Source organism: Megalobrama amblycephala, linkage group LG7 (genome assembly GCF_018812025.1).
Source record: "Megalobrama amblycephala isolate DHTTF-2021 linkage group LG7, ASM1881202v1, whole genome shotgun sequence".
NCBI lineage: Eukaryota > Metazoa > Chordata > Actinopteri > Cypriniformes > Xenocyprididae > Megalobrama > Megalobrama amblycephala.
In genome coordinates, this window is record NC_063050.1 from 37,359,202 (window position 1) to 37,421,660 (window position 62,459).

General features: G+C 37.7%; 1 protein-coding gene across 5 annotated transcripts; it reads left to right on the forward strand.

Annotated features, from left to right (window-relative positions):
• Positions 1 to 24,257: 24,257 nt before the first annotated feature.
• On the forward strand, positions 24,258 to 47,301 carry pcdh10a (protocadherin 10a). 5 transcript variants are annotated; one of them, XM_048197324.1, is made up of 6 exons: positions 24,258 to 27,259; positions 28,482 to 28,540; positions 30,143 to 30,249; positions 43,390 to 43,547; positions 46,729 to 46,778; positions 46,908 to 47,301. In XM_048197324.1, exons 1-6 carry the CDS (start codon positions 24,770 to 24,772, stop codon positions 46,951 to 46,953), a joined length of 2,910 nt encoding a protein of 969 aa, XP_048053281.1. In that variant the 5' UTR covers positions 24,258 to 24,769; the 3' UTR covers positions 46,954 to 47,301. The 5 variants fall into 5 exon arrangements, with proteins under 5 accessions (XP_048053281.1, XP_048053280.1, XP_048053279.1 ...); XM_048197323.1 differs by having other exon boundaries at positions 24,259 to 27,259; positions 43,390 to 43,707; XM_048197322.1 differs by having other exon boundaries at positions 24,259 to 27,259; positions 43,390 to 43,707; positions 46,729 to 47,301.
• The last annotated feature ends 15,158 nt before the right edge of the window (positions 47,302 to 62,459 follow it).

Genomic DNA, 62,459 nt, shown 5'->3' on the forward strand with positions numbered 1-62,459 from the left:
ATAAAATAAAATAAAATAAAATAAAATAAAATAAAATAAAATAAAATAAAATAAAATAAAATAAAATAAAATAAAATAAAATAAAATAATCTGAGGGGGTGCATGCTTTAGTACTATGATCTCCCACCCTCTTTTACATAATCCTCTTCTCTTCCTCTCTTTCAATCACAGCTTTCATCCGAGTGACATCGAGTCAGCCTTCTGCTCGTGGCTTAGGTCTTAAAATTAACCCTAACACATAGCTTAGCACTAACACATGCACTTTTTAAGTGTTGAAAAGCAGCTCCTTAAAATATACCAACATTAAGACAATTAAAAGAGCACGTATGTACACTCACACCAATACAAATACTCTCTAAAGGAGTAATGTGTAAAATTCGGCACATTGGATGCCTGCAACCAGTTCTTTGGATGTGTGTGAGAAAGAGAGAGTAAGATGCTTTGACAGCGCTCCATCTCTGCCTCTGACATCAGCAAATTTACCAGCTAGACCCTTAGAGACAAGCTTTAAATATCCCGTAGGATCATACATATACACTGTCTGTGACACACACACACACACACACACACACACACACACACACACACACACACACACATAAACTCTGATCGTTCCTGTGCTTTATATGGCTGATTATACAGTAGAGATCAAAAGAACACTCTGTCTAAGAGTGAAGAGGGTGTCTGTTGCTGTCAATCTCTCTCTTCCCCTCTCTCTCTCTCAGGCACATACTGTACATGCAGCCTCCCATCACTTTTAAATCCACAAAACTTCCAAATGCATCATGTCAACAATGACAATAGTCATTATTCCCTGCATGAAAAGTTGACTAATCTACCCAGAGGCTAACTTTATTACTCAAGGTTGAGCTTTCACAACTAAGGATATTTAAAGGGACAGTACAGCCAACAAAAAAAAAAAAAAAAGAAAAAAAAAAAATTCTCTCATCATTTACTTACACTTATGTCATTCCAAACCTGTATGGCTTTCTTTATTTTATGGAAAACAAACAAGGATATTTTGAAGAATTTTTTATTTGTTTTTGTCCAGACAGTAAAAGTACAATGAATGACATGCGGGTGAATAAATGATTTTGGATCCATCCACTTAATGGATGTTTAAATGTTCAAATGTTTAGTTCAAATGTTTCTTTTACAATAAAAAAGATAGAAACAAATTAGACAGTTGTTGACTGACATGCTGTAAAGAGGCTTTCAGCAGCAGGGACAGGAAGTCACCAATTTCAGTGACAGTTGGCAATTTCTGGCTGTATGATGTAGGCTTGAGAAATGTTTAACCTTATGCAAACATGCAGCAACATGACACAGCGAATACCAATGGGAGTAAAGACACATCTCCAGTGAGATACCGAATTTGAGTGATGGTAAAGTCAATGTAACTTTGAGTCATAAAATAAATTTAGAAGATGAAAAAGTTTCATCAGGATGGGTGAATTTGATTCATGCATTGAAAATGCATTCTTATGCACTGCAGCATTTTTTTTATTTATTTATTTTTTTTTATACAAAGTCTTTCCTATCCAGAATGTCAGTTTTAGCCCACAAGAAAACTGATCCCTTGTCAAAATAGAATGACATCTTATTTTTAAGTGTATTGAGCTATAAAGATGTGGTGCTTATTCAAACTGTGGCATGAGGCATGTGCTCCCTCAGGATCTTTCTCCATCTTCCACAGATCAAGTTTTTCATTTTGCGTCTATCTAGACACCAAATATTCTAGGACTGCCACTGATGTCCCTTCAATAAATAAATAATAAAATGCCCTAGGATCTATAAACTGAATAGGATAGCTCATGTTATTTTGTCTTGGAAGAAGTTGATGAAAAATGTTGAGTTGAAATCTTTGGAAGAACATTAAAAAGATCTCATTTATTATTTCTTTTTCATGGGTGTGTCACCCAGGGCCTCATTTATAAAGCATGCGTACGCACAGATTTGATCTTAGAGTGTGCGTACGCTTAAATCCACGCCAACGCTCATATTTATAAAAACGGTCTTTGACGTGGAAAAGTGCTTAGTGCCACGTAATCATCTGAGCAGACGTACACATTTTTCCTGGTCAGAGTACTGCAGGTTTTTGGAAATCTAAGCAATAGCTTAGAATACTAAGCTATTGCAGCTCGCTAAGGATTTGGACGATGACTGATGATCTTTTATATGTGAATGACATTAATTAGGTGACATTTACTCATTGTTACCTCACAACTTACAGGACTTAAAGGACCTGCTGCTAACATCTTGGTGTCAGATACCACAGCACACCTTCAGGGGTCTAGTCCATGCTTCAATGGGTCAGGGCTGTTTTGGCAGCAAAAGGGGGACCAACACAATATTAGGAAGGTGGTCATAATGTTATGCCTGATCGATGTAGAAGGAAATTCACATGGCTCTTTTACATCTGACAGTTCAAAGTGAGGATGACTGATAAGCTTCAAAATGACAATAAAAGTGCACTATAAAAGTAGTCTAAAAGAGAAAGTGAGTTGAATTTTGATTTATAAACAAATCATGTCAGATCAGTCAGATTTCTGCTCAACTTGTAAACCAAAGAATGACTGGGAAGGATTTCTTATGGTGACAAATCAAATATTTATACTACTATATATTACAAGAGAAAAAACTACAATAATGATGTGTGTGTGTGTGTGTGTGTGTGTGTGTGTGTGTGTGTGTGTGTCATTGTGGTATTTGCAGTCACCAAGTCACCGCTTGTTAATGCTCAGGTGCAAATGAACCGCAACAGAGGTTGTGTCACCACGGAAACAAAAGTGTAATTGAGGTGACCGCTGGAGGTTAATTAGCCCAATAAAAAGCTGGTGATTTAGAGGGTGGGTTGAGAGGAGAAGACCTGATGTCAACTTCCTGGTTAGCAAGTTGGAATTTACTGTCCAGATTAAAACACGTAAAATTGCATTTACACAGCCATCTAATTTCACACAACAAATTATTGCCATATTATAATTGAAATGCTAGCTTACTATGTATTATGCAGTACATATATACTGCCTATTTTTATATAGCATATGAAACAGAATGTATTATGCAAAAATAAACATTTCAAACAGTAGTATACTACATTGTTGTCACACTGCATTTTTAATTCAGCAAGATGCATCATCTCAGAAATAAACACTGACATTTTGTATTTGAATCTAATTTTATGCACACAGGTCTTAATTCTTGGCAGTTTAGTTAAATGAGTGGAGGAGTAGAATGCTAGTGTGCTATTATGAACCATTGTTCTCAGAACTATTATTTGAAACTTTCAGTTTCTGTTTTTCATTTGGGCCTGAAAATGCAAACTTTTGAAAACAGGTTTCAAAGTGCAAGTTTTTGAAAAAAAATACTGTTATTGTCTGTGATGTATGTGCATGCATAATATGTGTTCAGTCTATATGCGCGTAGTGTTTCTTTACACACCAACTACTGGCCTGGCAGCATAATACAACTTTTTTTAAATGTTTTCACAGATCCCTGTGAACGGGTATCTTTTTTTTTTTTTTTTGATAATGTTGTTATCTTTTACGTCTTTTGCGTTAGTACATTGTTGTCATGTAAATGTACCCTGAGAGGACCATAAACAACCTTTCAGTAGCATTACAGAGATTCTTTTGTGGTGCACTTTAGTGGATTTTTCATTAAGAGATGGCATTTTCTGTGGATATCTGAATCTATATAAGGTAGAATACTTTGTAAACTGTTTACAATGCAAATCATTTCATTTTATGATCTATGGATAGAATTATCACTGGGACGATGTTGTGGAGGACAGCTGATCCATGGCGGATAGCTGATGTTGTTTCCTTGCAACAGGGTACATATTTCCTATCCAAAATTACAGATTTTCTGAAAAGCAGCTCAGATTAACTGGTTTACTGTTCTCAAGGGAGTTTGCCATTCTGCAGTACAAAAGTTCATAATTTCAAATCCATCCAAAAATCCATCTATTTTTTTTACACACTTATCCTATGTTGGGTCACAGGGAGTACTGGTAACCATCCCAGCACAGAAACTCTTCTTCATGGCAGCACCCATATCTACAATCTATGATCACCTAACTAACTGGCTAAATGTAGTCACAGTACAATGGGGTCAGTGTAAGTAGCAACATTAGTAACATGGGATACAAGAGAATTTCCAGGAACATTTACCAACATTAAAGTAATCAAAGCCTATATATTCAAAAGCAATACTACACAAGCCAGAATGTGTTATGCCCCCACCCCCCCACCCCCCCACCCCATCTCAAAAATGTGGAACTACTCAAAATGATGTTTCCAAGCACCTGATACTACTTCGAAAACGTTGAGTTAGACTCACTCATAAAAATGGTCACCTCAACTAATAATAAATATAATAAATCCCCTCAACTAATGCAGACTCACAGCCTGTCTTGCATACAAACTCTCTTGTCAGGGTAATGTCTTGCTTACTCAGCTGTGCTTGCTTGAGTTGCATGCACTGTAAGTTTGTTTTCACTGTTTGTAGATCAGTTTCTTTTGTCTGAGTTCATTGGTTTCCATGGTTTTTCATTGATTGATGAGTTGTATCACCTGTGTCTTGTTTCTTAGATTCTTTGTTTGCTTGTGTATTTAATAGTTTGGTTTATTATCTGATCTTGCATGTGTTATTGGTTGTTCTGTTGTTGTTGTGATTTCTATATATATATATATATATATATATATATATATATATATATATATATATATATATATATATTTATTTATTAATATACTTTGATCTATATTATCCATTTTTTATAAATTAAACAACAACGGCTGCATTTAGATCCCGCTCTTTTTCATTCATTGCTGCAACCGTGTGTGACAGCTATTATATCAGCACTCAGAATACTGCCCGTCCAAACAGATTCAATGACCAGAACTACATAACCAAGTTTGTAACCGAATTAAATTGCGAAATCATGTAACCGGATTTAATTGAAATCATGAATGTTTTCAAAGAGGTTTTCTATATATTCCCTCTGTTATTCACTGGCAGGGCAATAGATCAAACGCTCAAAGTTTTTATTATTTTTATTTATTCAAAGAACTTAATTATAGTTGCTTCTGCATATTGGGATAGGGGAAAGTATTTTAAAATGACATACTTCACCTTTTGAAAAAAATGTCTTACCTTTTCTGATTTTAAAATATAAATGTCAGTGGTTTCCTTGAGATTGCCTGAGAAATGGTCCTTAATAGTCATTTTCCTAGTTGTCTTTTTCTCTCTCTCTCTCTCTCTGTGTAGTGAAGGAGTAAGTGCAAGCCCTTTTGCTAATTTGTGTTTAAACACAAGCATGAAGAAGTACTGAAGTTCTGGCAGAAATGGAGCATTAATCAGCTCAAAGGAATGTGTAAAATGCGAACTGTCTGTAGGCTAAACCTGATTAAGCTTTTGAGCACCATTATCACCGTATGTGACAAATAATAAAGTATATAATAAGACTAGCTTATAGTACAGTCAGTTCTTTCACGTTATGGCTTTCTCTCTACATTACTGGTTACATTAGTGTCTCTCTCAGTGAATGGGACACAGATTTTAATAGTAAAATGTATATAATGAATAATATATGTCAAATAATGTTCTTAGTCTTTTTTTTCCTGTGGGGGAGACTACAATAATTTACTATGAATTAAATGGAAATCAAATTAAATATAATTTATTATGCAACTAAAATACCAATAATGCCCAAAAGAAAAAGAAAAAAACTTAGCGTGTGACTTTTAATTATAAACAAGCCCGCAATACACCGGGACTCTTATTTTGAAATGTTTGTACTATTGTAGGCTGATCCTTCAGATTATAAAACAACCGTATAAAACATTTTATATAAAGGCTATGAAGTAGACATTGTAATAATTCATCAACTTGAGTTTATTAGTAATCGCTTGGCATAAATCTGCGCTTTTCATTGATTGAGAATCACTTTGAAGCAGTCTGAAGCGCTGTTGCGCGAGCTTGTAGAACGCACAACAGCGCCCTCTTGTGACTTTGCAAAATGCAGCGCTCGTGGGAATGTCAGCGGGAGTAAATGATTAGTTTATCGATCGCGGATGGTTTCATTATATTGGGCAGATATAAAAGTATAAGAGGAAAAAAATAATAAAAGCAAAAAATGTGTCTCCAAATATACTTGGGCGGCCGTTATTATACCAGGGCGGCCCGCCCAAGTAAAGTCTATGTGTGGGAAGCACTGCTGTTACCCAAATTATTGAAAGAAAAAAATCGAATATTTTTTTCTTTTTTGAAGTTTTTTGTTGTTGTATTTCTCTTCATTATAGTAAGGTAAACACCATTTTGTTGCAATCTATCCCCTGCTGAGAGCAAGATCATTTTTTAAACCAGAATTACTAATATTATTATTTTTTTTTTTTTTAATTTACAATACAGTGCAATAAATTTACCACCTTGATTGAATTTACGAATAATAAAAAAGATTTTTGCAGGAAGCACAAGAAGTGAATTTCTTATTAATTATAATAAAGTCCTGTCCATGCAACAGGATTTCAGAGTATGTTATTTTATAGGATTAGCTCTACAAAAATGAACTACTCCTCCATCGATAATGTTCTCTACCTTTTCTCCCTTCTTCCAGGAGAACAGAAAGGGAGGAAGAGAATGGAAAACAGTGTTAATGTTCTTTGATGCCAATTCAAGGCTTATTTTAGAGGCAGTTGAAGAGGGGCCGGAATGAAAGAGTGAATGAAATAAAAGCAGGTTGAGAGAAAGAAAAGCTACATGCAGAACAAGGCCACCTTTCACGCGTGCAGCGTCCTTCACGCAGTTTAAATGGGCTGGCCACTCATCCATACCAACACAAGAGTGAGTGAGGGAGAGAGACAGAGAGAGGGAGAAGGTGAGGTAGCAGCGAGCATTTTTACACAGAAAAAAGGATTGCATTTTTGGCGAATAGCAAATGACCTCTTCTATTGTGCCATGTTCTTGTTTTTTTAACCTGTCATTTCAAGGGAAGTAGAGAAGAGGACGCGATATCAATAAGAGAGAGATAGCCGAGCCAGCTTATACACTCAAGCTGAAAAACTATTATACCATATTTACATGATAACACCTCTTATCATCCATCACAAGCTATCCATAGCATCCTATAATCCACCCAACATATATCGCCAGAAACGTCAAATACCCCTAAACTTCCATCTGATGCAGAACGCCTTCAGTTTATCATCTTTAGAAGCATTTAGGGTTCCATAATGCTGCCATATCACTTTATGAAATTACATGTGTTGGAGAGCATTTACAGTGGCATGCGGGGTTTTAATCTATTCCTGAAAGCATAATTATCCCCACGGTTCTCACTCAGTCTCATTTTCTTCGGTAGATGTCGAGGAATGCTTCTGACCTGAGGTATGAAATTCTTTTACAGTTTGTTCTGCAAACTGTCTTTATTCCGATCCCTTGGCAAGAACCTTAAAACGGTCATCTGCAGTAGTTTAAATTGTGTGCACAAGGATGAAATGCACTCAAATTGCAGATTATGGGACTTTGAGAAGATGATGTTGACAAAAGCTTTGACAGAAGCATTGTATCTGAGAAATGTCCATATGAAATTTGAGTTTTTTGGCTTTTAGTACATGCTTTGGGGCTATCTAAATGCTAGTGTGTTCCTACAAAGTTGACAATATGAACCTTTAGCAGAAATAAATATATTAGATACATACTACAACCCACTAGTGCATCCCAGCATGTATACAGTATACTAAAGCAATAAGCAATATATACCATATAGCAAATATCAGCTGTGTGATTGTTTAGTTGCAAAATGTAAATTGTATTATCACACAGATAATACCATACATTTAGACATATTATATCCAACTTTATCCGCATACTGTACATACAGTACTTTCGCATAAAGTGAGAGCAAATCTCAACTGCCTGATTTTTTAAATTTCTTTGCTAAATTTAAATTTTTTCTAAATTTTATATATTATCGTCCTGCTCTTTATATAAAGTTGGCTACATGAGTATGTCCAACTGTATGTGCATACATACTTGAGTAATATACAATATTCCTTGCAAAATGTAAACTATATTATCTCTCAACTCTAATCTACTATATTCGACTAAAAGGCATGAAACATACAATATATGTGACCCTGGACCACAAAACCAGTCATAAGTTGCACGGGTATATGCAGCAATAGCCAACAATACATAGTATGGGACAAGATTATCGATTTTTCTTTTATGCCAAAAATCATTAGGATATAAAGTAGAGATCATGTTTCATGAGGATATTTTCTTACCATAAATATATAAAAATTTATTTTTGTGAGTGTAAATGCATTGCTAAGGACTTCATTTGGACAACTTTAAAGGCGATTTTCTCAATATTTTGATTTTTTTTGGTACCCTCAGATTACATTTTTCAAATAGTTGTATCTCGGACAAATATTGTCCTATCCTAACAAGTGATACATCAATGGAAAGCTTATTTAGAGATGATGTATCAATTGCAATTTTTAACCCTTAGGACTAGTTTTGTTGTCCAGGGTCACATATATAAAAAAAAAGGGCAACACTTTAGTATGGGGAACACATATTCACTATTAACTAGGACTTTTGCCTCAATAAACTCCTTATTTACTACTTATTAATAGTTAGTAAAGTAGTTGTTGTGGTGGTTAAGTTCAGGTAATGGGTAGAATTAAAGGTGCAGTATGTAAGAATTCTGTCCGCTAGAGGCCTATTCAAAACAAAGGTGTAGCTTGATGACTCCAAGTTTGAGCATGGAATCTTGGGACATGTGGTCTTCGCCTCAACGGACGGTGCACAAGAATAGGGATAGGACTAGGGAAAAAATCATGTTCATGGATGCGATTATTAACGCTATTGTAGTATGAAGCAGAGCAGGACTGAATGTTGTGGGAGCTGAACGAGGCCGCTGGAGCGATTGCGCAACACACGCCTTACGAGCAGCGGAACTTTTATTTTGCCACAGTCGCCGGAGCCGCTTTTCCGGTCATGAGTATGAGGTAACGCAGATCTGTTTATCATATTAGACACATTTGAGTGTGTTGAAAATGATGTTATAACGTTACTCTGTGCATTCGCTCGGCGGCTGCTGTTTGAGACACACTGCAGTAAGACAGATCAATTTCAGAATATCATATTAAATGCTGGATAGCTTGTGTTGATAAATGGCATGCAATTAATTTTAAAACGTATTGTATGATGGTGAAAATTTTCTCCATTATGCTATGTTAGCTACTTCACAAAATAGTGTTTTTCTCTGAGGCATGGTAAAGCATGGTACTCTCAAGAAAAATAGATTTAAACAATAAGACTAAACGTGTTGAGCTACATAACAACAATTAGTTTTCTGTCTATAAATATATCAAAACAGTTGTTCCCTTGTCTATTAAAACGTGTAATATATTAAAGCGTCTTTGGTGTTTCCATGGTTTCTACAAAATAAAACCAGAAACCAAGGGTTAACGTGGGTATGACGCCATTGACAGGTGACTCCTCACACATCCCGGAGACTTTGTTAAAATTGCAATTTTCTCACGATTTACAAATAGTTGGAAACATTTGGGATATTGTAAGTACTCAAGTGAACAAAATATATAACACTGGCCTGGTGGTTTTTGGATATTTTACTGTAAAATTCTTACATATTGCACCTTTAAGGGATGTGGAATATGGTGCTTGTGTAAATACTTATAAACAGCCAACATGCAAGCTAATAAGCAACTAGGTAAAAGTGAGAATTGTTCCCCATACTAAAGTGTTACCAAAATTTGATTTGTATAAATACCATAAAATAAAATACTTACTGTAAGTCAGAATTCTCAGCTCATGCTCACATGAAAATCTAAAATTTGTGAAAACATCCAAAATGTTACACGTTTTCTCTTCTGGGAAAATGGGCGCAAAATATTGATGACTCATCTTGTTGGCAAGAGTGTATACAAATATACAATGCTCTCGGAAATAATACCTCCAGTAGAAAGTGGCTTAGCCAAGCTGTGATATAAACTAAAGGCTATTGGCTATTCAAATATAGAGCAAGCCCATAAATATGTCTCACCCATAACTTCTAGGACAAACATCAACAAAGAAAATAATTATTTCATGCAGTCTTCAACAATAAAATACACGCATACCTGTAGAAGTCAAGCTTAAAAATGACTTTTACAAAACATCAGGGGTAAAATGAAGAACTTCTGAGATGGTGTCTCCCCAATCTAAAGCTCCACAGAGCTGAAAAATCATAGGTTTAGTGAGGTTTGTCAGAAATGAAAAATGAAATTGATGCCGGTATTCAGGTGCTGCTGTAAATGTGAATTTATGTATTCAATGTGTGGCGTGACACACAGAGGAACTCAACACTCCAACTGCTTAGTGAAGAAAAAGCGAATTTTAAGTCTCATACGTATACTGTTCAAAACACACTCTCGAAGATAATACAGTGTGCCTGAGGACATCCACATCGGGACATAGTTTTCTTCTAAAAATGTGGTTATCGATGTGGGGATTCATAATACTTTCAAATAATCCACATAAAAGGAGTATTTCGAGAAACCTCAGAGCCCTGTGCTTCAAAAATACCTCATACAAAAACTTGCCAGGCACATTTCCTGCAGTTAATACATGTTCCTGGTTGTCATGCCCACATTTATATTCACTGCAATCTGTTGAGCCTGTCTAATTAATTTCTAATTCATTTCAAATATGCTGAACATTATATTTGCATTCTGTAATCTGTGTCTGTCTTGCACTTTGCATAATGACTTGCACTATTATGTGTCTTTAAATGGTGCATTTCACATTTGATGTCGCTGCTGTCTTGCACCTGAACTTCCCCTCAGAAATCAATACAATATTGATTAGTTATAGAGTATGTCTATCTATCATTTGTCTTGGTCAAACTGATCCACACAATCCCCACATGCATTAGTTAGTGTGCACTTCTCTGATATTCTCTGTGTAAGAGTTACCTGGTCTGACCTTCGAGGAAGCCCGGGGTTAACCGTGATACAGCCACTTTTTTATTCTTTATTCATAAATTGAATTATTGCCACAGTGAATACAGTGTGCTTGGTGTGCACTGCCTGGATTTCTTCATGTTGTGTATGTTACTGTGTGTGCCAACACTGTTCTTTTTACCACGGCCCACCTACACACCACCTCTTCATACTGTGGGATCAAAGGACTTCCTCTCTTTTTTTTTCTCTCTCTCTCTCTTCCATATTCAGCATAAGATCTTCAGTGTTACCAAAGAGGATCTTCTCTGACTACATACAGTAAATACTGTCTGCTTTTCTATGACTCTTCAGGCATTTTCATCTTGAGTCTCTGCTAAAATAATCATTCGATGAACTCTTCAGTAAACCCCATTGCACAAAGACCACAAACACATTGACACCTACACCACATGTAAAATGTATGAATGTCATTGCATTTGAATGAAAGATGAAAGCATCCAGTGTCATTTGTTTAATGATATCACAAGAATGAATGTAGTAGAACCTGTCCTTAAATGTTCATAGAAGCATCACCGTTTATTTGCTCTTGACTGTGCATGAATATTAGCTAGACTAGCCTGAAAACTATTCGGGCTAAAGAAGCACAGTTTATGATATCATTTTTGTTTTGAAATATGTTATTTATACGTAACATTGAGAGTTTCAGAGATTTCAATCTTTGCTGGCATATTGGCTTTACCAATATGGGCACTGAATGAACTTACTTTCCTTAAAGGGATAGTTCACCCAAAAATGAAAATTCTATCATCATTTACTCAGAGTCATGTCATTCCAAAATGGTATGACTTTCTTTCATCTGTGGAACATAAAAGAAGATATTTTGAGCAATGTCTGTGTTTTTTTTTTTTTTCTCCATACAATGAAAGTCAGTGTTAACCAAAACTGTTTGGTTACCAACATTCTTCAAAATATATTCTTTTGTGTTCCACAGAAGAATGAAGAAAGTCATACAGGTTTGGAACAAATTTAAAGGGTTAGTTCACCCAAAAATGAAAATTTCTGTCATTAATTACTCACCCTCATGTCGTTCCACACCCGTAAGACCTTCATTCATCTTCAAATCCGATGGCTCAGTGAGGCCTCCATTGCCAGCAAGTTCATTTCCTTTTTCAATGCCCATAAAGGTACTAAAAACATATTAAAACAGTTCATGTTAGTACAGCAGTGTTAATTTTGACAGCAAATTTTGATGTAGTTTTAGTCATTGTCTTTTGACTAAAATGCCATTTAGTTTTAGTTTTAGTTTTGCTCGGAAATTGTTTTAGTTTTAGTCTAGTTTTAGTTGACTAAATATCATAAGATTTTGATTAGAATAGGTTTTTAGTTTTTCTGCTTTCACTGTAATTTTAGTTAAAAGTTTTAGTTATTTTTTGTACATCAGGTTAAGATAAAGCTTGAAAACTAGATGAAATAAAATAAGTTTACATTTTTTATATATCCGTTTTATATATATATATATATATATATATATATATATATATATATATATATATCATATTTTATATTTCAGTTAACGTTTATTTCAAGTAATGAAGATTTTTTTAGGTTAAACCTGAAGCTGACTGGTTTTAGGTTTAGTTAACTATAATAACCCTTATACCTGTAAAATATATAGAATAATGTGTCAAATAATGTTCTTAAGGCCCCGGTATACTTCAAACTAAGTTCTTTTTCGTTCTTCATTTAGGGGTAAAACAAAGTTCGAAATGCCTGACCAGCGATATACTGTAATCGAACATCTGACGCCACCCACACTGCTGAGAGCGACGGTTAGATGAATATGTAAAATATGTTTCTTAACAGTAACAAAATAAACCCAACAAAAATGAGAAAACAGCAAGCATTTATTATAGAAAGCGTAAGAAATGCGTCTGATCATAATAAAATGGGTATGATGTCACATCAGTTCGTTCTTCAATTTCGTATACCAGGGCCTTAAGTCTTTCCTTCCTGTGACAGAAGATAGTAGTTTATTATGAATTAAATAGAAATTAAATTAAATTAAATACAGTTTATTGTGTAAACAAAATAACAATAATGACTAGGAAAAAATAATAATTATAAACCATCCCAAAATACACCTTGACTTTTATTCTGAAATGTCTACAGTCTGCACTGTAGCAGGCTGCTCATTTAAGTTCAGATGAGTGAGATAAAATATGCATTCTTACAACCATCTAAAACATACTACCATATAAACATTGTGTAGTAAACATTGTCATAATTCATCAACATTAGCTTATAAGTAATCACGTGGCATGAATGTGTGCTATTCATTAATTGCGAAGCAGTCTGAAGTGCTGCTGGGCGAGCCTGTAGAGTGCGCAACAGTGCCGTGTTTCCTGCGGTTAGATCAGCACGTTACACCTCAAATGTGCACATCTTTCACACATTACAGCAGTCCTGACTGGATATCTTCCCAAATCGTCCCTCTCTATCATTTTCGTCTCGTTTTTATTTGTTGTTTAGTCATAGTTTTAGTCATTCAAAATGCATTTTTATTTGTCAATCAATCAATCAATCAAAATTTGATTTATATAGCACAATAAGTACAACAGTAGTTGGCCATTGTGCTGTACAAGAGGATAAATAAACAAATAAATAAATATAATAATGCAATAATAAAGGGAGTTTACATCGGATATCGGATTTAGTCATTGTCTCGTTTTCGTCCGTGAAAAAATTTCGTTGACGAAAATTATTCGTCAATGAAATTAACACTACAGCGGTTCAACCTTAAATCAACGAGAATACTTTTTGTGCACCAAATTTTTATTTATTTATTTTTTTACATTTATTCAACAATATATAGTGATGGCCAATTTCAAAACACTGCTTCATGAAGCTTCGAAGCTTTACGAATCAGTGGTTCGGAGCGTGTATGAAACTGCCAACGTCACGTGAACCATTGAAATTTCAAACACTTCGTAACGAAGCCTCATTTACTGAAATCACGTGACTTTGCCGAACCACTGATTCGAAAGAAAAGATTTGTAAAGCTTCGAAGCTTTATGAAGCAGTGTTTTGAAATTGCCCATCACTAGATATTGTTGAATTAAGTCGTTATTTTGTTTTTTTGGCGCACAAAAAGTATTCTCGTCACCTTATAATATTAAGGTTGAACCACTGTACTAACATGAACTGTTTTAAAGGATTAGTCCACTTTTAAATACACTTTTCCTGATAAATTTACTCACCCCCATGTCGTCCAAGATGTCTTGTGTCTTTCGTCAGTCAAAAAGAAATGAAGGTTTTTGAGGAAAACATTCCAGGTTCCCTTTCGAAAGGGAACTTCTACTCTGCGCTGACTGCGCTAGGGGAACGTCCTCCGTGACCCGTGCTCGAAATGCCAAAAATCACCACACTCCAATCCTATTGGCCGGCGACAGCCTATCACATCAAACGGCGCGAACCGTGATGTATAAAGGGAGCGCCTGGGGAAACAGCCGACATCCTTTTGTCTTTTCGCGACTGCTTTTGCTCGTGCCTTTTTCACTCTGCCAAAAGAAAATATGTCTGCTAAATCGTTCAGGAAGTGTGCTGATCCTTGTCCCAGGTTTTCTGACACCGGAGGACACACACAACTTGTGCGTTTTCTGTCTGGGCGAGGAGCACGCACGGTCAGTACTCGAGGGTGCTGCCTGTGCTAACTGGTTATTTGGGCAAATAACTGTATGTTAGGCTGACTGTTACAGGCAGGCTCTTTATGGCCGCTTTGTTGTTTAGCGTTGGTGTAGTTTCTCAGCTGATACTGTGTATAGCTAGAACTAGCTTTCGCTATTGTCAGTTATGTGTTGGCCGGTTTTTCAGCCACCTAATGCTGTCGCTCGCGCTGCTTTCTCCGTGTGTTTGGGAATTTGTTGCCCGAGTGTAGCTTGGTCTACATACAGTCCTTAGCTAGCGGCTAGGCTAGAACTAGGTTAGGTGTGTGTATGTTTACATCCCCCCGTTATGACTATCCCCCTGCGGTCGTATAGTTCCTAGTTCTGGCCTCCTTCTGAGGAACTTGCTGGCCGTTTTTTGCCCATATTTCCCCTTCATATGTTTATGCAGGCGTGTTATGTGAGCGTGCTTGTGCTGCCACAGGTTACACCTGTTTTTTATGATAGCAGGCTTTATCCGGCCTCTATATATGAATACGGTGTTGTTGTTGTACTCCCCGGTTAGGGTTTGTGTTTCACTGAGTGCATCACCTGTTGGATCGCACACTCAGGATGAGTGTAGGGAATTTTGTTTACCCGACCTCTCCCGGTCGTTTGCACCACAGCATCTGGGGTTCATTGCTGTTTGATTGTTGGCTATTTGTTTTTAGCCTCTCTGTATGCAGCTTGTTTGGATACAGCGCTGTTGGTCTACGATGCTGGTTACGCTCACGCTGTTTAGCATGATTTACATTGCCTGCTGGAATGTGTATGCCTAGACTCAGGTTGTGTAGCTAGTTCCCTTAAATTTGTCATTTTAGGTTATACTGGCCCTTCCTTGTAGCTAGGGCCCTGTCATGACCACGGGCCGGTGCCACATGGTTCTTTAAGCAGCAGGCCTCTCCAGGCTTCTCTTATAGCTTCCTCTTGGCCCAGCTATGCTGGTCGTGTACGGGCATCATTCCATGATTGAATAAATGCACTAGCTATCGCCGCGCACTTTTAAGGTTACAGGCCGCTTTCAGGCCTTCCTTTGCTAGCATGTCGGAGTTTAGCTTGATACTCCTCTCGCTGAGAGTAAAAGATGTTTTTACTGAGTATTTTGTGCGTTTATTCCCTTTAGCTCTAGTTGAGCTAAAATATTTTCCCTGTCTAATTAACGGGTTCTATTTTTGCTCCTAGAACTTTAGTGGCCGCTGGCTGATGTCGCGTGTGACGGGTAGGCCGTAAAGGCCTCCTGTGGAGCGTGCTGACCTTCGACAGCAAAAGGGATGGTTTCGCCGGCTGGCTAGGTCTCGGGTTGACTATGACCTCCTGTGTAGTCGGTCTGTTCAGCCTGAACCCTGATAACACTGCCACGAGCTGATGCCACGTGCCTGCTGGGATTATAGGCCCATGGGGCCTTTCCTTAGCGCATGATGGCGTATGTTGTACTCCTCTTGCTTAAAGAGTAGAAAGGTACTTCACCGAGTGCACTGCTCGTTGGTTTGTGTTGGACGGGCTGTCTCGTGGGCACTTGCAGCTGTTATGTCTTGGTGTTTGCTCCACCTTGATATGCAATAGGGTGTGGCCCTACAGCCCATCCTGGGCTACCGCCGTCTGCATTCAGTTCTCTGGTGAACTCTGGTTATGTTGCAGGCCCTTTTTCCCAGCCTCCATGACTATGTGCCCGCTTTACGGTCTGTCTGTTAGGTTGAGCTTTGTACTTCCCTTCGGGGTTAATTGCGTAATTGTGCTTAGCTCCCTAAGCTGGTTTGGTTGTAGACTTCTATAAAGTCTCCCGTTAGACCGGCCCCCAGGCTGATTTGTGCTCCCCTGGGTCAGGGGTCTTTAGCGCACAGCCTCCTCAGCACCTTGTTAACGGCTGAGTAGATCCTTGGATGAGTGGTTGTACTCCCCTCATACGAGGGTCCATAGCGTTTAGCTGAGTTCCGCTCTCCAGGATGCCCATCTCTGCGTGTGGGTTTGAGTTGCTTCCTGCCTTTCGCAGTCGCTCTTTCCTGCTCTCCTCTTTGGAGTTTGCGCTTGGAGATTCTGTATATCAGACAAGGTTGGCCAGGCCAGATTTAGCTTCGCTGTTGGTTCCAGATGCTCGAGCAGCCTTGGTAGGCTTTTTGCGGAAGGCCTCTTTTAGGCTCAGCTTGGGCTGTTGGCCGTAGGGAATGCTGTCACTGACAGCCTTAGAGTTCTGCCCCCGGTTTTTCCCTGGAACTGCCGGATATGTGTCCAGACATTTGGACTGGCATTCTCCTCTAGCATGGCGGCGTGGGTATATCGTTCCCCTAGTGCAGTCAGCGCAGAGTAGAAGTTCCCTTTCGAAAGGGAACGTCTCAGGTTACGTATGTAACCATGGTTCCCTGAGAACAGGGAACGAGACTCTGCGCTTTCATGCCATGCTGCGGGATGTCTGCTACAGCCGTTCAAAGACAAGAAGATGTCGGCTGTTTCCCCAGGCGCTCCCTTTATACGTCACGGTTCGCGCCGTTTGACGTGATAGGCTGTCGCCGGCCAATAGGATTGGAGTGTGGTGATTTTTGGCATTTCGAGCACGGGTCACGGAGGACGTTCCCCTAGCGCAGTCAGCGCAGAGTCTCGTTCCCTGTTCTCAGGGAACCATGGTTACATACGTAACCTGAGACGATTTTTCTCTTTACAGTGGATTTCAATGGCTACCAACAGATTGAAGGTCCATATTACAGTTTCAGTGCAGCTTCAAGGGCTTTAAACAATACCAGATGAGTAATAAGGGTCTTATCTAGCGAATTGATCGGTCATTTTCGAAAAAAATTCAAATACAACCAAAAATACAAATTCATAACGCTTACGCTGAATTCATAACGCTCTACACTTTCCCTATTCTACTTACGGAACGAACGCGGCGCCAGTTTAGTTTTTTTCTGTAACTTGAATAGGGAAGGCATAGAACATTCAGCGTAAGCGTTATGAAGAATGCGGAAGCGGAAAGTACGTTCAAGGCAATATTTTGTTTGAAAGAAAGACATGAACATCTTGGATGACATGGGGGTGAGTAAATTTATCAGGAAAAGTGTATTTAAAAGTGGACTAATCCTTTAAATATGTTTTTAGTAGCTTTCTGGGCATTGAAAAAGGAAATTGACTTGCTGGCAATGGAGGTCTCACTGAGCCATCAGATTTTATCAAGATATCTTAATTTGTGTTTGGAAGATGAACAAAGGTCTTACGGGTGTGGAATGACATGAGGGTGAGTAATTAATGATATCATTTTCATTTTTGGGTGAACTAACCCTTTAAAGTGTCAATAAGCACAAATATTTCATTTGCATGAACTATGAACTGTTTGGGGCACTGTATATCTTTTTCAAAGTCAAATTTTTCCTTCACTTACAGTTCAAAATATGGATTAATATGTCACATTGAACTGTTTTACATTTTTGTTTGTAACTCGTTGCTAAACACAGTTAAATAATTTGCACTGTAACTTTAATATCCGCTCTAATGCGAAATCCAAAACGTCCACAATGCGTGCCATAACTGAATGTTTCTTCCGTTTAATTCAGCGGTGTATCATGAAGGAATCTTTTACATTATTACTGTACTTAGCAATAGGAGTAAATAGGGATAGGCCGCGTAGCACGATGATCTATGAGTAAATTAAAAAGCGAGTCTCCATGGGCCAAAGATAAGAATCGTATTTCCATTAAGTCGATTGCTTAGAGTTCCAATAGCTTGAAAAATGTATTTCACGCGCTCTTCCTGCCTCCCCTTCGCTCTGTCTTCCCTGCAGCGCACAGGATCTGGACGCAAAAAGTGCATTGTTTCAACATAATGGAGATGTTAAACTCGATGAATATGTTTGTATTATGCGGGTGCATTTAATTCACCTCCATGCCTACGTGGGATAATTAAATGGTGAGGCACCCGGAACAAAAGCTGGACACAAAAGGACTCAAACTTCTTAATGACTTCAGCCCAAAGCTCTGCATCTCGGGGTCGCGCATGCTCGAATCGATCCATTCCCCTGCTGCTCCCGCGGCGCGCCCCTGACCTTGTCCTAAGTTAGTGTAATTAATTAAAATCTGGAGAGGCGTTGACGCTTGATGGATTGTTCCTTCTTGTTTGTTACAGCTGTGGCTGTAATCGCAGAGTAGCGTTTCTCCCTGAAGCTGACTGCCTCTCTATATATATTTATTGTCATGTCAGCATTGAAGTCTCTAGGAGACTCAAAGCTGGAGTCACTTCATTAAAGAATAACATTAAAAATCTGGACCAACACACACACACACACACACACACACACAGGCCTTTCCTGCAGTTTGATAAATTTTATGTCCCGCGCATGCAACAATAGGCTATTTTACATAAAAAAAAGGGGGGGGGGGTGTTACCTTGAGTACCTTTTTACTTTTTTAGAAAACTGTTACCACACAATACAAATATTAAAGCAAAAAATATGTATCAATGCAACTTTCATGAAGTAAACTTTCACTAAAAGACTTCCTTCCACCAGAAAAAAACGGTCCCTGACCATGAACAGGAACAGAAGTTACATTATTATGTCATTAGATGGCCGCAAAGACTGTCTTTATGAGTGTGTGAGTCAGTAGCCAAGACTTTTACATTGAAAAGTCTGAATTGTTGTGAACACGGAACAAGACGCAACTGACAAATGCTTTGACTAGCACTGTCAGTCACGGGAAAACCCCTTAACCGTTAAAAGGACAAGATAATACATCGGACATTTAAACTGATTTTTTATTACGAACATAGGACTGACCTGAAGGAAAATGCTAAATCTGAATGAAACTCGCTCAATCGATCTCATTCTCACAATACTCTTCTACGTAATACAGTAAGTTTCAATGAACAATATCAATGTTTTTAATGTAATAAAATGTTTTTTTATATCTATTAAAATTCTTCCTAAATGTTTAGTTAAAGGGTTAGTACGCCTGGAAATTAAATTTCTGTTATTAATTACTCACCCTTATGTCATTCCAAACCCGTAAAACCTTCATTTATCTTAAGAACACAAATTAAGATATTTTTGACGAAATCCAAGAGTTTTTTTTTTTTAATCTCCCATAGAAAGCAATGAAATTACCACATTTAAGGTACAGAAAAGTAGTAAAGACATTGTTAAAAGTCAACGTGACTACAGTGGTTCAACCTTAATGTTATGAAGCAACGAGTAATGAGCCGGTGTTCTGACGTAGAACCTGGAAGCTCTACAATGTGTCTTCAACGTAAACAGCGTAGGAGACTGACAGGGTACAGAAGAAATTGTTGAATAAATTCATTATTTTTGTTTTGTTTTTGAACACAAAAAGTCTCCTCTCGTCGCTTCATAACATTAAGGTTGAACCACTGTAGTCACGTTGACTATTTTAACGATGTCTTTTACTTCTTTTCTGGACCTTGAATATGTTAATTTCATTGCTTTGAACTTACTTTTTAATCATGTTGTTCTTTCCTAGTTAGTAATGGGCTTCAAAACACCCACCCTGTTACACATTGCATTGTAAAAATGTAATGTAACAGGGTGGACAAATTTCCTAGAACACTTGAAGTATAAGGATTATTAGGTTATATAGCCTGAGCATGACCAGTTTTTCTGATAGACAGACACTGATGATAAGACTAAAACATAATAGTAATTGTAATTTTTTTCAACAAAACTGCTCACTCCCAAATCCACCAAAGTGTAGGAATAACCTGGTTATATTCTTACATTTACAGCCAGAAACTCAAGCCTTTCAAATAATGAAGACCACTTGAAAGGGAAAGTGTCGAATCATCTCGTATAAAAACTTACCATCTTTTTTAAAAAGTAACATGGCATGTTTGCGAGATGGCAGATGACCTTGAGCTAAAAGTTAATAATTGGTTACATTCATTATTGACTAAGAATAATTCAGCTAATTGTTGTGTTCAGGGTCTCTCTGTAGGAATCACAATGGTGCAACAGTCATATTGAGCATGAAGATCACCCACACTCTCACCTTAACACTCATGCCTACACCAGCATGCATCCAAAAGAGGATTCGCTATTCATCAACATCTCACTTATGCCGAGCGAAATCACAGAGAACCCACTCCAAAAGCCAATTAACCCGCACATTCATGCAATCAATGACAGCTATACAGATCCTACACCTTGGGCGAGAATGAAATCTGTAATGAAGTCTTACCCGGTCAAACACTCGCTGGCTGTTGTGTGTGTAATAGCCCATTTAACAGAGAATTGGTAAGGCTTAGTGTCAGTAAACTTTAACTTCAATCTCATTGTTCTCACATCATATTTGAACAACACCGTTATTCCACGCTGAGTAGTGTGAGGTGGGATTTGGGAGGGATGAGTGAGGTTTAAATCTTTTAAAGAGTTTGATAGTCGCAGCACAAAATCAAACAAGCCAAGGCCCATCTCATTCCAGACATCATTCGCAGAATAATGTTGCTGAGAAAGAGAAAGTGAGACAGAGATGAAAAGAGAACAATTATTGGTTGGCTGCCGGCAGAATCGGCAGATGCTCATCATGTCATATCCTGGCAACCATCATTTCATTTCTCAAAATGGCACAATATCATTACCTCTGTCCTCCTCTCTGATAGAAGCACACACACGCGCACTGATTTTAAGTAATAGATGTGTTTAGCGTGTAAGGTCAAGGAGGAAGAAAGGGAGTGGTATAGTCCGACACCCATCATCCTCCTGCTGTGACGTGCTGATTGATGAATGGAACACAAATCACTCCATCTGAGAGAAAGACAGAGTGAGAGAGACAGAGACATGTTGTAAACCAAAGAAAACTACAAATCTTCCATTTTAAGATCTTAAAGAAATAGCTGACTCAGAAATGAAAATTCTGTCACCTTTACTCATGCATATGTCTTTCTAAACCTGTTTCCTTCTTCTGTGGAATACACAGAAATATATTTCCAAAAAATGTCTCAGAGTTTGTTTGTTTCTTGTCCATACCGTGAAAGTCAATGGTGTCCAGTGTTGTGTTGGACCCCTCTGACTTTCACTGTATGGACAAAACCAAGTTTGCATGGAAAGAAAGTCAGACATGACTGACATGAGTGTGAGTAAATGATGACAGAATTTTCTTTATGTGTGTGTGTGTGTGTGAGAACTATTCCTTTAAAGCTGTCTGTAGTATTTATTATTCTCTCTGAAATACTTGTTTCTGATTGGTCAGTCAGGCAAATATTTGAAAATGATAACTGTTGTCCAGGGCAGAGATGTACTGTAAATGACTGCTCATGTGGAAAAGCTATATGTTTTGCTCTTGTTCTGTCATAAGCTAATAAAATAATTCAATACTTCATGTCAATTTATTCATTTATTTGGTAAGTAGCCATGTGATAAGTGGTATAAGTCAGCAGGGCATACACAATACACCCCAACAAACCTCCCTGTTCACCCAGTCAGGGTTTATTTTGTCTTAATGACAATCTGACTGTACGTTATGCATTAGCTATTTGTGCAAATCCAAATCCCAGCTGAGTTCCTTTGGAAAGAAATAACTCATTATTTCCATCAAAGAGTTCCTGCCTATCTGTATCTCTCTTAAAACTGTACTATCATCTCCACGCTGGCAGAGTTACAGTGTCAGTCATAAATGCTTATTTTACAGCTCCTCAAAATTACTTTCGCATTAAAGCTTCTTAATTATACACATCTCCATAGCCCAGATAATCATCTCCAGCAGCATGACGGATGATCAGAAGATTTAACAGACCGCTTGGAGGCGCTGTTGTTTGCTGAAATTCATCTGATGTCGAGAAACTGACGCCTGTGAGGAGTTTTCTAATATGAGGACAAATGCGTAAATTATAAAGAGCAAAATGCAAACTCTCGTGTCATGGTAGACGTTACAGAAATATAGATGCTGTTTTTGAATATTTCAGTGTCTTGTTGTTGAGAGCTTCCTGTCAAAATCACTAGTGAGAGCAAAACACTGTCTGTTGTTTACAATCGTCAACAAAACCGTAGCTCAAATCAATACAACATTATAACACGTATCATTTATTGAATTTGCCCTCGAGGTGACAATTAAAATACATAATAAAACGCTACCTGTCTTGTCCCCGAAATCTCTCCTCTCACAGTGTCACACGACACGCCAGTAGTTCGCTGTGCTTCCGCTAGAGGGTGCATAGTGCACGTGGAAGATACGAAAAGCGCGAGAGCTTTCAACTCATTGCAACACGAAAGAGAACTTGAGCTTAACACAGCAGCACCCACACCTTACCGTGTTAATAGCAGAAGAAAAGAGAGGGGTGCATTCTGAAATGAGAGTTTGTTTCTTGATATCAAACAATCAGTTTAGCCTGTCGCAGGCATACAGCAGTCTAGAGATGGAGATAAAACGGAAGGAAAGACGGAGAGATAAATCTTGTTGCTGATATGAGGCTCGCTGGTAAACAATCGGATGACAAAATCTCATTAGCTGCAAACGGGTCCGCCACAAGAACCATATATAAAATGTTACATTTTCGTTTAAAAACCTTTCTTTGCTGGAAACAGTGATGACATATATTTTACAGGTCTGTGTCATTAAATTGTGAAGTTAATGCCAGTATACCCTCCAATTTGAACTTTGTTTGTTGCTGTAAAATGTACTGATGGTAAAGCTGGTGGTATAATGGAGGACCACATCACTCAAAGTCGGTATGAAACTCAAAATAACAAAACACCATTAGGTTAACACACATGATGCTTAAATAATGCAAAACACTAACTATATAGCATTAAACACTAAATGTAGGCTACTAATAACAAACAAACTTGATGGTTCACGCAGGGAATTCCAGGAATGCTCTTTGCCCATCAATTATAAGGAGATTCATACTTTTTTACTTAAAAGCATATACTTTCAACAATATTGTAGGCTACTGTAAATATGCCCATACACAGGCTATACATTTTCCCCATAATATGCATACACTATTCCTATACGTCTAAAATATTTTAAGAGTACCCCATTTCACCGTAATAAGATGTAGACTATTTTACCTTACACTGTAAGGTGACTTCCAGTAAATACGTTTTACTGAATATTTTTTTATCCTTTTCCCCTATTGAAATTACAAGCATGTTTTTTTTCCAGAGATTCCTCCACATACGCGCGCTCTCAGCATGCGCGCGCGTGAACTGCATACTAAAGAGTACACTTTCCGTGCTTCAGATTCAAAACATTCACATGCCATCATTAAGAACTGATTCTTAAATAAGTATCACATTCATCATTTTGCCAAATACGGTCAGTCAAACACATACATCCAACTTATAATAAAACACTAAATTGACAAATGAATGAATTGGTCAAGACTAGAAACTGACAGATAAAACAACGGTAGAAGGATTTCAGAACACGGTGAGTCGTGCTGTCCCGTGCTAATATTTACCTTGAATGCGACTGTTTGACTTTAAACGGAGAATGAGAATTGATTCACATGTCTTATAAAGTGAGCTGGAGTGGGGATGTGAGGGCGCACTGAGGAGGGAGGGAGCGTCTGATTGACATTCCAGCGGGCTAATCAGGTGACGCAGCGCCGGCAGTCCGGAGCGTCCATTGGCTGCTGGTGGCAAGAGCTCTGCGCAAAACAACGCACTGATGCTCACTCTCCTTGCAGAACTCGAGAAGAGGGGACCTACGGATATCTAAGCATCCCGCAGTTATGGACCATTAGACAACTATATGTAGAAAAGTGTTACTTGTCTGCAATAGGTCGCATTTTCAGGATTTTATTTGAAATTGATCTATCCACTTGTTAAGCATAAGAGTTTTGGTAAGGTTTTGCTGCTCAGTATTAAGGATCGGTCTATCTGTAGGTTCTGCAATGTCTTTCTGTGACGCACGGACTACTAAATTCTGCTCTACTTGAGACAGCATTATATCAAATGGCTATAGATCTTGCGCATATGGCGACATGGTTTCAGGCTGACACTGTACAACACAGGAGCTTTCTTGTTCGTTTGGGAAATTGCACAGTGCATATGTTTTCTTAGACCAAAGCGATGGGTAATTCCTAAGCTGTGACTGGAGAAGAAACGGTGTCAAGACAGAGCGAGGGAATAAAGAGGAGTGCACTTGTTGTTTGGAGATGATTTTGATATTTCTCTTTTTCTCGATCTTGGATGGAGGGTTATCGCAGCTGCACTTCTCGGTACCGGAGGAGCAGGAGCGCGGGACGGTTGTGGGAAATATCGCCGAAGATCTGGGGCTGGACATCACCAAACTTTCCGCGCGCCGTTTTCAGACCGTGCCTAGCTCGCGCACGCCGTACCTGGAGGTCAACTTAGAGAACGGAGCGCTGGTGGTGAACGAGCGCATCGACCGAGAGGAGATATGTCGCCAGACCGTCCCGTGCCTCCTGCACCTCGAAGTGTTTTTGGAGAACCCGCTCGAGCTGTTCCGCGTCGAGATCGAGGTCATGGATATTAACGACAATCCGCCGAGTTTCCCAGAGACGGACATCACCGTGGAGATCACCGAGAGCGCCACACCGGGCACCCGCTTCCCGGTGGAGAACGCCTTCGACCCTGATGTGGGGACTAATGCCTTGAACACATACGCCATCACCACCAACAACTACTTTTATTTGGACGTACAGACGCAGGGCGACGGCAACCGTTTCGCGGAGCTCGTGCTGGATAAACCCTTGGACCGAGAGCAGCAGGCGGTGCACAGGTACGTGCTCACCGCCGTGGACGGAGGGCAGCCGCAGAGGACCGGCACTGCACTTCTAGTGGTTAAAGTACTGGACTCAAACGACAACGCGCCCACGTTCGATCAATCCGTTTACTCTGTGAGCTTGCGCGAGAACTCTCCAGTTGGCACGCTCGTTATTCAGCTCAATGCCACCGATATGGACGAGGGCCAGAACGGAGAGATTGTTTACTCTCTAAGTAGTCACAATCCGCCGCGTATTCGGGATCTGTTTAACATCGACTCGCGCACTGGGAGGATTGAAGTGACCGGTGAGGTGGATTACGAGGAGAGCAGCACGCATCAGATCTACGTGCAGGCGAAAGACATGGGGCCGAACGCCGTGCCCGCGCACTGCAAAGTTCTGGTCAAACTCATCGACGTCAACGACAACACGCCAGAGATTAGTTTCAGCACGGTCACGGAGTCGGTAAGCGAGCAGGCTGCCCCGGGCACGGTGATCGCTCTGCTGAGCGTCACTGACCGGGACTCCGGCGAGAACGGACAGATGACCTGCGAGCTGCACGGCGAGGTTCCGTTCAAACTCAAGTCGTCTTTCAAAAACTATTACACGATCGTTACGGACAGTCCGCTGGATCGCGAGAAAGCGGAGTCGTACACGCTCACGGTGGTCGCCAAAGACAAGGGGGTGCCCTCTCTCTCCACGAGCAAGTCCATCAAAGTGCACGTCTCGGACGAAAACGACAATGCACCTAGATTCATGCAGTCAGTTTACGACGTGTACGTGACAGAGAATAACGTTCCGGGCGCTTACATTTACGCGGTGAGCGCAGTGGACCCTGATGTTGGACAGAACGCCTATGTCACTTACTCCATATTGGAGTGCGAAATACAGGGTATGTCCATCTTAACCTACGTGTCAATCAATTCTGAGAACGGCTACTTGTACGCTCTGCGCTCTTTTGATTACGAGCAAATAAAAGAGTTCAGTTTCATGGTGCACGCCAAGGACTCTGGTGCGCCCGAGTTAACTGCCAACGCCACCGTTAATGTCATCATAGTGGACCAGAATGACAATGCACCGTCTATAATTGCACCTTTGGGCAAAAACGGCACCGCGAGGGAACATTTACCCCGCTCAGCCGAGCCGGGATACCTGGTGACCCGTATTGTTGCCACAGATGCTGACGATGGTGAGAACGCGCGCCTGTCGTACAGCATCCTCCGGGGAAACGAGCTCGGGATGTTCCGGATGGACTGGAGAACCGGCGAGCTACGTACCGCGCGCCGGGTATCCAGCAAACGGGACCCGCCGCACCCGTACGACCTGTTGATAGAGGTGCGCGACCATGGCCAGCCGCCGCTCTCGTCCTCCGCGAGCATCAACGTCGTGCTCGTGGACAGCGTAGTGGAGGGCCGGAGCGGCGACCGGGGGTCGGTGAAGTCCAAAGAGGGCTCGCTGGACCTCACACTCATCCTCATCATCGCTCTCGGCTCCGTGTCCTTCATCTTCCTCCTCGCCATGATCGTGCTGGCGGTGCGCTGTCAGAAGGACAAGAAACTGAACATATACACGTGCATGGCCGGAGACTCGTGCTGCCAGTGCTGCAGTCGCCAAGCGCGCGGGCGCAAGAAGAAGCTCAGTAAATCGGACATCATGCTCGTGCAGAGCAGTAATGTGGCCAGCACCGCACAGGTGCCGGTGGAAGAGTCGGGCAGCTTCGGCTCGCACCACCAGAACCAGAACTACTGCTACCAGGTGTGCCTGACACCGGAGTCTGCCAAAACCGACCTGATGTTTCTCAAACCGTGCAGCCCGTCCCGGAGCACAGACACAGAGCACAACCCGTGCGGGGCAATCGTTACCGGATACGCCGATCAGCAACCAGATATCATCTCTAACGGAAGCATTTTATCGAGCGAGGTGAAAACACATTTTATTACCTATACTGGCAACACTTTATCTGAATTCAGTAGCATCAATGGCATCTCATAACCATTTTAACATAAATCATTAACATGTTCAAAATGTTGAGAAACTCTTTGATTTTTATAACTTAGTATATTTTCATATATTCATATTTGAATTACAAACACATGTATGCATATATATATATATATATATATATATATATATATGCATACAATATGTGTGTGTGTTTGTAGGCATATATATATTAAGTGTTGCCATTTATTGCTATAATTGGACAAACTATCAAATTTCACACTGTAATAATAATAATACATTTAATTGATTTAAGTAAAATCAAAGTGGTGCCAACCTTACAATATTCACTGATAAGTTAATTTCTCTTTTTCAACTACTTCAATTTTAATTTCTGATAAAGAAAACTGAGACTCTAAAAACTCTTAAAATTGAGTCAAAATGATAGAAATTATTGTGACAAGTCCAGTGGATGGACACAGTGCACTGAAATATCTCTCTCTATACATATATGCAGCATACAAGTCTATTCAGTCGTGATCTTTCAGCTTCCTGTGTTTGTAATGTCAGATAGTAATCATCTGCTTGCTTATGACTCACATAGTGCTTTCAAAGGTAGCTCGGAGCTGTAGTGCTTTTTCAGATCCTTTAATTACACTACAGCACTTTAGGGTCAGTTACATACAAGGATGTAACCACATATTCAATACTGGAGGGAATCCATATGTAAACATTTCAGAAAAGATCAATGAAAATACTATATCGATTGACCAATAATTGGAATATATGGGGAAAGTGAATATTGAGGGTGGCTATAACCTGCTGTAACATTTCTACTCTTATTCTAACATCTTTGCTTTTTGCCTCTGAGACAAGCCATTTTATCTTAAGTGTTCCTCCTCCATCCAACAAGGTATACTTTACTACCCCCTGGCATTCTCTGAAAGGGTGTAGCCCTCTGGAGTCAAGACTGAGGGAGGGAGGGGGGAGTGTATTGGACAAGGGTTTAAGTATGCTAAGCACACAGTCGCTGGGTATCAGTGGAACAAAGGCGGTTCTATGGTTGAGGTGCTCTAGTGCATGGACAGAGCAGAACAGAGGCCTGACCAGTGTTTTAATGACAAATGGAGAATGTCATACGTAGAATGTCATACTTAATTATTATTATTTTATTTTTTTTATTTTTTTTTACGCCTTTTAGACTAAACACCAGAGAACTGAGCTCAGCTACCTGGTGGATAGACCCCGTCGTGTTAACAGGTGAGATGACTGCTCAGATTTACTGTACACACACACACACACACACACACACACACACACACACACACACACACACACACACACACACACACACAGGTTTGTTTTGCTATCAAAGTGAGGACATTCCATAGGCGTAATGGTTTTTATACTGTACAAACTGTACATTCTATCCCCCTACATTACCCCATATCCCTAAACCTACCCATCACATATAACATTCTGCATTTTTGCATTTTTAATAAAATGTTTATTATGTTTATTTATAATGTTTATTTATTAAATGCATTGTTTATTATGTTTTTAAAGCTATTTTAAATATGAGGACTCATGAAATGTCCTCATATTTCATGTTTACGTCGTAATACCAGTGTAATACCCATGTCATTATACAAATTTGTGGCCTCATAAATCACAAAAACACGCGCGCGCACACACACACACACACACACACACACACACACACACACACACACACACACACACACACACACACACACACGTGTGGTTCACTATCCTTGTTGGGACTTTCCATAGACGTAATGGTTTTTATACTGTACAAACTGTATATAACCCTAACCCTACCCATCACAGAAAACTTTTGCCATTTTTACATTTTCAAAAAAACATCCCTTAGTATGTTTATTAATCCATTTCCCACATGGGGACTGCAATTAGTTATCACAACTTAAAATGCAATATTAAAATGTCTAATAATATGTTCTTTCAACTTAAAACAGTACGTTTTCGTGTTGCCTTAACATTTTAAGTTTAATCAACTTGGATATTTTAGTTATCTCACCAAAAAACTACATTTTAAGTTGTGATAACTAATTGCAACAGACATTTTTGTATGTTTTTTTTTAAAGACATTTAAAGACACAAGGAAGTGTTTATGTGTTCATGTTTATGTTGTAATACCCGTGTCATTATACACATTTGTTTCTTCATAAACCATATAAATGAGAACACACACACACACACACACACACACACACACGTTCACGTGGGGAAAATGTATATACTTCTATTATTTTTATATGCAGCTAGTTATAAATGCTATAACCTATACCTAACCCACAGCTAACACTTTGACAGAAATCTTTCTGCATTTTTATAATTTTCAAAAAACTATATATATATATATATATATATATATATATATATATATATATATATATATATATATATATATATATATTTTTTTTTTTTTTTTTTTTTTTTTTTTTTTTAATTATTTTACAAATGAGGATGTCCCCAAAAGGAGGTTTTGTCAGATTTAGCTAACTTCTGGGTACAAATTTGTCCCCAAAATATGGTTAAATAAGTACAGACACACTGATATAAAGACAGAGCAGTATAAATGATGTGACCACTAGCCAAAATTCTAAAATCGGACTCAGTGTCGCATGTGTCATCGTAATGTTTCAAACTACACAGCACAAGTCTGATTCAGAATTTGATATCGAATTTAACCAGCAGTCTAAAATGTACAACTGTGCCAAAAGTGTTAAATAACCAAAATGATCAATACTTCTAATGGAAAAATGCAGTACAAAGCTCCAATTACCAAATGACTACTAAACAATGAAACTTCCCTTATAGTTCAGCGTTTCAAGAGGCAGATATCGTCAGTTCTAAAGACAGCGGACATGGAGACAGCGAGCAGGGAGACAGCGACCATGACGCCACCAACCGGGGCCACACAGCAGGTGAGTTGATTACGAGTTTCTCACCTACTGTCGACCTCACAGTAGATCAGAAAGAAGCGTAGACGGGTGAAAGGCCCCTGGGGAATGAATGCTGAGGAGAAACATAGGCAGACATTTGGAAATCGTTCTTGTTTTGGCTTTGAAAGCAACGCGACAAGCCTTTAACCATTTCCAACAGTGGATCAATATAGGGACTGCGTGAAAATTATACATCTGTCAACAGAGCTAAACGGATTTCAGTCAATGCCGCCTGACTTGTCTGATGGACAGGCTTTCTGAAGCATGTAATGAGTATTTGAAAGCTTCCACGGTAACAAATCCAAACAGCTACCCACCACCTCACCCACACCCCCCCAAACACAATTATTTTCCCATTCATATCAAATGTCATAAGCGTTTGAGTGAAGCACGGCAAAATGGCAATAGTTCGTTGGAGATGAATTTGATTTAATTTTGTTTATTCTTTCTTTATATTCAATTTGATGAGCTTTTTGACTTTCAAGTTCTATGTTTCATTTCTGCTGGTTTATTGATCAAGGTGGAGCCTTACGGCTTCGACTGGATAAGGCTTTGACCTTTCTCTCCAAAGAATCATGACATTCAGCCTTCGGCTTGGCAAACAGTTAGATGACGGGTTGCCAGATATTACATATGCGCTGCACACAATGGAATACAAATTTTTAAAACGATCATGGTTTCGCATTTTAGGTAACTACAGTATGAAGGAAGTTTACTGTAGAAAGGCCTTTGATATGATCCTTTCTGGGGAAAAAATCACAGAAGGAGGAAGGACAAGAGACAGAGGAATTGAGAATTTTTTTTTTTTTTGAAAACTTATTAGAGCATCAAATAGGTAAAATGAGAAGATGTGTGTGTCCTTTCCTTCCCTGCTCTCCTCTGGGTGTGTATTGGCAAGCTCGCAGTTTCTGCACTCCCATTTCAGTGCCTGTCTCCGCATAGCCAATTATCACAGCAAGGTTAAGATGAAGGCCTGGGACACTGACAGGGGTAGCACCACTGCATTAACAACCACTTACACACACACACACACACACACATGCTATCTCCTTCACACATCCCTACCTCGCCTCCTTTTGTTCTTACGGCGTCAATTTGGAGATATCAGTCTAAATTAAGAGAAGCCCAGCCAAAAGATAGAAAGGAAAGAGAAAGAACCATTTTAACCCTCATTTCCTGTTGAAATTGACTCTAATGCTCTTATGTTTAGGGTCCCAGAGATTCTAATAATGTAAATATAAAAATAATAGGTAACACTTTACAATAAAGTTCCATTTGTTAACTAGCTAACATGAACTAACAATGGAAAATACGTCTAAATTATTTATTAATGTCAAAATTTAGCAATATATCAAATTATTAACATATTATTAACATCAAAAGATGTATCTTTTAATATTTAATGCATTTGAGCTAACATGAACTAACAGTAAGCAATTGTTTTCACTTAACTAACGTTTTTTTTTAATTGAATAAATAACAAAGATTATTATTAACAAAAAAAAATTGAAGAAATTTCCAAAAATATTCTTTTCAAATTCTTTAATGTACAATTGACCTCATTAAAAACTTAAAGCAGACATTACACTCTCAAAAATCAAGGTTCTTTATTGTAATCTATGGTTCCATGAAGAACCTCCATAGCATAGAAACTTTCCATTGCACAAAAAGGTTATTTAAAGAGAAAAAAGTTTCTTTAGATTATTAAAATATTCCTCACACAAAGAGAAATTGTTCTTTGAATTGTTCACCGAAAGGTTCTTTGGGAACCCAGAATAGTTCTTCTTTGGCATCACTGAAAAAAGATAACTTTAAAAAATTAAACAAATATGCACAGTAAAATACCGTTTTCCACTGAAACAGTAATTCTGGGTAATATCTGTCATTTCTGAGAAAGTACCTTATACGAAAATGAAAAATATTACCCAGAATGCATTGTTCTTACGGTATATTACTTTCAATGGAAAATGGTATTTTTCTGTGTAAATTTGTGTAAAACTATTTTTTAGTGTGTGTATCGTCTGCCTGAGTGTTATCCTTCTGTTTCACCCCACACTATGCATGTGACTGGTATCCATTTTTAGCAACATTGTTTCTGTTTGGGGTTCATTCGATCTCTTCAAAACACATGAAAAATAGAATAAAAGCTGGGGAAGATGTTTGAAGCACATCAAAATGTTTGAAATTTTCTTTATAATCAATTCTTGTGTACTGTGACCGGGAGGGGACATGTTCGGTTCATTTAGTTTTGTCGTGGCCACAACATAATAAACTCGTGGGAACGTGATAATATGTCGTGGCCACAAGATATTAATTAGTGGGAACGTGATAATAACTCGTGGCCACAAGATCATTTTGTCGAGGTAACGATATATTTTTCTCGTGGCCACGAGTGACCATGGCAACCTGGAACTATCACAAATGGATGAGACCATGATAATATTTATTTTTAATTAAGAATGAAAAATAAAGGTGGATATATATATATATATATATATATATATATATATATATATATAAGCTACTGTTTACAGTATTTAACCTACCGAATACAAACTTTCAGTAACATAAAGTAGCCTACAGAATATTAATTAGATAAAGAAATATGGGAAATGAAGGGGAAAATAAAGCAAATAAATGTACAAATGTAACTAATAATAATATAAAAATATTAAATAAAAAATAAACGACAAGTGAATGGATTTAAAAGACTTGGATGGGATTAAAATGTACAACGTTTAAACATTTATTGATAAACTTAATTCGAATGCTGTCTAAGTAACATAGCGCGCAATACAATGTAATATGCTCTATGTTAATATAATAATTTCTTAATTCCGTTCTCTTTCTAAATTAAAAATAAATATTATTAATCTCATCCATTTCTGATAGTTCCAGGTTGCTATGGTCACGCAGGCTGTTTACAAATTTAACTCGTGGCCATGAGAAAAGTATATCGTTCCCTCACCATATGATCTCGAGGCCACGACTTTACATCGCGTGGCCACGACATAAGGATGTCGTTACCTCGACAAAATGATCTCGTGGCCACGAGTTATTATCACGTTCCCACGAATTAATATCTTGTGGCCACGACATATTATCACGTTCCCACGAGTGTATATGTTGTGGCCACGACAAAACTAAATGAACCGAACATGTCCCCTCCCGGTCACGGTACTTGTGAGATTAGAAAAGCCTGGTACTATCTTTCAAGTTATAATAACGGCCTTGGGGTCTCTCAAATAAGCACGAGTGTCAAGCTGGAAGAGCTGGGGCCAGAGAACGGCCCTTTTACATGATTTAGACTGTTACATCTGCATTTGTTTGCAAAGAGACAGAGGCGTGACAAATTGCACAATTAGATTAACATGAGTGAGCGATAGATTGATGATTATCTATAAATGAGGGATGTGTGGTGATGACGTTAATCAAATCACTCCTGTCGCTGCAATTTAATGCTATCAGATCCTGATCAGAACAACTCCATTTGCTCTGCACACACACAGAAATACACACACACAGTTTGTAGCTATGGTGAAAGTCAATGCTGGGGGAATAACTTTGAAACTGCAGCTTACCAAGCTTCGAGCTATTCATAATTTAAAGTAGTTCAACTACAGTCAAGCTACCATCTTGAAAAATAGTAAGCTTTTCTACAAGCTACTAACAAAAGGTAGCTAAATAAACTGAGGCTATTTCAGCAGCAATATCTTTTTAAACATATCAGATAATATAATTTATTTTGCAATAATTTCAATTTAAAGTAAGACACATTATGAAATAAATAGTTCAAAATATAGTCATAAACAACAGCATTTACCATGCTTTGCTACGAAAAAAAAAAAAATGCAACAACTTTATTTTTTAAAATGATTCATATACATGAACCATCTGAACAGCTGTTTATTGTTTAGATTATTGCCTCAGAACGCTCAGTATGAAGTTCTGTGTTCAATACAATGTGACAAAAAGCAGTGATGCAGTGTTTTGTCACACCACTTATTAGAAAAAGCTTGTTACTGGAAAAGATACACAACTTAGATACACACATTACTGAAAAATGCAGTTAAGTTAGTAACATCGCTAGTTAATCTTTCCCCAAGATAGTAGACTATATAGGTAATTTCATTTAGTAGCTAGTTGATTTTGAGTGAAAGCCCACCCAGATGACTACTGATCTTCAAAACAAATTTACCATAGTTTCCTCCCAACCCTAGCAAAAATGCTTGCCGTCAGCATGTGAGCTCGGGTCTTTGGTCAGCCCGACGACAGGTGTTCTGAACGGAATTTCTGCTCATCAGGGCTTTGGCAGTGTTTTTCCTTTTCATTCTGATGCTTTTGCACACCATTGATAAAAGATGTGATGAGGTCTCCAGAAGAGAAAATGCAAGAGAAGCGGAAAGAGACGAAAATAACGCACACAGTGGGATGCAGAGCACTTCCTGATAGAGAAAAGCTTAGTTAGTCAGTGTGTTTGTACTCAACGCAGCATCCCTTTTTCTCTCGATGTCTGCAACCCCAGAGTCCAGCAGATCATTAATGTTTTCAATAAAGCTCCCTGACGCACTGAGGATATCTAATGTCTAATCGATTCAGGTCTGCAATTATAGGATTTCATGAGCAATTATGTAGATATTTTTATTAATTTATATATTTATTGGCCATGAAGTGCAGGTGTTAATCTTAGCATACAACATGCTACACTATATAGTATATTGTCACTGTGAGGATGTATTGTATTGCAGAACAATGGAATGAACTTTGAAAATGCAGTTTGCTGAACCATATCGCTTTTAGGTTTTAAACACAATTATTCTGACAGCTCAAATTTCTCTTGACGGCAAAAAAAATCATAAAATCCTTGAGGTCTACTTCTTGCAATGCATAATAGATGCCACATTGTCATGTTCTTTTTATCCAAAGAGCACTAATGCTGAACTATCAGCTCAAATTTCTGCATTTAACTCAGACTGAACCATTTAATGACTGCATTCAAACTTTGTTTTCTAGATAATTTCAACCTTAATCCTCATTCGAATAGGACTTGTTTTCCCCGAGGATGGTAATTTTGTGTTTCACAGACATACTTTGTGACTTTAATCCCATCCAAATTGAAAATGTCTGTTTTTCTTCCACAACCATTTCTGTTTTTAAGTAAACTCGTGGTCCTCTGAGAAATCTAATCCTGTTTGTATAGGAACATCTGTGATTGCTGTATATTACTTTTTCACAAAGTTTTTGAGCCTCTAACACCATAGCTAATTTTCTCCGTAAATTACGCTGTACTTTTAATAATGATTCAGATATTTAATTCTATCATATATATATATGTGTTGTGTGTGTGTGTGTGTGTGCTAATTTTAATGGGCTGTAAATGAGAGTTAAAACTACAGAGATCCCAATCATGCCCAAATCAATACATGAAATCACAGATGTTCTGTGTAAGTAATTGTAACACTATTTAAAACTTAAAAATCACATCTAATTTGTTGTTTCATTTGCATATGCTCTATCACCCGCAGTCTCCGGGTCCTGTTCTGCTGACCAGGATCTGATGGTTAAAGTATACATTAAAGGATATTATTCTACCACTAAATCACATGCTAAATTCATAAAACATTAGCAATATTACTGAGTCTGGTTTCTCCCAAGTTTTTCCCCCCCTCCATTTCTGTCTCCTGATGGAGTTTAGGTTCCTTGACACTGAAGCCTTTGGTTTGCTTAGTTGGGGTTTAAAAGACTTAACTCTTTCTCCACCATTGATGGAATTTTCGGTCATTTATGACAAAAGCTTTCTCACCATTGACAGAATGTCTGGCAAATCCATGTTTTCACTGTTATACATATTCTAAAATAGCATAGAATCTTCGTTACTGAATGAAATGTTGAACCCAGAGGTATAGGGCTGTGAAGCTTTGGGTGTTTTGATGGACTCGAGCTACTCCATATATGTTTTGATCATCATTTTGAATCTGACCTGGACGTAGATTCTGACAAAAATGTGATTTTCTCAGCTTTTTGTTTAAAATGTTGCTTTTTGCACAAATGTTGCTCATAAAGTATCCTTGTCGCTGCATAAAAATAAGGTTGAACCACTATAGTCACATGGACTATTTTAAGGACATCATTACTACCTTTCTGGGCCTTGAAAGTGGTAATTGCGTTGCTGTCTACGGGGGATCAGAAAGCTCTCGAATTTCATCAAAAATATCTTAATTTGTGTTCAGAAGATGAACGATGAAAATGAAGGGTGAGTAATTAAAGACAGAATTTTCAGTTTTGGGTGAACCAACCCTTTAATTGAGCTGGATGACACTACTCTCTGGAACTTCTTATAGCCATATTGAACTAATTTCATAATTAATCACTTTACACAGTTATTGAACTGAACTGAATCAACACTGAGCTGACTTGAGCTGAATAATGACACTGATTGTTTTCTGTAGAGATTTGAATTGGTCTCATATTTAATGAAATTTGCATCATTGATAATTACTTTACTCTTTCTTTCTTTCTTTCTTTCTTTCTTTCTTTCTTTCTTTCTTTCTTTCTTTCTTTCTTTCTTTCTTTCTTTCTTTCTTTCTTTCTTTTTAATTTGAAGCTGCTTTGAAACAATCTGCATTTTAACAAGCGCTATTGAAATAAAGGTGACTTGACTATTGCTTTTCTGCCTTGAAAGTACTAGTATTGCATTCAGGATATGCCAGTCTAGTAGTTTTCTGTGCTATTCAAATGTTGTTTTCACATAAAAAAGCAGACCTCAGTCATATGAGGAGGTATCAGGTCCTACATGTTCTACACGAGTCTCTGCATGTGACTGTGATATCGATGTGAAAGTCATGCTGTGAGCTTCTGTCTGCTCGCTCGGTTGGGGCTATTTAGAGGCCGCTGTTCTAATTACATTGAGTTTGATTGTATGCAGTCAGGTTTATCTGTGTACTTAATATTGATGATGTCACAATGGCCTCGGATCCCTGCTTTAACGAGATTTATGCCTCTGTGTACATTCGCATATCTCTGTCCATATATATCACCCTGATATAATGGTGAAATAACAAAGTGGACAGCTTGTGGAATTGATCTATGGATTTCACAACACATCTGAGCAGAGATTTGAGCTGAGTGTGGATTCAGATGTTGAGTCTGTAAGATTAGAAGCACTGAGTAGCACGTAGGAAAGAAGAATCACATAAGAAATCTCTTTAACTTTGCTTATCCTTGACAGCAATGATACATAGAGCAAACGGAGACTTTTGCTTAAGCTTCTCAGATCTTTCCTGAGAAAAAAAAAGGCTAGAAATCTCACTTGTCTCTTCTAGAGTTTCAGAAGAGATCTCAGCAATGTCAAAAACTGCTTAGACACCAAAGTCTGCATTCAAACACCAAAGATTTCAAGATGAACCAAAGTATCTTAATTTTATAGCTCTATTCTTACTTATTTAGGAGATCTGAGACTAAATTGATAAATGATTTGATACTTTATATATTCTTTGTTGTAACCTGAGCTTTATAAGAGCAAACTATGAGTAATAAAAAGCAGGTAGAGGTGTATATAACATCTTCCTCTAAGTGTATGTTTATGCCTAGAGACACTTGATATGTACAACCCAGCAGTAATTATCTTGGGTATCTTGAGTTTTCTGTGCCGTCCAGTAAATGAAAGAGGTGTTAAAAACAAGCTGATTTCTCTGTGCCCAGACACTTTGATCACTAAATAATGTTTCATCATCTACCGAAGTCTCCTATATAGCGATTCTAATAAGCACAGAATTGTGGGTCAGTGCATTTAATCTACAGCCTTATATATCTGCAGGTCCCACACTAATAACATGTTTCCTGGTCACTAATGCAAATCATTACAACTGCTCACTAATAAAACATCATTCCCCTGCGTGTTCATTTAAGCATCAATACACACACATTCTTATAGTATGGCCAGGTTTATCGGTAGCACAGATTTGTCCTTTGATCTCACTCAGAAAAGCTTCTGTCACAAGGAATTAGAGATTAGAGATTGCCCTGACATGCATCCACCCCCTCCCTATCCTTCTCTGTCAGCCTTTGTCTTTACCTTTGTCTCAAATTTCCAATATACAGACTCTTTCATCCTCTCCTCTTTGTCTTTCACTTCATATTTTCCCTTTTTTTTTTTTTTTACCATTGCTCTCCTTACTTGTTCGAATCTGACCTTGGTGTATAACAGTACTGTATCTTCCCCCTTTCTTTCACTTTTATATGGGTCATTTTGTTATGGAACTTTGTAACTTTTACTAGATTAATAAACTCATGTTGCAGTTTAAGAAAGAATTTCTTAATTTCATGCAGTATTCACTCTGGTCAGGCTCAGAAACCTTTATTATAACTTATTTACCAGAACCCGAAAGTTAGCCATTGCTCAGTGAGGGACTGAGATTTAGCTTACGCACTCATGCATGTTACTTTTGATATATTCTTTTAAAAAATAACCTTTTAAAATGATTTATAAGAATGAAACAAGACAATTAATGCCATAAAACATCACAGAATTCACTTACTGATGTTTGTGCTACTGCTTTCGTACTAAAATTTTGTCATTTTCTGGAAGATAATATTATTATGGACCTGGCTTTTTGTAATGGACTCTGCACAATCGCTTTCACATTGGTCACCACAGCTTCTGGTGCAGCGAGGTGTATGGAAATTGTGAGAAAATTAAGAACAAAATTAAATCTTGAGGAAGTATCACATGACAGGACGAAGCAATATTGATGCAAAACACTGTACACTGTAAAACCTGATAAGTTCAGAATACTCAATTTTTGTAGACACCGATTACCTCAAAATATTTAAGTAAACAATTATAAATAACAACTTAAAAAAGGTTAATTGATGACATGACGTGGATGACATCACATTATGTCGCTCGGTAAACTTAAAAATAATAATTTATGTATAAGGCTTTACTCAAAAATGTTGAGTTACGTAAAAATGAACTTGTTCATAAAATGTAATTGTTTTAAGTTGCACCAATGATTTAATAGACTTTAATTGCAGTGTACTCAATCTTTATAAGTTAGTAGTACTGTTCTGGTTTACAGTGTACTATATTGTAATATAATTTGTTGTGCTCGACACTTATTAGAAATATGACTGAAATTGTTTGCTAGTACCACAGTTTACAATGGGAAAATACTATGAAGCTCATGCAGCACTGAGATTTTAGCAGAAAAATGTAAGCAGTAGGCATAGAGTCCAAAAGGATGGAAAGTGTTATTGTGAACAAAGGCAAAAACTATAAAATAATTCACAACTGACTACCATTAGACGTTAGGGCAGAGCACCTAGTGACATACATAGTAATGCCTTATTTAATTGTGATAAAAGAACTAATAAGATTTCCATCTTTAATAAAAAATTAGGAGTTTAATATTTCATGTAATATATTAAGACAGGGCATGCAGGTGCTGCATAATAGATCATACAATACCATATTACGCTGCTCACCTCGACTGTGATTTTACAGATGATGACATGCTCCTGTAATATTTTGTTTTAGTATTATCAAGTAAAAAAATGTGCAGACCAACAGTAACATCATCACTGTGGTGATGTGGGAATCCAAACCTGAGGAGAGGTTGTAAGAAGATGGATGTGTATTGGACTTTTTGAGGCAGATAATTACTGCAAATAATTTAAAAAGCACCATGTTTCTGCCTGCACTGTGAAATTGCCTGTTACATGTTCATGAATAAAAATAATACTCTTTAGCAGAAAATCGTGCAGTGCAGATTTGCATGTGCATCTGTGATGGTTCACGCCAGGTTGAATGCGTCACTATAAACAAGGCTTAACCCTGATTCCTACTCTTACCTTTTCTCCTAGTTCAAACTTTCAAATCCCTAACCTTGATTCCATCTTGCACACATTTTACTATAGTATTGATTAGGACCCACAGGTAAGAGACCTAACCTTTAACTACCCCAAAAATAAAGCTCCAAAGCTCAATTTATGAGGTGGCGATTTCGTATGAATTTGTACGATGTGAACTGTATGAAATCGTATGATTTTTAGAAAAATGTAAGCATGAAGGTCCACCCCAAAACATAACCATCAGTGGGGCGCAAGCAGATCATACAAAGGAGTATGAATGTGATCATATGAATTCATAAGAACTAGGCATCAATTCACCAAAACGTAAAATAGTTACAAATTGTCATGAGATTATGGGCCAGATTTACTAAACGAACCCATAAAAGCGCAGTTGGGAGTGAAAAGTTATGCGTGTGATCTACTGACAATGCGTAAATTGAACACAAACGCAGCTGGATCATTTCCACAATGACCAACGCAATTGACCAAGAGCTGCGCAAATTAGCGCCTGGTTTAAGACATGCTTTTTTTTGGGTGGTAAATAATGGCGCAAATAAAAGTAAATTGACTAGCTCAAACCTTAGTAAATCACCTTGCATGTTTCATTTAAATACTCTCCTCACATAAATTTTGCATCTGAAAGAGAAACTCCTTCAAATGCATATGCAATAAGGTCAGATAAGGTCAAAAATATTTTTTTCAGCGCTAATTTTGCACTGCGTGTCTTTAGTAAATCCTGACAGTAGTTTTTTAACGCCAAAAGAGGTTGTTAGCACTAAATCTGGCTCTGTGTTGTCAAGCACATAACCTCTAAGCCATGACTGTGATTTCTTTATTCATGTGGTCATCTTCTCCTTCCTAATTCTGAACTGGTCTTTATGCTCCCTGAAACATTGCGCCTCATGTTGGGGTTGTTTCCAGAGGCCTTTATTAGAGTTCAGTGTGACGCCACGCTGCTCTCTGCCCTTCTCTTTCATTTATTTCCCTTTCAAGCTCTCCTCTCGTTCTTTTCCTCTGAAACCGGCTAATTATCATGCTCTGTGTAGTCATTAGTCAGAAAGCAAGAGCGTGTATGTGTGAGTGTGTGTGTTTGGAAGACCGTTTCTCCCAATGTTGTTAGTTTTGGTTGCGCTGCCTAGTGTTTGTACGAAGGACTTGAGAGACCGGTGAAATTAACAGCCTGAAAAGAGCATGAAAACATCACAGCAGATTCGTTTAATATCGTTTGGTGGGAGGGATATGGAGAGGCAGAGATGGAGAAACAAAGGGCTGGAGAGTTCACTGCTTTGTGTATATAACTATCCTTCTTTCAGTGGGCCGCCTTCCAGTCAATTACCGTGCTTTGCTGAAGCCTGACAATGATGGCAGTTGATTATAAAACGAGCAAAAAGCTCGCAATCTGTCTGGTTAAATAATCATCTTCATTCAAATATGAATAATTTCAGACTCCGCGCTCTGGATAATTCATAGTAATTTTGCCTTTGTGTTACTGTTGACATTGGATTGTTACAGAAGAGACAGAAGAGCAGTTGATAAAGTGAAAGCAGAAGATCTCAGAGTGTGAAGAAATATGTAGCCTCCACAAAACATATTTTGTTGTTAAATTGATCTCAGATAGCGAACCCAAGAACGTTGACACACACACACACACATTGGGTTTCCATGTTTTATGGGGACTTTCCATAGACATAATGATATTTATACTGTACAAACTGTATATTCTGTCCCCTTAACCCTAGTCTCAGCCTCAGACGTCATGCCCACAAACCGCTGGCTGAACATCTGATACATACGGCACACTTAACTGGAAACACTTCAGGAAGGTTTCGAAGTCGTCATCTGATTGATTGAATTCGACAGGATTTCCGGGAGATGTTTGTGTCGCATTCTTTAACGTTCCGTCTGGAAACAAAGATGCCGTGACACCAAACGCCCTCATGGAAGAAGAACGCCATCATGTTTACAACTGTGACAATGAGTGCTTATCAGGATCAACTAAAAGCTGAATTTTCAAAAGTATGTGAAGTATGTAAAGTTCGCGGCATAGACTTTTTAAAATATGTCCAAAAGTTTTACACACTGGTCTGTTATTGTAGGGACATCGACGTTACATTTTTACACCCCTAAACATGACGCGGAACAAATTGAACTGTGATTGGTTGCTTTACATGTCAGTCAGACAGCTTATGGGCGGTCCTTGGCCAATGAAAGCTACCATGGAGTCCAGACCTTCTGCTGTCTGAAGGCAGGAAACTTTTTTACATAAAAAAACAAACACAACATAATTTAGCATAATTTATAAGCCGTTTTCTTCATTAGGACAAAAAAAAAAAAAAAAAATATATATATATATATATATATATATATATCCCACCAATGTCAATAAAATTCTGGTATTACTATCTTTGTAGGGACATAACATACGGTATATCTTGCTCATGGTCTTTTTTGCTTTTATATCAAAGATAATCTGAAAAATTACAAAAAACAAAAACAAAACAACAAAAGATTTTTACCATTCACACAAGAAGATGTGAGTGATGCTTACATGTATAAAACTCACCACCATGTTGCTGAGTGTTGCTTGAATGATTTGGGTGGTTGCTATATGGTTGCTTCCTCGCTCAAATCACGAGAAATCATCTACAAGATATTGTGGTCCCTCCTAGATATGGCTCATGTCTGTCTTTAAATATAAGTGTATGGATTCCCCCCACCATTTTATGGTCCACTAGTCCAAAATTTGTGCATTCAATTGCTTAAAAGTACTACTTATATATATATATATATATATATATATATATATATATATATATATATATATATATATAATCCCATAATTTGGCAGGTGGCATATTAAGCTGCTGTCACTTTAAGATCTGACGCACAGATTCATTATACTGTTACACATATGTTTTCTTTCTCAACCGTTTATGTTCACTTAAAACATAACTGACTGTGTTTAAGTGAATACTCACCAAGACTGGCATTTTGTCATTATTTAGTGTGTATCTGACTGTGTAATTGCAATAAGCAGTGAAAAAGAACTCAATTTGAGGGCGTTTTTATGTGCGCATTTTGGGTGTAAGCACAAAATCTACGGGAATGAGTAAAATGATTGCGCAATATATGCACAATCCCACGCCGAAATTCAAGCCCTGTAACATTATATAGTAATCTTAGTAACATTATCAACTGTATATTGTTCTACATTACGTTTGACTAGAATAGAGTTAACATTTCCTCCCATCTTTGTTCTGTCTTCCACAGGAGCTGATCTTTTCTCCAACTGCACTGAAGAGTGCAAGGCTCTGGGTCACTCCGACCGTTGCTGGATGCCCTCCTTCATGCCTGGCGACAGTCGCCAGGGCGCCGATTACCGTAGCAACCTGCACGTCCCAGGAATGGACGCGGTGCCGGACACTGAGGTACAGGAGAGCGTGGTTCCGGGTGATGCGTGCAATCGGGCCGATGATAGATCATTCTCTACGTTCGGCAAAGACAAGTCACACCACGGCACGCTCACACGCCATGAGCTACACACACTCTTACCAAGCGCCCGAGCGCCTTACAAACCCAACTATCTGTGTGAGTACTCACTCAAAATGTACGATTTCTGAACTCCCCAGATCTGATCCACTGCCATCATCTGTTCCAAATCTAACCCATGACTCTCTTTGTATAGAACTATTTATATTTCTAAAAAAATAAAGAAAATATGTAATCCCATTTCTCAAAAACACCCTTTCTTGACCTATTCTCTCACTTTCCAATTTGCTTTCCCCTTTCCTTCAAAAGTAAAAAACAAACAAACAAAAAAACAATAAATGTATAATATATATGGACATATCAATAAAGGATTTTTTGAGTGAAATTGTGGAGTTGTGTTCAACATTTTGTCCTTCCCCTGCCCTCTAAATTCTCCCACCCAAAGCATCTGAAGACACTGGTGAATACATCTTACAACAAATTTGGCTAATCAATGCTGAATTTGCAACTAATTTGTCATCCAAACCTACATAACACATACTTTTGTGCTGTGACTTTTCCTTAAGCTGAAATCAATCTTCATCATAATCATTTTAGACACATGGTATGTCTATACAACATGCCTATATCTCACCACATACTTCTGCATCTCCTATAATCATGATTTAGCACATTTCAGCACGTTTATGCCATAATAAACAGAAATATACAGCATGCCATATGGAATGGCAGTGGTTATTTCCCAGCTTTCATCTACATACTACAAAATCCTACATTATCTATCCTGTGTCTTTCATCATGCACTGTATCCATGCCTGTTCTAATCACCATATGCCATAGCTCTACTGTAATCACACTCATAGCGCACTGCCTCCTCGCCTCTGATTATAGCATGCAAACTGTGGTAGTGTAAACGCTCACTGTCACTGAAGCATCCAGCACTGTTACGCCCGTTTTAATGCAGTATTGCTACTACTGCACTAAAGCAAGGCCAAGTGTACACTGTGTGTTCTCCTGTGGGCGGAGACTAAGTGTGCATGTGCATGTTTGTATCCTTCCAGACACGTGGATATGGGTGAACGTGATTTCACCAAGTACAACATGTTCCTGGATCAACACCTTTGTTGATCCTGGAACAAGATTCCAATCAATTAATCAAATTTGAGGGACAAGTTCAGAGTTTATGTCAAGTTTAGGCTAACAACCAGGGTTAGGGGTTTCTACATCAGTGTTATTCACCTATCATTTCCATCTGATTTTAGGGATAAGTTATGGGTAGGGTTGGGTTTAGGGGTAGTGATAGGGTTAGGACTAAATTTTCAGACAGGAATAAACAAAATATGTTGATGCAGGAATATGTCTTATTGACAAAATCATGGTGACCTGTGATTTCACAAAGTACAACATGTTCCTGGATCAACATCCTTGTTGATCCTGGAACAAATTTCCAATCAACCAATCAGATTTGAGGGATAGGTTTATAGATAATGTCAAGTTTAGTCTTACAATAAGGGTTCTTTACACCATTCCTATTCACCATTCATCATTTCCCTCTGATTTTAGGGATAAGTTATTGGTAGGGTTAAGTTTAGAGGTAGGGATAGGGATAGGGTTAGGACTATGTTTTTAGGACAGGAATATTGTTCTAGGATCAACAAAAGATGCTGATCCAGGAACGCGTAACTTTGCAAAATGATGGAGACCATGGATATGATGGACCTAATATCCACAAGCCCCACTTCTATCGGTTTAGGGGTAGGGATAGAGTTAGGACTAAATTTTCGAACAGGATTGTTGATCCAGGATTAACAAAATATGTTGATCCAGGAACATGTCTTACTTGGTAAAATCAGGGGTCACTGTGTTTTGCCAAGTAAGACATGTTCCTGAATCAACATCCTTATTCAACCAATCAGTTTTGAGGGATAGGATTACAGTTTATGTCAAGTTTAGTCTTACAACAAGGGTTAGCGGCTTCTACACCATTCTTATTCACCTATTATTTTGATCTGATTTTAAGGATATGTTATGGTTAGGTTTATGTTTAGGGGTAGGGATATGGTTAGGACTATGTTTTTGGACAGGAATGTTGATCCAGGATTAACAAATTATGTTGGTGACCCGTGAGTTCACCATGTAGAACATGTTCCTGGATAAACATCCTTGTTGATCCTGGAACAAAATTCCAGTCAACCAATCAGATTTGAGGGATAGGTTTATATGTTTACAGTTTATGTCAAGTTCAGTCTTACAACAAAGGTTAGGGACTTCTACAACATTCTTATTCACCTATCATGTCCCTCTAATTTTAGGGATAAGTTATGGGTAGGGTTAGGGATGTGATTAGGACTATGTTTTTGGACAGGAATATTGTTCCAAGATCAACAAAAGATGTTGATCCAGAAACACGTCTTACTTGGCAAAATCATGGCAACCGTGGATATGATGGACCTTATATCCACAAGCCCCACCTCTGTCCTATTTGCATAGCTGCATTTTTTTATACTTGGGAAATTTGGGCAACACTCTCACAAGAAAACGTCACAACACTGATGTTTATCAGCGCACCACCAAAATGTCGCTCTAGAAATGTTTTGCCATGTTTCAGAAGGTGTGGCTTTTCATGTGATTTGATTGTTTTTTTAATATATAAAAATGTATTATAATAAATACATTTCAATCAAATTTTACATGCAAGTAAATTTGATTGCAATTACATTTAAATTAAAGTGTTAAAGTTGCTGTAAATGATCATAATGTCACATTTTACATGCTATATAAAATGTATTGTATTTGCTATATTTAATAACTTGATTTTATAGTATCTCAACTTTAATTTAAGTTGTTTTTTTAGTTTTTTTTTCAGAATTTTACAATACATGTCCCAGAAAACAAATTTAACATTTACAGTTCTCACTCAAACGCAAGATCTAAAGATAGATTTATGTAATTGTCTGAAATATGAAACACTTACAGAGCGATATTTTTGCAGTGCAAAAATAAACATAGCTACAGCAATACTTTTTCTTGTGAGATCAGACTCAATCTGGGAAAATAAATGTAAGGATTGGTAAGAACATGATTTTAACGACCCATATGTTCTCTGCCTGTTCCCTATAGCACGCAAAAGGATTTCCTAGCACCTTCCGTGTGGACATTCCTGAAAAAGCGTGAGTTTGCACAGTAACGCAACCGGCCAAAAGCATCAAGGGTTTCTTTTTTAAATTTCCCTTCGTTTCTTCTTCTTCTTTTTTTTTTTTTTTACTGAACTCAATCACGGCCTATCTGGTCATTTCCAGCTCTGTTGGACTTCTGAAACAGATTAAATCGGATGCGATCAGATGACGTAAGGACCCTGAGAATTCTCAGCAGGACTGAGAAACCTCGCCAAATCTCCTCCGAAAAGCTGGATGAGAAGAGGGAAGAACAGAGGGAGAGAGCTCAAAAAGTGGATTATGAGTGATGGAGAGACAAAAGGAGAAAAATAGATGATCAATGGACACGGTTGTTTCCTCACTCTCTCTGCTCTGTGATCAATGTGTCTCTGTTTACAGTCCACTGTAAACTATATCAACTATCTGAGCCCTTTACCCGTTTCGACACACACACGCACACAGACATACACACTGTACAAACGTACTGTACAAAGAGCAGCCCAAACTATGTGCATTATAAACTCAACTATCCGTTTTAGACTTGACTGTTTTCTATAGTCGTTTATTTTTTTCTTCTTAATCAGTGTGGTCAAGTGTTCTTCTGAAGTTACTATCTTTAGAAAAAGAGTGGATGCAGGGGACAAAAAAATGGAAAAAGTAAAAAAAAAAAAAAGAAAAAAAGAAGATGATTCTGTCCTCTCATTGGCCTACGGATACTTCATCTGACATTGTGGTTATCTTCATGTGTGCAAGTGTGTACTGTTCTCTTTTAAAGCTTCAAATAACTATAAATCTATATATATATATAAACATATATATATATAATATATATAAATATACTTTTTTCTGAACCTGTGTAGCCCATTGGATAGTTTCCTAAACACCATATTGCCATAAACCGATACAAGTGCTGAAAAGACTTGCATTAAAATTGGGGCTTCAAATTGTGTGGCCTCTCTGTCTATAAGTGCAGATTTTTATTTTATGCTGTAGTCATTTGACATAATTCTCTCTCAAACACATACATAGCAGATAACATACAATATAGGTGAGATCGGGACTAGTTGTCAAATCTGTCTTAACTACAAAAAAACATACTGAACATTCACATGGTTACTGCAAAAATACACAATTCATGAAATATATGGGACACACACTGACCTTTTATGACAACATGCCCCTACTTAATTTTTTTTTGCTTTTTGTATACAAATACAATATATGAAACAATTTCCCCCAAATGTGACAACTAACTTGTTGAAGAAGAACAAACCATAGTTTTGTGTGTGTGTGTGTGTGATTAGACTTTGGACTCAAAAATGAGTCTTTTGTGACAACTCACCTGGTCTCCTCTCTCTATATATAACACACATTAGCTCACAGGCTTCATAGTTTCATTCAAAGCAACTCAGAACATCTTTTACTTCTTGGCCCGAAATGATAAGCACGAGTATGAAAGACTTTGATTGCGGATGTTTATTCAGTTCTGCCACACTGACTGTGATTAGAGAGCTGTTTTGAACATTAAACTTCTCTGGCCTTTTCTCCAGTGTTCCTGATTGGCCATTAGAAAAGAGAGAGGAAAAAAAAAAAACCCACCCAGTTTTGTCATGGGTAAAATCAGCATGTAAACACAAGGCTTTGAATTGAAAAATCCCGCATGAATAATCAGCAACAGAACAACATCAAGCACTCCTTTTACTAAGAGGACAAATATGGTAGAAATTACTTTTCACTTGCACAAAATGGGTACAATGAGTCCTCACAATCACAGAATGAAGGCTTTTAAGAAAAGATGAGGTCACCATTTAGACTAACATCCCTGTGGGGTTTATCCACACCACTGAATAATAAGATCTTTAATAATTTAGTAAGGTTTTTTTTTCTTGTTGTGGTTTTTAATTTTACTTTATTAAATGTTTATTTTAATGAATACATTTTATTGTTTTTGAAAGAAGTCTCATCAATGCTGCATTTATTTTTGACCAAAAATACAGAAAAACACTAATATTGTGAAATATTATTACAATTTAAAATAACTGATATTTCAAAAATCACCATTACTCCAGTCTTCAGTGTCACATGATCCTTCAGAAATCATTCTAATATGCTGATTTGATGCTCAAGAAACATTTTTTATATTATTATCAATGTTGTGAATCATTTTTGCGGCTTAATATTTGTGTGGGAACCGTTTTTAGTTCAAAAGTTAAAAAAGATCAGCGTTTATTTAAAATAGAAATCTTTTTATAACATTATAAATGGTTTTTTTTTTTTTTTTTTTTTTTTTTAAATGTGGCCTTGCTGAATACATTTTGAATGGTAGTGTATCACATTTTCCATTAAATATTAGGCAGCACAACTGTTTTCCAAATTAATAATAATAATAATATAAAATGTTTCTTGATTACCAAATCATCATATTGGAATGTCTTCTAAAGGATCATGTGACAAGTAGACTGAATATCAGCTATGAAAATCACAGGAATAAATTACATTTAAAAAAAAAAAAACATATTCAAATATATTCAAATAAAACAAATGCATAAATAAATAATCTCAGAAACAAACTGAAAAAATAAATAAATAAATAAATAATAATACAGACCCAGACATAGGTTATCCACCTTTTTTTTTTAAATCCACAACAAAATAAATAAATAAAAATCCATATTTAGGCACAGTTTATTAAATGGTGTAAACAGAGGTATGCAAGGGAAATAAACAAACAAACAAACAAATAAAGAAATTTAAACTATAACATAGATAATGGGTCATCTACATTCTGAAATACAATTTTAGATTTGTAAATATTTTGTAAAAATCCATATTTAAATTATAAAGCATTATTTGTATTTATCAATTAAATATACTAGTAATTTAAATAGGCATAGTTTAGATAAAAATATATCAAAAATATAAAAAATGTCTGAATAATTTTTGGTTTGAATGTATGCTATTTTTTTCTGACACAGTTTAACTCTGAGATCTTGTCATATTTTATTACCATTTTTTTTTAAAACTATAGTGAATAAACTGTATTAATGAATGAAATGATCAAGGTGTCTGAATAAATTTCGGTTTGACTGTAATATAGCCTTATATAAACTGTGGCACATTTACATTCATGATCATTTCTTTCAAGACATTTCTGAGTTTGTATGAGGCTCCGGCTATTACGTCCTTGCAGGTCTCTGCACACATCACTGTGATTTTGAGAATGTAATGGTGACCAGTGCAAACCGCTGAGTTCGTTTTCAAAATTCTCTAAATACCAGGAATAAGATATCTGCCTTCTCTCAAGTCACACAGCAGCCGGGGGGTTGAGGGGTTAAAGAGGGGGTCAGAACCATGAAATGTCAGACAGGCACAGCACCCAGATAAAAATGAGGTCAAGAGATATCAGCGAAACACTGAATGACCACAGACAAAGACATGTTATCAGCCAACCTCCCCCTCCTCTGGGCCCGGCTGCTCCACACAGACACTGCCAGAGCTGGAGAAGATCATACCAACAAGTAAGTGATTGTAGGAGGTCGAGCTCTTCTTATCTCCTTTCATTCTGGAGTTCTTCACAGACACACCACTAACCAGAAAGACTATCTTCAGTGTGAAAGCATGTGATGGAATGATAGGAGGAGGAATTTGAAGGAAAGCAGATTTGGCTTGTATAAAGTCCCATTCCCTGCTCTCTCCCCCACTTTCTTAAAGACAAAAAGTTCCCACAAAAGTATTTCACAGGTCAATAGTACCCACAAGCCCTACCACATCATTCTCAGCAAATAGGGACATCTGTGGGATTTTTTATTAATTTCATTTCAAAGAAAAGTTACCAATTAGAGAAAAAAATTCTAATTTTTAAATAATTTTTCCCAACCCAGGGTTGGTTCAAGTCTGGACTTGATATATATTGGACTTGAACCAATATATATATATATATATATATATATATATATATATATATATATATATATATATATATATATATATATATTTTTTTTTTTTTGCGCTAAGAAAACATATCACACATTATGCATCTGTCAAAGCGCCTGACAGGGCAAGCCATGTTAAACATTACGCTAATGCATTAGCTTGAAATTTAAGATAAAGAATTCTGATGTTTTGGGCAGCTTGGATCACGTACCTTTCCAGCAGCAGCTCACTCTGTTTCCTCCACTATTTTTAGATGCATTTTGTCCATAGAAATGCGTTATTCAGTGCTGTAATTTTACGTGACTGGAGGAGGTTTTCCATGCACAGTGGGCAGACGCAACTAATCGATAATGAGAATCGTTGTCGATGATTTTCATTATCGATTATTATCGATTTTATCGATTAGTTGTTTCAGCCCTAATATATATAAATATATATAAAATATATATATATATATATAAAATATTTTTTCATAAATAATATGCTATAATACTTTTTCAGCAAGAATGCATTACAATGATTTAAAGTAACAGTTACAACATTTACAGTATAATGTTACAAAAACATGTATTTTAAATAAATGCTGTTCTTTTGAACTTTCTATTTATCAAATAATCCTGAAAAACACATTTTTCACATTTTTTGACCAGTAGTTCAGTATGTTCCTTTTATCAGTATGTTTCTATTCTTAAATTCTTATCTAAGTAACAGTGACAAACATATAGCAGTGTTTCCTGAGAATGACTGAGCAGCTCAGAGCTATGATGTGATGGCCTCCAGCAACAAAACCAGACCTCAGCTTACTTGTATAATTATATAGACATCGACATAAGACATAGCTCACAGGCATTCACACACCTAAACAACAGAGAATACAAACTCAAATGCCCTATGGCAAGGACTGATGCCTTCATCATTTAATGCTACAATTCCCAATGAGTACAAGTCAAACAAATCTGACCCTGTTTTATTCTCTACCATAACATTATTGACAGAAACTCAATGGTTTGTTACACAGAATTCCCTGTCTACTAGCACAGCTAGGATATGCATTTATAAAGCAATATCACATCATTCATTATGCTGTACTGTAAGCAGAAAAGGCTCCTGCTGCTCCTCATCCACATCTACACTATTCAATAATGCCGCTCATCAGGAGCACCTTCTGAGGGAAATATGATATGAGCTTAGCCAGAGATGAATCGATCAGGCATTAATGAACACCTGGGTGGACCTCATTTATACAGAGAATAAGCAAGGGAGAGAGAGCGAGATGTTTGGACTTATATCCAATATATTCTGAGTACTTGCATAAAGAATGAATAAAGAGCCACATTTGCATTTCTTGAAGGAAATAACAGTGCTTGCAAGGCAGCAAACATTAGCCGCTAAAGGCAGGCGGGTCAAAGGCCACGTATCCAAAGACTACCACCAGCGCAGAAAGCTCTATCGGTGTAGGTTGCGGAGATTTTAAAACTAATTTTAGTTTGTTAAAAAGCCTAGAAAGTTTACAAAAATACATAAAACATAAGGCTGAAATTATCTACATAACACCAGAAGGAGATTACTGTGAAGTAGAAGAAATACGAGAGATTTCAATCCAGTGTTTTCCTAGCAAGTACTGTATTAATAATAGAAAATGTGCTATTAACAGCAAATGAAAACAGACTCACCTAAGAACTTCAGGAAATTAAGTTTATAGATGAAACAGAGAACTGGAGAACATAAACTTAAGGAAAAACAAACACTAGAAAGACCAAAGCCTTTGCAACCACAGAAGACTAAATAGATAAATGATTTATGAACAAATGGCTTTCTGGAATACTCATATCTGACTGGTATAATATTTCTGCATAATGATTGTTAAAATGTATAACAATATATATATATATATATATATATATATATATATATATATATATATTGTTTTGTTTTTACTAGCATTGCTGTGCTAGTTTCATGTCTCTTGTATCAACCTATGGTCTCTGTTTTCTCTCTTAATAAAATCATTTTGACTTCAAATCAATATTTCATGTCCATTTATTTATTTATCAGCTAAGTAGCTGTGTAATAAGTTGGATAATGCACAGTCATCTCAAAACAAAACCTCATCTCAACACCAGTTGGGGTTTATTTTGTGATAATGGGTGGCTGACTCTCTCTCTCTCTCTCTCTCTCTCTCTCTCTCTCTCTCTCTCTCTATATATATATACATACACATACATATATAAGCAATAAGGTACGAGAGGCTGCGCTGTATTGTGAATAAGTTGTTGTGGGCGTTGTTAGGCATGACGCGAAGCTTATTGCTTTTATAAAACGAATACCATACAATACAAATATTAAAGCCAAAAATATGTATCAATGCAACTTTCATGAAGTAAACTTTCACTAAAAGCCTTCCTTCCGCCAGAAAAAAATAGTCCCTGACCGTGAACAGCAACAGAAGTTACATTATTACACCATAAGATGGCAGCAAAGACTGTCTTTATGAGTGTGCAAGTCAGTAGCAAAGACTTTTACATTAAAGGGTTAGTTCACCCAAAAATGAAAATTATGTCATTAATGACTCACCCTCATGTCGTTCCAAACCCGTAAGACCTCCGTTCATCTTCGGAACACAGTTTAAGATATTTTAGATTTAGTCCGAGATCTTTCTGTCCCTCCATTGTAAATGTATGTACGGTATACTGTCCGTGTCCAGAAAAATAATCGTTGTTTTTGTTATTTTTGGACCAAAATGTATTTTCGATGCTTCAAAAACTTCTAACTAACCCACTGATGTCACATGGACTACTTTGATGATGTTTTTATTACCTTTCTGGACATGGACAGTATACCGTACATACATTTACAATGGAGGGACAGAAAGCTCTCGAACTAAATCTAAAATATCTTAAACTGTGTTCCAAAGATCTCTTTCTCACAATACTCTTCTACATAATACAGTAAGCTTCAATGAACAATATCAATTGAGAACAAACAGTTTACGTTGCTAAGAGTGGTTGTTAAGAGTGTTGTGTAGGAACTAACCGTTTTATAAATATATATATATATAAAACGTTATATATATTTTCTATTTTGATATATATATATATATATATATATATTAAAATAGAAAATATATATAATGAATTCCTGTGGCAGTCATTACACCAGTGAATTTTTTTACTTTATAAATATATAGACATAATATTAACATTATAAATATTCATTTAAAATCTTACTGACCCCAAACTTTTGAATGGTAATATATAATGTATATGCTTGCATTTTAAATGGATACGGATAAAGGTATGAGCAGCTATCTTGTCATCACTTTTCCAAAAATATCAATTTGTTTGCAATGTTTTTGCAAACCTTGACTGGGTACATGAGGGACAGAGAGGCAAAGAGATATTCAGGAAAAAGACGAACCTTTTGAACATTGTATTTTAGCCATCCCATGAGAAAATACAAGCAGATCCATGATGCAGTGCCTGTCCAAGGACAAGAATAGCGAGCAGGCAGCAGAAATAAGTCCTATAGCAGCAGCAAAGAAAGAGTGCCGACAGAGTCAGTCTGCAGCCCCACACATCAGCTAATTCACACACACCTGCTGGTGAGCGCACAGTCGCTGAACATTGATTCTGGCTCCACCTAGTCACACTCTGTGTAAAAATTTGCTATACAGTCAAAATGAAATTACAACGCTAGCCCACAGTGCTGTCAAATTAAAATACTATAAAAGGCAGTGCGTTGTGGGTGAACAGAGCTTCCTGCAGGGTAAAGGCTGTTGCACTGTGGATCTCTGAAATAAGAGGTCTCTCATGTAAGACATCTGAACTCTCACTGGGACCTACCTGGTTAAATAATGGTTTATTTCAAAAGTAAAAAGTATGTTAGATGAAACTCTGAAATTGGATACTCTGTTTGCCATTTGGAGGGTGACATGGTCAAATCCCAGTTGGAATCGACATTGAATTATACCTCCAAGCTATGACAGAAAAAACGGCAGATAGAGAACTTGTCCACCTTTTTATGTAGTCTCTCATGTATACTATTAAATAACATGGTACACTTTATTTCTATAGTCCATTTTAGATATACTAACTATAAGTAACTTTGCAACTTTATGGCCTGGTTTCATAGAATATCTTAAGTGGACTATCAAAATAAAGTGTTAAAGGGCACCTATTATGCAAAATTCATTTTTACATGGTGTTTGGACATAAATGTGTGTTGGCAGTGTGTGTACACAACAACCCTATAATGATAAAAATCCACCAACTCTTTTTTAATCCTCATAAATCATAAGCAGTGTCTCAGAACAATCCGTTTGCAGATTATGGGCAAAGTGACATCACTTTGCTCAGGCCCCGCCCATGACTGCTGAAAAAGACCTCCCCCTGAGCGAGTTGTACACTGGCCGCCATTTTCTCCAGGCCATAGCAGATGTAGCCTCTCGTAAGCAATTCAGATATTTTGTTGTTGGATGTAAGAGTGAACATCATGTACTCCTGACATCAGAGCCGCTGAAGATGCAGTGGATTTGTTTTGTTTTTGAAGAGAATGCACCCCCACATGCCTAAATTCGTTTATGTCTGCGTGAATCATTTTATGCTGCTTTGTGATCGAGGGTCAATACAAAGGGACAATAGAAAACAGGTTTTGCTAAAAAGTTGTTACTCAAGGGTGGATCAGTAGGTCACCGTGATTTTGCCAAGTAAGACATGTTCCTGGATCAACATCTTTGTTGATCCTGGAACAACATTCCAATCAACCAATCAGATTTGAAGGACAAGTTTACAGTTTATGTTAAGTTTAGGCTTGCAACGAGGATTTGGTGCTTCTACATCAATGTTATTCACCTATCTTTCCCCTCTGATTTTAGGGATAAGTTATGGGTAGGATTAGGTTTAGGGGTAGGAATAGGGTTAAGACTAAATTTTCAGACTGGAATGTTGTTCCAGGATCGACAAAATATGTTGATCCAGGAACATGTCTTACTTGGCAAAAAAAATTTAGTGACCAGATCAGTACCAACTGTTCTTGATCCAGCTTATAGTCTCTGGAGCGATACTGGTCATGGAAGCATTGAAGGTGAGAGCACACACTTTATTACAGTTCATCAGAGTTGTTTTATGGATAAAAAGTTTACCAGTTTATTAAGCATCCCCCAAAAAGGCATAAGGTCTGTATATATTTGTTTACTGTTAGTTGTAAGGAGTGTTGTGTATGTTGATGATAATGCAAAGGAGAGAGAGAGATTTTATGGATAAGACTTTAACCCTTAAATGCATGACTGTTTCGCCAATCATTCTTACATATTTGGGTCTTTATCGACCCGGATCTATATCTAACACTGATGGATCTCTACCTGTCGCGATAATATAAAACTTATATTAAAAAATAAAGCATATTTTGTTACCTTTTGGAGCTTGAAAGGGCTCCATTTCAGCAGATCTTTATGCCATCACCACTGTCCTTGTCAGAGCTCATTTCCCAGTAAATTCAGCAAATAATGGGCTATTATGTTTGAGGTCACGAATAGGAGCCCATTTGTGATCTCAAATGTATTCTCAAAACTATAATTTTCAACATCTTCAAAATCAATATTTCGATCACTAACAGCTTCACCAGATCCATCCAGTGACAGTTACAGTCATATTTGATTGCGTTCAGTACTTGCTCTGCAGTAAATTGCTGAGCCATTTCATGTTTTTCTTATTCTTTCGTTTTCTGTCTGAATGAGTCGTCACTTCAGCATTGTGTATCAGACATTGCCACCTTGTGGAATAAAGGTGAATTGCACTTATTCTGTCATCTAAGATTTAATTATTGTTGTGCAGAAAAAATGTACACTCATACACACCTCGGGTCGTTAGTGACCTATACAATTTTTACAAAAAGTGAATACAAAAATAGGCATTCTTTAATAATTTTATGATTTTTTTCTTGTTATATTCTTTATAATGAATTGATTGAGGAATACCGAGAAGGTTGATGTCTAACTTTAAAAAATTAACGAGGAGGAGGGTAGTGAATGACGTCCCAGGTCACTAAAGACCCGAGGTATGCATTTAAGGGTTAATTTGCACTTCTTGTACTGTGTTTTATTAAGCTCTTAAGGCCTGTACACACCGGGACGAATATCGCACGCATTTATCGCCAGCGTTTTTCAAGACGTTTTTTGTGTTCATATCCAAGCGATTTTCACTGGCGATGCGCAGAGTGGACGTGCTGACAGTATATGGCGCTTGTGCTTAACGGTAGTGCAAATAAACATATTTATGATATTAATAAAGTTAAAGATGATAAAAATGCAGATATAAAATGGCATATATGGCATACATATGAGAGATGGTAGTCAGAAATGGTACTGCAATTAAGTCACAATGACAGTAGTGCAAGTGAACGGTAGTATTTATGAAATAGACATTCTCAACTATATTTCTTGAATGTAAAAGAAGAAAAAAAAACAAAAAAAAAAAAACAGTAAAAACACAGAAATAATACACATCTATTGGTGTGGCCAAGAACTGGCAGAGCACCCATAGCGTGCATCTCAATCAGCTCCCTAGTTCAGTAGTCAGGGCACTGATCAGGGAGTCGGCCACATTCATTTACACGACCTAGGAAGCTAGGGACCAGTTTGAGATGCAGGGATAGTTTGTAGGGGTCTTCCTCGTCTACTTACTTCCTCTTCGTCGTCTTGGTATCACTGTGTGTGCTAGGCAGGCCCGTTTTGTGCTTGAGCGCCACCAAGTCGTGTTTTACTGTAACTTCAGCAGCTCCATGCACGTGAACAAAAGCGCCAATCTCATTGGTCTGCAAGTTTTTAACCCGGCGCATCAAACCAAAAAAAAAAAAACCCGAGGCGTTTTTTAAAAAATCTTTTACGGCTGCCGTTTTTCGCGTCGGTGTGCACACTCACATTAGCACCCGTAAACGTCGTTAAACATCGGCGATAATCACGCGCGATATTCGTCCCGTGTGTACAGGCCTTTACAGTGATTTTCTGGAGTGAAAACGGATGCTTCATGATTTGTGTATATACAATAAACTTTGTAAAACTCATCAGTAAAGTTTTGGCCATCATTCGGACGGGGTCCGCTACAACAGGCTTGTAATGTTACTAATAGTGGATAAAAGCAAGATGACAGCAATTTATAACCCTAACTAAACTATACCTGTTCTATGCAGCATATATTCTCTGGCTCTGTAGGCATCATTGCCCGACTCGGTTATATGAACTGAACACCGCTGCCGACAGTTTCATACATTTTCAGTGCATGAGATTGTCCTGTTTGTTTGTTGCATGAGCTCTTGAAGCCCAGCCCTCTTGTAGGCCGGGAGCAGCAGCAGCTCATATGCATTTAAAGGTACAATTTGTAAGATATTCGCAGTAAAATATCCAAAAACCACTAGGCTAGTGTTATATATTTTGTCTAGCTGATTACTAACAATATCTCTAATGTTTTCAACTACTTGTAAATCATGAGAAAATTCCCATTCTAAACAGTGACACGGGGCAGTGCAGTCGCCTGTCAATGACGTCAGTTACCCTTTGTTACCGCCTTTACTGACGTAGAAACCACATGACAACAGTGTCGTGGACAAATGCGGAAGTAGTGTCTAGCGTCCAGCAAACCACTAGCTTGCTTCAAGCAGTTCCTTATTTACTTCTTGCACGTTTTATGGTGGATTGTGTTACTTATTTATGGAACATAATTACTGTTTACCATCTGCCGCTGGTTCTGTCGACAAGGACAGCTCCCGTAAACGTAAGCGTACGGGCCAATCAAACGACCCAACAAGAGTTTGGGACAAGAGGAGAGAAAGAGCGAGGATCAATATCGGTGTTGCATTTTCTAGATGGAGAGAGCTTCGCGACAAACTTCACCTAGAAAGAGATGCCGATCTCGCTTGTGTTTTACTCGACAGGTGAGTTGTTTCGATTCGTATCTTTACACAAAACGTATGCCATTATAACGATCAACACGATTAGTATTATGGGGCATACACGCCAAACGCGGAGCATCGCGTCTCTAGACCCGCGCGAGGACGCGTCTGATCCATAGTTTATACATTTATAAAACTTTACCTCATCCGTTAAATCCATGATTTATCTTTCCTTCTGATTGATGGCCGTCAGCGGTTGGGTAGAAGACAACAAATCCCATCATTCCACGCACCTTCTTAGCGTCATCAAACCACGCGATTGTTATTGTTTTGGTAGTGCGCCCTCTAGTGGCAGGTCCTACAAATTGTACCTTTAAAGGGACACACTAAAACGGCATGTTTTTTTGCTTACACCCAAAAAGTGGCAATTTTAACATGCTATAAAAAATTATCTGTGGAGTATTTTGAGCTAAAACTTCACACTCTAGGGACATCAGAGACTTATTTTACATCTTGTAAAAAGGTGCATAATAGGTGCCCTTTAATATTACTTAGTGGTATATAATAGGTGCTGGACACTTTCATATTTATTAAGCTACCACATTAGAAGCTTGCGTTTGATGCAAATAACAAAGAAACCGCGTGGAATCAGTTAATTATGTGTAATAATGAATTATTTCCCTGCAGTAGTGTGTTTACCAACCTATCAGTCTGCTAATGAACACATTTACACAACTGAATCAGGTAATGATAGTAAATCATTTTTAAGTTATGTATCTTTGTAGCTAAAATGTGAATATATGCATTTTGTAGCAATCCCTGTTGAAGAAAAGCTGCTTAAACTAGCCTATGCTCATATGCTGGTCTCCCAGCCTGGCCAAGCTGGTCTTTAGCTGTTTTAACTGGTCTCCCAGCTTGGCCAGATGACCGAAACCCCTCTTAAACCAGCCTTAGAAGCAAACCAACTTGCTTCTTACTGTTAAGTTTATATCATTGTTTTATCAACTTATTCCAGACAGTAACAGTTATTTAAAGGGATAGTTCACCCAAAAATGAAAATTTGATGTTTATCTGCTTACCCCCCAGGGCATCCAAGATGTAGGTGACTTTTTTTCTTCAGTTGAACACAAATGATGATTTTTAACTCCAACCGCTGCCGTCTGTAATTCAAATAATGCCAGTGGATGGGAACTTCTACTATATGAGTAAATAAAACTTGCATAGACAAGTCCAAATTAAACCCTGCGGCTCGTGACGACACATTGATGTCCTAAGACACGAAACGATCGGTTTGTGCGAGAAAACGAACAGTATTTATATCATTTTTTACCTCTAATACACCACTATGTCCATCTGCATTCATCACTCGATTCGTTTGGTCTGATCGCGCTCTGACAACGGCAGTGATGTCTCGCGCATATACTTCAATGAGAGCGAGACATCACTGCCGCTGTCAGAGCGCGATCAGACCTCACTAAGCGAATGCTGAGCACAGTTGGACATAGTGGTGTATTAGAGGTAAAAAATGATATAAATACTGTTCGTTTTCTCGCACAAACCGATCGTTTCGTGTCTTAGGACATCAATGTGTCGTCACGAGCCGCAGGGTTTAATTTGGACTTGTCTATGCAAGTTTTATTTACTCATATAGTAGAAGTTCCCATCCACTGGCATTATTTGAATTACAGACGGCAGCGGTTGGAGTTAAAAATCATAATTTGTGTTCAACTGAAGAAAAAAAGTCACCTACATCTTGGATGCCCTGGGGGTAAGCAGATAAACATCAAATTTTCATTTTTGGGTGAACTATCCCTTTAAGTATAAGAAATATAATTTCTATAGTATTTATTAATATTTTAAATTAGAAAAATTTTCATATTATAAGTTTTATTAATTTTTTATGTGCTTTGTATTTTAAGTTTTTGTTAAATATTTCGATAGCTTTCATTTTTATTTCAGTTTTAGTTTTAATTTAAACAAACTATTTCAATTTTCATTTACATTTCAAGTTTTTCATTTAAAAAAAAAAAAAAAAAGTACAATAGTTTACAATAACAAAAATGGTCAGTAAACAAGGTAAAACCAAATACTATCTTGGCAAATGCAAAAACTGGTGTTCTTTTGGGGGTGTGAATCTGTTTGGGCCCCCCAAACATTGCAAAGACATGGGAAATGTTTACATTTTCATTTAACCAGGAAATGGGAAAACATGGGAAACGTTTACATTTTCATTTAACCAGTTAAGATTAAGCACAGCTTGACACATGATCCAAACAAATAAACAAACAAACAAACAAACACAGCTAGAGTTTGTTGTTGGAGTCAGAGTGATAAATGCATCTGACATCTGCAGCGGATGGTGAGAGATTCTGGCTGTACTTCTACTGATGTTTCCTCACCGTGGCTGGTGACGGAGGGACAGAAAGTTCTTCAGGCTGTAACAATAAGTACACACATAATTGTATGAGATATACATATAATGATATCATATCAAAACAATATAAAACTTTTAAACTTGGTTAATATAAAATTATTGCTTTTAGCTTTAGAGAACAAACGTGGTGTTCCAATCATTTTTAAAACAAAAAGTTTCACCTCAACACAGTAATATGAGTTTTCACAACAATATTTTTGGATTATCTTTCCTTCTTTTATTACTATAGTCGATAGACACATAACACACACACACACACACACACACACACACACACACACACACACACACACACACACACACACACACACACACAAGGAAAAACAACTAAACATTAGCTGTAAGAAATGTATGGCACTCATGAACAAAAATAAAGCATTTCTGTGACACAAACACACAGAGGCGCATCTGTAAATGATCAGTGCGTGCAGTAAAATCGACAACATGTTCTAATGAGCAGAAGGCTTGTTTGTGCGAGTTAATTTGTTATGAGTGTGTGACGGCTTTGGTTCATACCTGTCCTGTGTTTCTCTCAGGAAACAATTACTGGTCATATCATACGCACACACACATACTGAAACACACACACACAGACACTCAACAGCAGAGGGACAGATATGTGTGAACAACACATGCACAAACAAATACACACGTACAAACACTTAAGCATTCCACTCACAGTAACTGTGATTTAGCCAAGACACGCAACGGAACCCAAACCTTGAAAATGTAGCTATAAACTGCTCACAACTTCTGGATTCATTCAGATTGTTTGAACTGAAAGTGTTTGTGGCCTGTCACTGCATTTAAAACTTCCATCAATTTGAAAAAGCATCCATCCATCCATCCACCCCCCCCACATACCTACCCATCCATCCATCCACCCCCACATACCTACCCATCTATCCATCCATCCATCCACCCCCATACTTACCCATCCATCCATCCATCCATCCCCACATACCTACCCATCCATCCATCCATCCATCCATCCATCCCCATACTTACCCATCCATCCATCCATCCATATCCATCCATCCATCCATCCATCCATCCATCCATCCACCCCCCCCCATACCTACCCATCTATCCATCCATCCACCCCCATACCTACCCATCCATTCACCCCCACATACCTACCCATCCATCCATCCCCACATACCCATCCATCCATCCATCCATCCATCCATCCATCCATCCATCCATCCATCCACCCCCATACTTACCCATCCATCCATCCATCCATCCATCCATCCCCACATACCTACCCATTCATCCATCCATCCATCCATCCATCCATCCATCCTTCCATCCATCCATCCACCCCCATACTTACCCATCCATCCATCCATCCATATATCTATTGATCCATCCACCATCCATCCATCCATCCATCCATCCATCCATCCATATCCATCCATCCATCCATCCATCCATCCATCCAT

Excerpts from the sequence above, each read along its gene's own strand:
- pcdh10a (XM_048197321.1), top strand. The coding sequence starts at position 24,770 with ATGATTTTGATATTTCTCTTTTTCTCGATCTTGGATGGAGGGTTATCG. Across the intron at positions 27,260-28,481 it reads GAAGCATTTTATCGAGCGAG|ACTAAACACCAGAGAACTGA; the intron begins GTGAAAACACAT and ends TACGCCTTTTAG. Across the intron at positions 28,541-30,142 it reads AGACCCCGTCGTGTTAACAG|TTCAGCGTTTCAAGAGGCAG; the intron begins GTGAGATGACTG and ends CTTCCCTTATAG.